Source organism: Dreissena polymorpha, chromosome 2, assembly GCF_020536995.1.
Source record: "Dreissena polymorpha isolate Duluth1 chromosome 2, UMN_Dpol_1.0, whole genome shotgun sequence".
Taxonomy (NCBI): Eukaryota; Metazoa; Mollusca; class Bivalvia; order Myida; family Dreissenidae; genus Dreissena; species Dreissena polymorpha.
Window position 1 is genome coordinate 112396193 of NC_068356.1, and position 72089 is coordinate 112468281.

The window sequence follows — 72089 nt, forward strand, 5'->3', positions numbered from 1 at the left end:
ATCTTCCTGACGCTGGTAATAAATGTATAATGTTTGTGTTATTTTTACACTTGCGAATGTTTACTTTGTATTAGCTCATTAATTTTCATCGAAGCATATCTAATTTGTTTGCTGGAACAATTGTTCACATTTGTACACATTTCTACACAAATATGTGTTAACATATTGCACTTATCACAAATGTCCAACGAAACACACATCGGAACCTATTAAGGTAATACACAGTGTAGGGCAAGGAGGGGTACTGTCGACATTTTTCTACCTAGCCTATATAAGTACAAGCAAGTGCTTGTAGGAGAAATGGTACTATGCATAGATGCGGGCAATGCCGCGTTTGCCGATGATGTCACATAGGTCGCGCTTAACCCTCTTCTACTCCAAAACCTCGTAGATATCGTGTATCGGTAATATAAACATGGAGAATTGATATGAACGTCGAAAAATCTAATGTTTTAGTTTTTTCGAAACGCCGCCATAGCCCGCAAACAGGTTTTCTATATGGGGGCGAGTATATAGAACAAACCAGGGCTGTCTCGCACTTAGGTATTTTACAAGAATCTGATTAAAAGCTACATAACCGCATCAAAGATAGATAACAGAAAGCTAAACAATCAGTTTTTGCTATGGCAAGTGGGGGTCTCCACTTAAGGGGTGTCAATCCCCTAGTGTCAGTAGAACTATACAAAACAAACATTATACCAACCGCTATATATGGCGCCGAATTATGGAATAACATGACACAAAGCGACATACTTAGTACAAATCGCTTTCAACATTTCATCGCCAAGCAGATTCAAAGACTGCTCATAAGACCATGCTCAAATATGGTCGAATCAATAATTGATCTCCACAAATTATCAGCAGTTATTAAAATAAATATGTTAATGTTCCTACATACGATAGTGTCACTACCGATGCCAAAATTACCCATAAACTCTTTACAAACAAATTCGTATCGTATAAGTCTGATAATAAATTGGTGCAAATGGGTTTTATTCCAGCTATTTGTAGTCTCTTTAGAAAGCACACTCTCTATTTATGAATGTATAGAAAATGGATTGACTTTGCCTCTAAAATCAATTTGGAAACGCGTTGTGAAGCATTTTGTTCTAAGGCATGAATACACTTGTTTAGAGCAACGACTCTCCAGCGCGCGACAATGAATTTCTATTTTTCGTATTGTACACCCATTATTTAAACTGGTCGTCTTACATGTATATTCTGTTAAAATGACGGGCAGCTTTAGAGAAATGCTACTTACTTTAGCAAAACTGTGGTGTAGGCCCTTTCAATTGGCCATGAACACATGTGATCTATCCAAACACATATATTACGACCATCTGGCACATGTTTTAAGTGAATGTGAAGGAAGTGTCGTCCTCGTTGAGACACAGTTACTTCGACCAGATAGACACAGCATTCGGAAATGACGTTAAACATAAACTCGAATCTATGAACAGTATAGACATGAGCTTGATAATGTTCGGGGCTCCAATAGAAGGCGTACTCGGAGTAAGAAAGAACAATGTATTTCTGAAACTGTCATACATTTGTATTGTAAAATGTATAAGATATTGCTTGTAAAATATGTCCATGTTAAACATCTTGTTACAAGAACCTAATTGTGTAAATAGTATTCATGGACTTGACAAAATGAAGCACTGTGTTATCTATCATACACTTCAATTGTATTACATGCAGAAGTATATTTATAATTCACTTATATCCTAATTTGTAGATAACTGTTATTATAACATGTTCCAAATCTCCATTCTGGGTTAAAATAAAGAATTTGATTGATTGATTGGTTGATTCTTGAGAGATTTTAATTAAAACATATATATGATATTTCGTAAATAGTTAAACATTTGACTTTTAATTCGTTGACTGACAATAGTAATAATGATGATACACAACGCATGTTTCGATCATATATAAGAAACCTATTGTGATGCATTTCAAATGCATATATATACAATAATAAACATTATGTGATGTTCCTACGAACCTGAAAGATCCCAATTGTTTGTGCCGGAACCTTACATTTTCGTTAGTAGTCGATATCGAGTTTCCGATCATGTTCGCTAAATTTGATTCTAATTTAAAATATAAAGAAAAATATTGTGCACATAGATTTTGGAGGCGTATCCTTAAGTGGAAAACCACTAATGTCTTCTAACAAAAATGGGTTAACTGAAATACGCTTCTTCGACCTACAAACCATCATTTGTGTGGATTGTAGGGGAAGCAAACATTTAAATAAGGCCAACATCATGTGCGTTAAACATTAATATAATCGTTATTGTTTTAAAACGTGACAGTACGATCAGTGAACGTTTTTTTAAAATGCAGAATTCATGTTGAACAAAAAATAAATACAGTTAGAATGTGGTATTAGTTTTTTAGAAATGAAAGACGTTATGGTTTTACGTCTGTGAAAGGCGACGTCATGATTGAGAAATTAACAGGCATGGTGCTCATTATGTTATCAAGTCGTACTATTGAATTTCGTAAAATCGAAACTAAATTCAGATACGTTATGTTAAATCTTAATTGAACATCCTTGTTTCGCAATTAAAATATATAATAAATACAGGTATCTTGCAAATTTCTGATTTTCTTTCGCAAACTATTGTTGAATTGTTTAAATTTTGTCGCCACTAAAAAACTAGCCATTTTGTGGCAATTCTTAAATCACAGTCTAAACTGCATACACTTAGCTCTTTAGTTACAATTTGAATGCAAATATTAGAATGCATCTTGTATTTTTTATTTAAACATTCAAATAACACATAACACAGTACATATAAAAAAAGGTATGTGGTATGTTGGGAGATACAAATCACTTCACATCATTTATTTGCACATAAAAAATAGTTACAAAATAAGTAATACTAAACGCTGTCATCAACCTACAGTTCAAGAATATTAACGTATATGAAATTACAAAGTGGTGTTATATTACCTTTTACAAAATTAACAATGCTGGTTTTGTACTAGCCATAAAACATTTTTCATGGATTAACAAGTTACAACCAATTTATTAATTACACAATAAAAAGGAAATCATATTATTTGCATTATGCATTTACTAAACAAGCTATTTCCTACTGTTTAGAATTACACTATCTTACTAAAAAAATGATAACAGCAGGTACTTAGTGCTTTTTCATACTTACGGTAAGTTTTGTATTACTAGTTTGACATTTATTGGCAGACACTTGTCGATATACAGACGAAATATATGTGCATGGGAAATTTGATATTTTTTTCAGCACAATCGCCTTCAAATTGTTAATTACAACCCTTTGACATCGTTTGCACATCTGATCTTATTATACCATTGCTGATTTTTGTTTATAGATAGACACATATAGACTTTTCAAAGGTCTATAAAAGTTCACACATTTTCCATCAAAGTAAACCAACACAATAAATATCACCACAGATAATAATTGTGTGTATAGCTTGAACATTTTGATAGTTCAGGAATTCCTCCTTTGTTGATATCTGTAAACCAAAACTGTCAGTTTTGCTGGATAAAATGGCTTGTGTGATACCCATCTCTTGCCTTGGCAGAACAGTTTCTTAAAACGGGAATAAGTAACCAACGATATAGTATCGTTAAAAACAACTGATATCAACATAATTGTGTGTATAAATATATCATATAGTAATATTTTGCAAAAATGTTCATACTACTTAGTTTGTCTTTTTGGGCTTATTTCTCATCATTTTTTATCGAACTATTTTATTGATATATTGCCATTAAACAATAGTGTTGTACCATTAACAATTCACAGTATATAATTAATTATTTGATGTTATGGTACGTCAATCAAAAATTGATTGGTATTATGTTATGAAATGTTGATATATACTCAGTTAAGATTGAATACACGTCAAGTAGACCTCTGGTTCATTGATACATCTGAATGCATTGACACACGTGTTTTGTTTATATATCTTGAAACTAACACTAATTAAGATATCTTGGATTTCTAATAGAAATCACATGTTGGGAAATAGTGTCATCATCATGAATACTGTTGCCGTTAATAAATTATATTTTCACATATAATATATATATATATATATATATATATATATATATATATATATATATTATTTATTTATTTATTTATTTATTTATTTATATATACATATACTAGAAATGTAGTTATTCCATATCTGATGCATTTGCGCATAACCTTTAAATTGTCCATTACAACGTTCAGAGCTTCCTCGCCAAGAAAGATATTTTATATGCCGACCTTAATAATTTTGACATTATTGTTTTTACTGAAACTCGGCTCAGCTCAACAGTTGACACTGCCGACTTACTTTTCCCTTCCTATCATACGCCGTTTAGACGCGATAGACGTAACGATCCCCATGGAGGCATTCTAGTATACATAAAATATGATCCCTTTGCCATTGAGCGACCTGACCTACAAATAGACGATCTAGAATGTCTATGGGTTGAATTACGTACCAAGGAAATGCGTCTTTTATTTGGATTTGTCTATAGACCATCTAACTCTTGTCCTTATATACTAGAATACATAAACGGTTCGATATCACTAGCCGTTGACACAGGTATTGAAAACATTGTTATCACAGAGGATTTCAACCTCGACATGAATAAACCACAGTGTTGGATCAAAATAGACTCCCTTCTTATACTGTACAATCTCACACAGGTTATTAAGGAACTCATTTCACTGAAACCTCGAATTCTCTTCTTGACCTTTTTATGTTAGCATCATCATTGACAGAGCTTAAAAGTGGCGTCGAAGAACCTTTTCTTGACCAACAAGTTCGGTTTCATTGTCCAGTCTACTGCGTCATAAACTTTAACAGAAAAGTTGGGACAAATTTTAAACGTAAAATATGGAAATAAAAAATGCGGACTACACTTAACTAAGACAACTTGTGCATAACTTTGTTTGAAACAACCGCTGCGATAATAACATTGACATATATACCTCAAATTTCATACGTCAACGTATCTGTTTCTGCGAAGCTACTATCCCATTTAAAACAGTTACAATAAGAACAGATGATCCTCCATGGCTACATAATAATATTCGAAAAGAAATCCGACGCCGCAAAAGAGCATACAAAAAGGCCAAGACTACCAATTCAGACTATCATTGGCACATTTATCGCCAACAACTTTATATTGGCAATTATCTTGTAAAATCAGCAAAAAAAATCACTTTGATAATCTTGCTAAACAAATACGTGAAAATCAACACTCCTCATCTGACTTCTGAACAATAATTAAAATATTCACGAATTAAAACACCTCACATAACGAGTTGCCTCCCTTAATTCACAATGGTACAATACATGAGTCACCTCTTGACAAAGCAAATATCCTAAATTTCTTTTTCCAATCTCAATCTACTTTAACTATACCCAGTACGCATATGCACAACTTACATTCCCAGGAGCCAGATTTCCCCGTCTTTCAAGATCTCATCATTTCCCGTCAAGATGTTTTAGATTCCATAAAAGTAATAAAAATGGGAAAGGCATCAGGACCAGACAAAATAAATAGCCAAGTCCTAAAGCAAATTGCATCTGAGATTGCAGGTCCACTACAAAATCGTTTCAATTGTTCCATCAGTACTGGTAGAGTCCCTCGGAATTGGAAAGAAGCAATTGTTTGTGCACTTCACAAAAAGTCTGATCCTCAGGACGTTGGAAATTATAGACCGATCTCCCTTTTAAGCGTTTTAAGTAAATGTCTGGAGAGAATCCTCCACAAATACATTTTAACCATTTAAGGGCTACCGATTTTATACCCCATTTCAATCAGGTTTCATACCAAAAGATTCCACTGTCAAGCAATTAGTCTCGGTATATCACACCTTTATTAAAGCTGTTGACGAAGGTAAAGAGGTTAGAGCCGTATTTTGAGACATTTCTAAGGCATTTGATAGAGTATGGCACGAATGACTTATTCACAAGCTCCGACTATGTGGTATCTCTGGAAATCTTCTATCTTGGTTAAAAGACTACCTACAAAAGAGGATCCAGTGTGTTGTAATCCCCGGCTGCCAATCTGACCAATTACCCATATATGTTTGTGTTCCTCAAAGGTCTATATTAGGGCCCCTCCTCTTTCTTATATACATCAACGATATTGTACGAGATATTCACTGTCCAATTCGCCTATTTGCAGACGATACTGCGCTATATGTAATCGTCGACAACCCGAAGAAGCTAACCATCTTAAATCTGATCTTGCAAAAATCCATTCTTGGGCTGATAAGTGGTTTATTTCCTTCAATCCACCCAAAACCGAATCCCTAGTAATGTCTAGAAAAGTCAACCGCCCAATCCATCCCCCTCTTTTTCTCAACGACTGCCAAATCGCTGAGGTTTCGTCTCATACACATCTCGGCTTAAATTTTCTGATTCATGTTCCTGGCACGACCATATTGAATCAATCAACAAGAACGCATGGCTGCGAATTAAGCTAATGCGAACGTTCAAGTTTACGCTCGATAGAAGGTCTTTTTTATTGATATACACAACATTTATCAGACCTATTCTCGAATATTCTGATGTTGTCCGGGACAACATTACTACACAAGATGAAATGACCCTTGTCAGTTGCAAAGATTCAACAGGACGCAGCAAGAATAATCAGCGGGGGAACACGTTTAGCATATTTGCACAATCTATATAATGAGACGGCTTTCGAGCCATTAAAAAATAGGAGAACAAAACATAAACTTACCAATTTCTATAAAATTCTATATCACGCCCCTATTTGTGTACTCTGATCCCTCTAGCGTTGGAGAAAGTTCGGCTTATTCACTTCAATTCTAACAATATTCGCAGCATTCAATGTAAATCCCAACTTTTTTCACGATCTTTCCTACCATCAACTACAAACTTATGGAACAATTTAGCTGAATCTGTAAGAACAGCTCCTTCTCTCTCAGCTTTCAAGGCAAATCTAAAAAAAGATTAAACAAATAATTCCCCAGCATTACTACGATGGAGAGGGGCAGTCTATTATTCTACATGCACGTTTACGAATGCATTGTAGCAGCTTAAATGGACATTTGTACGTAAAAAATAGTGTACACTGTCCATATTGTTTATGTGGTGAGATTGAAGATACATATCATTTCTTCTTCAATTGTCCCATTTATACTGTGAGAAGAGTTATCCTTTTCGACAATCTGTCCAGTTTTCAACCCAAAACTTTGCAACTACTTCTTTTTGGTGTTAAAGACCGATCATACGAAGTAAATTCATTAATTTTCAAACATGTTCAGTCTTTCATCCGAGATAGTCATAGATTCTAATCCTACTCCATCTCAGGAACAAACCATTTCTGCTAACGATGCCCCGTCCCGCAACTACATATTTTCTTATCGCAACTTCTCTTACTCGAACTCTACTCTTACAATTCCTTCTCTTTCCTTCTCAACTTATTACATTTTTTGCTATCTATACTACCCTGTGCTATGATTTGTATAACAACATATATATTTTCTCCATTTCTAAATGATATTCAAATACCAATCACTGAACTATATGTTTCTAAATTTTGTCTTTTTTATAAGTTTTTGTTACACGTTTGGTTGTTTACAACATAACAGCAGCGCTTCTAGCAGACAGAAGAGAGACATAGCATAAGCCTCGAGCTTTTTTCTGAATTCTGTCAAATTGTATCATACAGCCTTTATATTAATATTAAGAAGTGAAACTCCAGCTGCTGGAGCAGTATTGAATTTTCATTAAAAACAATTAGTTGGTCCTTTATTTAAGGCAAGTGACCGATTGCCCAAACAGTACAAAACAGCACAATACAGCACAATACAAACCAACATAAACACAAAATATGAATAAAGCTGGGGTCACCGCCTTGGAACGGTCAATGCAAAGTATTGGGGGTTTAAACCTGGTTATAGAGCAATACTATTAAGTAGTACTGTTATTTAGTATTAAGCAATACTGCAATTTCTTCCTGCCTTGTGTATTGTTCGAAAATAATATGTATGTTTGTATTGTATTGCTTATATGTACTTTCTATTGAACTAAATAAATAGTGTTTAAACCAAATGTAGTTAAATATTATTTAAGCCTGTATTTCTAAATGCGTATATTTATATCTACTTGTTGTCTATTATATTTAAAATAACGAAAGAAGAATAAAATGTGGCAGGCGTAAGATCCATTGGTATTTGTATATTTGTTCTAATTCCGTGAAATCGCATTTAATATTAATGGTTAAATTTTTTGCGTGGCTAGAAGATACAAGACATATTTGACTCGCGGCGGAACTGTCAAAATACGTATTATCTATCTGACACAGCAAGTAATTGTATGACTGCTGTATTACATACTTCACTATGACATGTTGTGTTTCATATCAGCTGTTTTATTCGACAATGTAAAAGTACTTTCTGAATGTTAGGTATTATATGCTTTCACGCACACTTACGATTATAATTTTAAATTCCAGATATTACAGCTCATTAAACTAACGGGTCAAAACAATTATGAAAACCGGGGAACTTTACGAGCAGATACCTATATGTTAGCACGGTTCTAAATACGTGGACCATTATAAATCAATTTTGTGGTTGAATGTCACATACAACTGCAATAATCAATACTCACACTCTTATTAAATCCTATTAACAGCATGATACAGAACTAGCATTGAACTGCAACTTCTACTTTATAGTTCGGAATACATTTATCGAATAATGAAAACTCAACTAAAGTCTCTTAATTTTAATTTTCTGTTCAAAAAGATAATAGCACACGTCACTTGCATCTATAACGAAATTATATTATATTTCCCATGACATGCGCGTACATATTTTAACGTTTGCCAAGGAAAGCTCACTCCACATTCACGCTGATTTGAGTTTCAACATTATTAATAGATTGTCAACTTTGTCAAGAAAATCATGATTATATTATTCCCCTATGACAACAGTAATCTGATGAACAATTAGTTACTGCTTTTCAACCCGAAAAGCGACGACCTAAAATTTTCCCGTACAGATACTCTCATTCATCATATACGTTATCATCGGAAATGAACAAACGCGATTTAAACGGATGAATAAGACAAATGCTTTTAATATTTTTGTGTCATTTATTTGTAAGGATAAGCTTACAAGAAAAGCTTAAATACACATGTTATTGAATAACGGATATAATTAAATTAAGGAAGAAATCTTAAAAAATACATTCGAGTATATAAGTAAATGTTATATGAAGATGCAGTCTTAATTCGATATTTGCTTGACTTTACAAGGGTCTATTATGAAACTAAGGAAGGTTTGCTGAAACACACTGCGGTCCCTCCATTACGCAGCTTCGGGTGCGAAATGACATCTAAAACTTTAAAATACATTTAGTTACTCCAAAATATACGCAACCTAGAGGGGGTAATTACGTGACAGACAAGATGGCGACGTCCATGCCGAGGCAGGTATTTTTCGTCGTGTTATACCCTTTAGTACTTGTATTATTATTTTTTATTTCGCTCACTTTCCAGCCATATTAGGAAGAAAGTTACTGGCTTTTATTTCATAGTAATATTCGCTCTATATCTCGACTTTACTCGGTGCGAACTTTCTTAGCGGGATGACCTAATTAGGGCTCCACTATGAAAATTTGCGGGGAGTTAAGTCGAGATATAAAGCGAATTTAAATACGAAATAAACGCTAATCACCTTTATACTGATATCGCTGGAAAGTGAGCGTCATTAAAAAAAAAAAAAAAAAAGTAACAAAGGGTATAAAACGGCGAACAATAACTGTCTCGGTATGGACGTCTCATCTTTACTATCACGTGATTACCCCCTCTGGCAACCGGTGAATACAAAAACACTTTCGTGCAACGTTGATATTGCTTTGAGTCAATCATTACTGTGTGTACTTTTTCAAACGTTATTTGAAAACATATTAGCCCTGCCTTTGGAGTCCGTTATTTCTTTGAAGGCTACACAAGAAATCCGATGATAAAAGTCCTGAAATAACAATCAATTTATAAAGTTTTTTGTGTTGTTTGCCCTTTTAATTTTAATATTTTAACGCCCTTTAAGGATATGATTGTTTGTTGAAAAATTGTTCAGTAAAGAGAAAAAAATCTTCAGATGTATATGAAAGAATTATTTTCTCAACCAATTATTACGCGACGATTTAGAGAAAGCCATGGCTTAACATGAGGCATGTCGACAAGATTGCCTCAGTACGGATAGCCTTGCATTTTTTTATGCCAAATAATTTCTTCTTTTAACTTTGTTGTTTGCAGTGAATTTTATTTGAAACATAACTCAGTGATGTTAATTATTTGGCGAAAAGATTGTGAAAGGTGGTTGTGCTTAGTATGTATGGAACCAGAACATATTAACAAGTATTATTTGGCACAGGAGTAGTGTCCAATCTGTTTTGATCCGATCATGCTGACGATTGCGATAATTTTCCCTGCAAATTAAATCGACTGATTTTTTTCAACAACTGTCTGCGCCGACATTACATTGAGAAAATCGGTCGTACGCGTTGCCATTTACGTCCGGTAACGCTGTTCAAATATTACTATATTCAGGACAATACTACAACAAGCAACCGAAATGTTACAGTTTGAGGAGATTAAATGTATGTTAAGTGTGTAGTTAATATATACATTTTAACCTGACACATTAATGCTAACTCTGAAAATATATATATTGACTGTGGATTGTTACCGTAAATCTAATATTGTTTAATTTAATGAAATCAAAACAGCCAAAGTTAACGTTTTTATAAGCGTTTTAAATTTACCAACACATTTTGTGGCTACGTGTGTTGCGGACAAATCGGCGCATTAACGTGGATAATTTCAGGTGTTTCAAATGACTTTGAACGATGCATTGGTTTTATGTGTATTGTATCCATCTACAATTTGCTTATACATGGTATTCTGAAACAAATATCGCATTAACTTGTATTCGATTGGGTTATTCATCACCGTTTAAATACTTTTGAAAAACATAAACACAATTTACACTAAGATATATATTTTGATGGTTAAACGGTAAACGGAGTTTTAAGGGCTATGCTATATTAATTGATTTTGGCAGTTGAGGATTTCAGTAATATAATGTCTCTTATTCATGAACGAAATGCATTATTTTAACTTTAAAACACACACTCAAGTAATGCTGGATACAGGAGAAACATATAGTCACTTCTGCAAAAACGACTAATTATTTTGTTTGTTTATTGTTTATGAACACGTATTTTTTTGAAAACAGGATGTTATGTTACGTTCCGCATATTTCCACATATTTATTTTCGTAAACAGCTGCAGCCTTAAGATGAACATGCGTTTATCGGTATTATAAATAACCAGCCATTTACTATATAACACAGCAACTATCGCGATGACCATACCGATTTGTACTCATGATTATTCCTGTAAATGTGATCTGAACACTGCGGCTTAAAATGTGTGCGTGTACTCAGACTGCAGGATCGAATGACTGAGTGGTTTATGGATGTAAACACATCCGTAGGTGGTGTGTTTGTTTTTTTCAAATAAGGTTTTGAAAAAAAAAATCTTAAGAATTTCAACTTGCGCATACAAGACTGATTTATGTTGCTTATTGCAATGCGATTTGCATACGACTTATTTATTTAACAAGCCTGTGTTCTTTGTCAGACATTCGATGTTAAAGCATACATGCACACGGTTCTGCGGCATGCAACGTGACATTTTGGCACCGAGTCACGCATAGAAGGATTTTGATTTAAGTAGTAAGATATCGGCACAAACTGTGAGAACCATTACATATAGTTGCAAATGTATTTCTTTAAATTAAGATATTTGAAAAAATGCAGTTCTTAACGGTGTGCGTATATTCTGTCCAGCCCGAGTGTAATCCTCTAAAACCCTCCGTTTATTCTGCACCCTCTTAATGAACTCATGTTAGAACAGGTTGCGAGCGATGATGTCTAAACGCTTTACTTGGATACTATTGTATATTAATCATTTTAAAATCATTTACAGTTTTTGGCGTATCTTCTAATCAAGAATATTGAATGCGTATTTCGTGTAAGGTGTGGTCAATGATGTAACAAAGAAAAAACTCCAGCAATTAAAACATGTTCTTATTAAAAATATTGTTGAAGTAATGTCCATGTAAATTTACCGTATTTCATTTACGTATGAAATGTCTTTTTTGAAACCACTGTCTGTTATGCGATGGTATAGATTACTATTATTTTGTTTAAAGTGGTAAATAATTGACTAATAATTTGCAAATTTTAACTGATAAATATAACGAAAAATATGTTTCACATATTTGGAAGATTCCTGTCGTTAACTATCACCATTACCATAGTGGGTAATACGTGACAAACAAGATGGCGACGTCCATGACGAGACAGGTTTTGTTTAGCCGTTTTATACCCTTTATTGCGTTTATTTATTGTTAAAACGTCGCTCACTTTCCAGCCATATCGGAAAAGAGTTATTAGCGTTTATATATTTTTAATATTTGCACTATATCTCGACTTTACTCGCTGCGAAATATATATGCGGGATGACCTAATAACAGCTCCAATTAGAAAAGCGAGTAAAGTCGAGTTATAAAGCGAATTGTAATACGAAATAACTCTAAACACTTTCTTGCTGATATGGGACGAACGTGAGTGGCATTTAAGCAGCCATGTAATACAAGTCAAAATAGGTAAAGAGCGAAAAATTCGTGTCTCTGCAGGGACGTCGCCATCTTGTTTGGCAAATGAGTATCCCCATCACTGCGGAGAACAACTTGTGTGTAGAAAAAAAATAAGTATATGTTTGTTGAAACAAACAATTTATTGTTAGCCTTAATTCACTCGGACTCAACATTAATGTCAGGTTTACATATGATTCCATCTTTGACTTTCCTTTATGATTGTGTTTGACGGTAAATATCGTCATGTCTTAAAAGGTATTTTATGAACGGCCCGCAGTAATGGGTTACATTCCATCACACGACTATAAAATTGAATCCCTAGATTATTACAACATAAAGAATTTGTGTAGCTAACTTAAGATATTATTTTTGTTATTTTCAGAATAAATTGATTGTATCAGTTTAACTATGCATACATTTCTTATGGTTATGATTTTAAACAATTGTCAATACGTATTACAAAACACTTGATACGTTGTATGATTTGAACCATGTTAAATGTTACCATGGCATATTATATTTTTATGCAAACATAGAATCTAAAAGTCACTTTACACCTGATGACATCGATTAACTTTTAAGTACAACTCATTTGTTTATGTTTGTATTATTACATTACGCTAGATTTTATTGCCGATTGTAAAAATGTACATTCATGCATAAATTCGTCTCATGCTGTTTACTGTTGTCTACTTAATACAAGATTATGTATGTTCATATGATGCAAAAACATTGGAAACTCAACGACGGACTTAGCAAAAGGTTACTATACTAATATGATAAACCGATATGACGATTATGCTAATTTATATTAAGTTACGTATAATCTAAGGATTTAACAGTTTTTACTACAGATTTTACTACAACTATATATGTATATGCAATTACTTCAAACATATATGCCCTGTATAACCGTATATATATATAATGGCTATGTGATAAATACTGTTTCTAATGTACACAAATAAAGGCTAAATCGTATATGAACGTAGATAAATGATCATGTATTTATATCATTTCTCTATCGTTCATCTTCTATTATAGTATCATCCCATTTCTTTGTAAGAGCAGTTTTAAACCTAGGCTCATTGATAACATGACATTCAGTCTGAGCTGCAATGCGATTTCTCAAACTATCCCATTATATTTCGTTTAATGAAAGAATTCACGCAATAATGATCCTCCTGTCCAATGTGTGACACACACTGTGTGTGTGTGTGTGTGTGTGTGTGTGTGTGTGTGTGTGTATGTGTGTGTGCGTGTGTGTGTGTGTGTGTGTGTGTGTGTGTGTGTGTGTGTGTGTGTGTGTGTGTGTGTGTGTGTGTGTGTGTGTGTGTGTGTGTGTGTGTGTGTGTGTGTGTGTGTGTGTGTGTGTGTGTGTGTGTGTGTGTGTGTGTGTGTGTGTGTGTGTGTGTGTGTGTGTGTGTGTGTGTGTGTGTGTGTGTGTGTGTGTGTGTGTGTGTGTTTTTGTGTGTGTGTGTGTGTGTGTGTGTGTGTGTGTGTGTGTGTGTGTGTGTGTGTGTGTGTGTGTGTGTGTGTGTGTGTGTGTGTGTGTGTGTGTGTGTGTATGTGTGTGTGTGTGTGTGTGTGTGTGTGTGTGTGTGTGTGTGTGTTTTACTTTCTAACTTTTGATTGTTTATAATGAATAATCTTATTATCACATGAAGATATTAAATGTGGCTGTAGGTCCTTATTTGTTCGATGTACGTGTTAGTAGAATGATCATTTTTACTTTCTTACGTCTTTAATGTAGTTTGTTCGTTCAATATTTGGCGTTTATTATCATTAAAACAAGTTGCAAAGATAACAGTTAGACATAGAAGTGAAGTCTACGACAATGTTTCAAGAAAACAAAAGATGTAAATATATTAATGTTATCAACCGTTTTTCAAAGAAAACACTCAAGGACGGGATGATTTAGGTAAAAAAGTCTCCCAGACCTAAATTATACAAGTAACAACCGTACACATTTCACATTTGCTGAACAGTTTTGTCTTTACTAGTGGCAACACTGAAGTTTTAGACATGCTTTTTTCAAGTATTATTTTTTCAAATGTATACACATAATTACATAAATAAATGCCTCATATATATGTCTAGCTCGTATCGAAATAGAAAGCTAAAACCAGCATGTGCCGCGAGGCATTTTCCTTTATTAAGTAGGGCGGAGTTAGTTTCTGTCAGTCATGAATATTTAAATATACAATCGTGGTCTGTGGTGTGCATTGAATTCTCTTGTCGTAATACAATGTTTTTGTTGTTGTTTTTAACATCACTTTGCTCAAGAGAGAGATAGCAAACACATATGACATTGTGTGCAATAACTGAGATTCTACTGAAAAACAATATTTGGACATATGAGTATACTAAATCACGATCTCAACCAAGTAATAGCTCATTAGTATTCAAACACAATTATTCCATAAAGCCAGAGGATTTCGCAACGTATGCAGCCTGACTGCATTAAAGCCTCTATAATTCTAGGTTGCATAATTATAAAACAATAAGTCTAATGAATGTGGCAATTATGTTACTCAAAAAATGATGCTTACAGTAAGCCACACGAATTGTCACTGTTTGAACTTGTAATCCAGGTTTTACGGAAACAAAATATTAATTGATAAGTTTCCTCCTAATGGTTTACGTGGTGTAAGCATGGACTAATTATACAAACCTTTGTGGTGGTGTTGCAGATTCATTATAGCTTACTCTCGTGTAGGACGGCCAACGATTAGTTCAACTAATACCTTGTTTTAATATTTTGAAGAAATGTTCATTAATCAAATGGGATTAATTTTCTAATTACTGACACGCCCAATGAAAATAAGCTGTGTTCTTGTATCGTTTTGTAATTAAAACGGTTTTGTTTCCAAATATGCATACTAGACAATTTAGCAGAAAGCAAAATATGCCATTATGATAAGCTCATATATTTGTTAGAGCTTGTTAAATCGATGTGAAACTAAAAATAAAACATTTGACGTAAATTCCATACTCTTTAAATACTAGTTCAGACAGACGTGTAAGACTGTTTGAAACATATATACACTGTTTTACACACGCTTAGCCCTTTGAAGGGTGTATCGACAATTTTTTATACAAAGGTGCAATGCTTTTTATGTTAAGATTTTACAGATATGTGTTTTATTGTGTAACTTTTAAATACTATATGTCGTTAATTGACATTAAAATGATTACAGAAAATAACAACAGCAACCCTAATTAGTCATTATGCACAGTACCTGACATCGGACTGATCTGTATTTCGATACCACTTGTATTTGTTTCCCAATCTGCAAACGTACGAAATTTATTGTTTACTACATATAAGACATAACTAACTGTACAATTGCAATAAATAACAATTGAACAAAACAATCTGTACTTCAAACTATTGTCAGTTGTGTTGTCAGTGCGATATCACCTTTTGCAAGCACGTTTTAGTATTACAACAGAAACATGATGTATATGTGTACATCTCACATTTTTACACACGTTTATAACCAAGTTGTTGATCACACATACAATTAACACTAGTTTCATTTCGCATTATTTTTCAAATATTTAGCTCTGATCGTATAAACAACTAATCAATTTAATGAACTACAAACGACCCTGATAAAGGTACAAACATTGTTATCATTAAACGGCGAATCAGAAACATAGTTACCGCTTTTGTAAAACTTCAAGATTGAATGAATGTAAAACTATTTAGGATGTGTATTTAGAATATTCAGTTCCTCCGTGTGAGGCTTTACAACGAATATTCACCAACACGAAACTGTTAATGTTATCGAGCTATTCATCATACTAGTTTTATATCAACATGTTCACTTTCGCACCCTTTTTTCACAACACATTATCTGTCCGTCTAGGTGATCCTCGGCGAACGGTGCTTTGGATTTGATTGCTGCGTCGAGTGCCGTATGATTCCGTGTCCACGTATTCTGCCAACGTGTGCATCGTTGAACCGGTTCGATCGGAGCTATACTTCTCGGACATAGCCCTCGTCGCGGTTGGGAAAAGCGTCCGGCGCAAGCGAAGCTGGGACCTTGACCTCTTGCAACGGCGACACGGGCACCAGCAGAATACGTGAATGAAACCCTCCCGGAATCTGAAAGCAGATATAAACTGGGTGATATTATCTAGCATATATCGCCACGGATATAAAATGTCAAATTTCGCTGTGTTTATATATGCCAAGGACAATAACGATGAATTGCCGAATGAGGATAAGCTGGGTATTGAACATTTTATTACTTTCAGGTCAACATAAAGTCTTGCGAAGATTCGATAAACACAGTTTCAGTTAGAGAACGCAAATTTCGAATTTGACATTTTTATAAAGGGCAATAACAATAAAGTCCCATTAACGAATTGGTTTGTTATTAACAGTTTAAGTCGTGTTATCTGAAATAATGATGTTCATGAAATATGTGTGAAGATTCGATGGTGACTGTATGAATGAGTGAGCGGAAAGAGAAAATGTGGCTTTTGTATTTACATTACAAGATCAATTATTCTGAAATGTCAGTAGCCAATATCCTGGCTGTCAATATTTGCCACCATATAATGTACACATTTTGTTTCAGACAGTTTGGTCAAAGTTGAATAAACGCTGTGTTTTGTAGCAAAACGCCGCCCACCAATCCAAACGCAAACGTAGGTCCCATAATACGTTTCATCAAAAGACGTAAACAATATCTGTTCATTTACAATGTTAATATTTATTTCCTATAAATTGTATTTATTTTCAAGCACATGACAAAACAGTTGATCATACATACTATTTTAGAGTTAATACATGTAGTCATACTCATCTGTAGAAAGGATCACGTATATTGAAAGCCAAACATTAATTGGATATACTGTGATTTCAGTGTAGTTTTCGTGTTGCCATTGGTACTATTAAATAAATCACAGACCTTGAAGCAATAATGGGTGATGAATCAACAAAATAGAAAGGCTAAGGCTGTAGCAACACATGTATTTGAGGCCAATAAGTCCATTGTCAAGAGGACGGAAGTTGCAAAGCGCTGTTCAGAAATATGCAAATGTTAGATTGTTAATTTATTGGTAAAACCTATGTTCAAGGTTTTCAGTTAATATTTACATTTTATTTGTTGCCGATCTGTATATGTGTGTTAATTTGTGTATAAATTCGCGATTTTTATAAATACCTGAATATCATAAGCTCCTGGTATAAATTGAGAAATTGATTTTGAACTTAAATGTCGAAATATACAAATAACATATATGTTAAAACAATACATTTATAAATGTTAAGTTTCCACTTTTAAAGCTTTCATCATAATTTGACATACAATATTACATTTATTTTGTTCAGACATGTTCTGACGATGTCCTTGAAGCATACAGTACAAACGTACAGGCATGCACGCCATATGCAATGTATCGAAGACGCAACGTGCTGTGATATACTCTTTCTAGGAATTGGAACAGCAATTGGAGAAAAAGAAAAGTCTCTACTTGGCTAAATGAAAGCCATAACAGCTATTAATGTGTGTATATATATATATATATATATATATATATATATATATATATATATATATATATATATATATATATATATATATTATAGTCTAAAAATTGGTTAATTCGGACATAGGAACACTTAAACAGTTGACAAATAAGGTTCTTTCAGGTTAGTGACAAATGTTGTCGCCTTATGTTTATTTAATCAAACAATTCTAAATACGCTGCAATATGTAACTAGATTAATAATGCATAAAACGCTTGCGCCAGACTATTTGTACATATTGCACATGTATCACACGGTAGCTCTTACCTAGAATTCATCCATCCATAGATTATCGGGTTATACATGGAGTTACTCATGGCCATCAGATAGATAATTATGTAGATCTGTTGGATGTATTTGTATTCGGTTATAGATCTGTAGTGGCTGGTCAGCAGATAGTATGCGTGCATTGGTAACCAGCATATACCAAATATGAGAACCACCACGAGCATCATTTTAACCACCTGCATATATACAATACAACGCTATGAAGCATTAAATATTCCAACACCATGTTTATACAGTTATATTTTATCATAGTTGATAAACAAAAACACAGCTACGTTCACTTGAAAACGTGAAATGTGTTACTATTCAAAGGTTCGTTGCACTGTTGGTATCTTTCCTTTCTATTCAACTTGACACCATTTTTACAAACAATACAGGACATTATTTGAAATCTCATACTTTTCCGTCAACTGGGCATCGTCTTTCGAAGATATATACATCATAATACGTCTTATCAAACATTTCCGTTGACTTAACCATGCGTTCAAATATACATAAATATTGCCCACTTCTCTCCTCCAAATCCCCACTATTCGTATTGACACCGTACTTGCAATATTTAAAGGCCTATCGTATGTTATAAACCAATATTTTTGAATTAAACCTATCGTATTGAAAAAAAGAGGGCATTATGTAACGTAACGTACAGTGCTGTTTCAGTTGGCATTCTTTTGCAAAAAGATAGATGACATTTATTCCTGTACTATACTTTACTGTATAACATCATGCTGTCTTTCCAAAGTATATAGCATCTTACTATCTTCCGTAGAAACATATTTCTGTTATTCTCGGAACTGCCTTTCCAAAGATACAAGACATTTTTTTCGTTATCGTACTTTATGTTAAACATGGCTCAGTCTTTTTTTTTAAGTAAGACCTTACTTTTATTCCGCTTTCCGTTCATTCTAATGAATATGATCATGCCTTGCACGAATATACATACTTTTATCTTCCGTATCAAACATGTCTGTTAATGACAAAGTCAGTCTTAAAGATACACAGCCTTACCCTTCGTTTCTTATATTTGTTACGCCTTTATCATGTCTTTTCAAGTGAATTAGAACCTTATCAAATGCATCAAATATTACGTGCAAATGTGTAAATCGTCAATCGACATATGTTCGACCGTCATATATCCTCCCAATATAATGACTGTGTGGTCCATTACTTATATGTCTTTATAATTGGCGTACACATTTCCCTACAACATTACTTTTTGTCCCTTACCTTTTTTTTAAATGGCCAAAATTTGTATGTATTATTTGGACTTTAACTTGTCTTTTTTTTTCAGATGTGGTGCCTACTGATTCTTAACCTGAAGAATTTACAAAATATTTTTATAAAAACGAATTCCCTTTTCATTCGCACAATCATTCTTTCTTCGACATGAGAGTGTGTTGCCGAAAGCTAAAGGGCCTTACATATTCGTTTCGGCCTTGCTTCTGTGTTTTGCAAACAGAAATTGCCATATAACTGGTATCTATTATTTGGATACACCTTAGTCGGATCTTTAGATTATAATGTACTATATTGTAATTCAGTTGTCTTATTATTGGTATAATACCTTTCGTTTCGACTTGACCCTATCTCTCTGGATTGACGTCTCCTCCCCTATAGCCCTGCTTCCCCATAGCTCCATGCCAACGCGCGAGTAGGCGGAGACAAGGGTGAGCAACGGTAACAGGTAGTTCAGTAAAAGAAGTAGGTAGTTATACCTGAAACGTGAAAATGTAGGGTCATTAAAACTACATCAGAAGAAAACACATTAACGGTATAAAGGGAAGTTTTGCTTAAAGCTCTGTCTAATCCTTATTTGCTCTTATAGTTTATATAACGAGCGTGTCATTATAATAAGTGTAATAAAAGCACTTAAAAATCAAAATCAGCATTTTCGACATAGTAGTTGTCCATTTATTTCTAATGTTGTTAAGGCTGTCTAAAAACAGACGCAAAAACTTAATGTCATTATTTTTATGTATTCTATAAAATGGGAAACAAAAAACATACTTACATTACGAACGTCGCGGAACATATTTAAATATTATTATGCAACGTGCCGAATTACATTTAAATAAATTCGTTTGCTTTTGTCACGTGTAAAGAGTAATACGGTAATATTGAAGGCAGTCAAACCCAATTGTAAACTATTATACCCATATGATGTTTAAGACTGTGGTATATGAAGCATTTGCCGCGATATTGGCAATACCAGTTTTTATCATTTTTTTATGAAGCAATAAATCAACCTGAATTAAGATTCATATATGAATACAAAAACGTCGTTCTACATTTTAAGCAACGCTTTTAGAAGAATGGTACATCAATACACCGATCTTGATTCACATGAACGATTGACCTCATCTCACAGAATTAACAATATGGCTTGTGTATACTAATAAAGACGTAAACCTGCAATATACTTACGTTAGATCCGTTTCTATTGGCCACGTGATGAAGCAGATCGTACCGGCAAGATTAGAAGCCGTTTCAAAGTAAATTAGATTTGGAAATGCCAATGCTATGGAGAAGAGCCAGATGAAGATTATGGCCACTATCACGTGACGTTTTGGCATGCGTGGTCGAAGCTGATATAGAATGGCGATGTATCTGAAATAACAATAACAAATCTTTATTCCATTTTCAACTTGTTTACAACTTATCAAAAGTACTTGATGTGGCTAGGAATAAGTTGAGTTTAAAAGTTATTGATCGTGATCATTATAATATACTGTCAGATTGTCCATGGCTCTTGTTTCGATATATGTTCATAAACACATGTAAACATGTTTAAAATGCTACCTTATAAAGACGGAAAGATTAATAATAAAAATAATGTCATAACATGGTTAATGTCAATTCAAAAGCTGCTGTAAGCGATTCGATGTATAACAGCAATTATGTTGTGTAATTCCGTTTATCTTAAACGATATTTAAGATATCAACTTTTTTTTAATGCACATAACTTACGTCACTTGCATTTTAACAATTTTTGTTTTACAAACTAAAAATTTTGTGTGCGCTTCAATAGCAATATGTGTATATGTTTATTTTAGGTTCAGTTGGTTCGCAGGCAAGATTTGAATGGCATAGTATATTCAGTGATAAGTCCATATATCATGAGCTAGAATATACTATAAGTTATTAAATACCTCGTTCTATTTAATATTATTAGGTGTTATATACCATGAGCTATTATAAGCAAACATACTAATATAAATACAAGGTATATTGCAAATAAAGTCATTAGCAAATGAGTCTATCAAGTGTGCTAATATGTATCTATTGATTATAATCTATTAAACATCAAAATTAGTAATTCAAGTGTGATTTTACATGTGTCATAGTCGACATAATTTACAATATGATTGATGCAAAACTATAAGAATGATAGACGAAGCCATTGTTTTATTAAGATAACATTATTATCATAGAAAAGATAAAATTCCTAGCTTAATAGTCTATAAATAAAGAATACTAGGAACATTATTGAGCGAAAGTCGCGACGTCTGTATTGTTTTGTTTCTTATAAGCGACATGTGTACTTTTGAACATCGCACGTACATACACATTGCTTATGCAAGTCACTTGATCACATATTGGCGGTACACATAATACAACATCATAATACTGTGGAATTACGTAGCTTGCATTGCGTCATTAGTTTGGTTATTTTATCATATTGCATCTAGCGTCATATTAGCTTGCTTGCGTCTTATCTTTATCACAACAAATGTTTCTAGCAACCATACCAAGTTTCATTTAAGATTCAAATACATGTATACCGGGTATAGGCGGCATCTGTAACCTGCATTTAATTGCTCAGCTACATTATCAACATCAAACATATGTTCTTTTTTTCAATAAATGTACAAGTTATTCATGATTGTAAAAACAATTGACAACAAATGTATGTAAGAAAGACTCTGGGAAACGTTCGTATGCAGCAATTTATAACATTAGAAGGTCGGTGTTTACAAATTCGTCTGCTAATTATAATATCAAGGGTGAATTTTTGTTTTGCAATATTCATAAAAGAAACAATAAAACAATGTTTCGTTAGTTCAGTTTTTTTTTTAATTAAAAGCGATCTTATAGAACGTCGAACAATATACCAAGAGATTACCGATGACGAAATATTTCTTTCAATAAAAAAATTAATTACGAAACTTAATTATTTTGTTAATGTGTATATTATGAATTTCTTCGATTTGGTTGCATATGCATCGAATTTGTGTTTCGTGGATCGCTACCTCGATAATACATATTATATATTTATAAAATACATTTACTTATTTTCGTGTACACAATTGTGCTTATCTTTTCATTTATATTTTAGCTATTAATTAAGAACACATATATTCAAATTATGTATGTGCATGAGACTAAATGATCTTACAATGTACATCGTGAACTATTATAACGAAATGACACTGTTCAATATTTAAACTTGAATGAAAGTCAAGAACAACTTTTCTTTTACATGCACATAAGGCTTTGGTTTTATCAATTGATACAATTGAAAACTTGAAGACATCCACATACGCTTATTTTACGGTGCATTTAAAGCGACGCAACACTTCCAAACAAATGTACCTCGTTATTCAATCTTGTTGTCTTCCATTGTGTGCACACCGGTCTTACTGACTGACCTGTGTACTAACGCGAAAGGAATTGTTAGTAGCACCTATTTTACGAGTGAAAAATGAATGCGAAAGTAGGTCAGGTAATCGTGCTTCTGATAATCGCTATCAGTCTTAATAATGATTCAAAATCACATTTAAACATAGTGAAATAACATTTTCTTAAACAACATTCCGTTTTAAACACACAATAAAAAACGATTTTTTTTCATTATTAACATTTTCACTCCTACGCAGAACTACTTTGGCGGGCGCATAATTCCTCAAATCAGGGGAATGTGATGCGTCTTAGTATAGAGGTGACAATAACGTTGTGACGCCACCATCTATGTATAGAAAGACTTGTACCGAACAGAAGTTACGTGTTTTATTTGCCCTGTGCATTAAATATTTCAATTACATTTAATTTAAAAACACATACACGCATTTTATGATATGATTATGATCATTATATGCATATAACGATTAGACAAACATATGTTAAATCTAAATTTAAAATACTAGAATTAGATTTACTGGGGTTGATATAGGGCCTCAGGATGTACTGACTCAACTTCAGTGTCGATTCGTAAAACATTGGCATTTAACCAAGGGACATGGACATACGAATGAGACGCTGAGGTATTGTAATGCAAATGGGACGAATGTTACACGCACAATCAAACGTTTTTTTTTATTCATGTGTGTTGACGTTGTATAAGCTTGTTTAAAAGAAATTGTACCTTTACACAATTTGCATTAACGAATAAAATTAAATACAATTTATAAAAATTCATCAGATACGAAACTTACAATAAAATAAACACACTTCACTGTTCTGTCAGGAAATACATTATATAAAGGTTACGATTAGCCGACCCCTTTTAGTGAGTTGCCTTAAGAATTGAGCAAAACTCGTCACAAGAGTTAATAATATATGTTGTAGTATTTTGTAGGCGTGCAAACATTTACATTGATTAAATAAACCGTCATTGCTTTTCGCAAAAGAGATGAACGAACTCAAAATGTTGGGCGTCGTGGGCGAGCTTCGAACGGAAGTATTTTTGTCCATTAGTAAACGAACATCATAGCATTTAAATTAACATCGTTTGCTAATACGTCGGTTTACCATGGTACGCAATCCATCTTCATATGATATATAATATAAAATGACGTAAAATGATATAGTATCTATAGTTTATTTCTGTATTAAATTATAAATTACATACTTTACATATTGGTAACTAGCCAAAAAAGACCTTTCGTGTGTTCGCAATATTTGAAAGGTTTATAATACATATGTTTATCAAAAGGGGTGCACAAAGTAAATCTCAAAGTCAAAGTTAACTGATGCGAAATACTTACATAGATTATGTTTCGCATTTTAAATTTTAAATACAGGATTTCAAAAGATGTTTATAGACACAGCGATATATGAATTTAATGTTAAGCAATTAATAAATCGGTTACTTCAATACTGGATAATATACACATTAAATGGATTTCATAACGAGAATGTTGATCAGATTGCACAAACCATTATGCACAGAAGATACTATTGTATTAGGGCAGTTGTACTTCTTATAAAAACTGATGAACCATGTGGCAAATTAATCAAACATAATGAAGCTATTGATTTGCGTCACAATTGATTCAATTTTAGATGTTATTAGATTTGCAATGAATTTGTCGACCGCCTGCAAATACGATATATTCATGACACTCGATATGTGTGTCATGTGTACTTCTGTTTGTTGTACTCTATGACGGACACAAGACACAGAGAGTGTGTTCAATATTTGTATTAGCCAATTGAATGCAAATGTCAAGTATTTAAATTTGATAACCTTTGGTTTTTGACTAGGTATTTACATTTTAACAAATCAAAGCACGTCACATATTTAAATATAGCAGAGCAATGTAAATGCTTTATGATTGACCAAGTTCTTAATTCAAATAAAACGTCCATTTTATGTATTGAACGTAGTAATGTAGTCACATTTAGAATAGTCGTAAGCAGTTGTATATACTCAATGACGGACAAGTTATACATGGTTCATGTTAGTTATATAGATTAGCGAAACAAATTAAAAAAAATAATTAAATATATTTTGCTATTCTTTTGATATAACTTTCATTCATGCAATATAACTATGCAATTCACACCAAATAGTGTTTTCCGGACGACATATGCATGTATTTTCTGATAGTTTAAATAATTGTTTGATTTCAACTGCAAATATTTACAATAAGCATATTTGGTGTTTCGCCTATACGACGATGTAAACTAAACAAATGTCAATAGCGCGCATGTGCATCAAAGAGGCTCCGAAAGGTTTGCACACAACAGCTTCTTTTCACGTTGAAATTAGTTTTTTGCTGGTTTATAACATAAAACAAATAAAGTAATGCTTTTTATATTGTATATTTGCAATAATCAGACAGTTTAATCATTTACGAACGCTGCTTTTAAATTTGAATTGGGATTTTGGTGTGGATGTGTACTTCATTTATTTTCCCCAGAAAGCAATTGCATGCGTTTTGGACTTTCAATATAAACATAATATTTGTCTGTATTATATTCCATTTTTAAACACCATTCAAACCGTCCTTATAATGAAAACGCTTTTTAAATGCGAACATTAGTGACAAAAACACATAGTTTATAACGTCCGGAAAATACTACTGTCCGGTAAACACTCGCCAACCAGTATTTAAATACAACTGAGCAAACTAAAAGATCAATGATCGGCCAAGTTGCTAATTCACATGTCTGCTTCTAACTGGTTACTTTGGCAGTTTTAGTCTGTTGGCGATATGTATTATTTTTCCAAATGCTCTGAAAAAAAACAAAGATTGAGGGGAGCAATTTGAAATTCAGCCAATCGAATTTGAACTGTAGGACTTTAATAATATCGTGTTTCATTGAGTTTCTTTGTAATTATGCAGTATTGTTTAACATATTGAGGTATGTAAAATGTTGATTTGTTTACTGTTCTACATATTTTTTTTTCCTCTTTAGTTATATCTGTGGCATATAAGCATGTTTGTATATTCGTGTTTACATATTGCCAATGTACTTAAGGCGTGTTATAGTAATTGTATATATCATTTATTGTAAAATGAGTTAATTTGTTCACACGAGACAACACTTAACTAACACATATCACATATTTACACTCAGATTCATGTTGATTATATACGTTTGAGATCGTTCAGGAATACATTTAGCATTGTTCAAACATACAAACGATATAGTTAACACATTATACTACACAGATGCACCACTGATATATATACAAGTCGAACATAACAGTAGTGTTTCAATATGCTTAATATGTAGCTCCATGTGAAAATACTCACAAAATACAGCGAACAAAACATTAGCAAACGCAACACAAAATTGCTTTCTATATGACGCTATTTCCAATTTTACGTTTACGTGTCAGGAGCTATTTAAATTATTGTGATACTTTTAGATATAATTATTCCGGCATTCTATACCGTTGATGTCAGTAGCATAAATCCTTCAGAAAACACCACAGGTCGGTTACATCTCCAATTAACAACCCTTTAGTAACAATGGAGACGCATGTCGCCATAAAACAGTTGTGAACTGTTAACAGAAATCTTTATACTGATAGCACATGCAGTTTTATGACGTAAAGACGAAGTTAATGGGGAGATACCTATGAAACATGCATATTTGATGAATGATACCTATGAAACATGCATACTTGATGAATGGCGTTAAGAGGATACAGAAACACACATTTAGAGTGTTTATTATTTTATGTTGCAAGACGAGAAATATCTGTGATTAACAACTCTTATTAACTGTCTCACTGCAACGGCTCACATCACAAGCGATACTATACAGAAACAAATAAATATCATTTGCATACGTGGTTATTGCTTCTGCATACTATATTTAAATGTACCTAGTAAATTCAAGTAAAATACATAGTGGTCGTTTTAATGGGTCGTGTTTGGTAACAAATAAGGGCTGAGATACAGTTACAATACACTTGTGTTAAAATGACAGAAAAAAAATTAACGAAGTTAATCGGTAATGAATATATATATCTACATATTATTATAACAAATATGCAACGTGCGAATCCTAAAAGCATCAATTGTATAAACCAATTAACCATTACCTTTGTGGTAATTTCAAAGACACTTTAACTACGTTATGTCACCGTGTAGATATTTAGTTATTCTTCTAGTCGACAAATGTTTTTTTCAAATAGCAAAGCCGTAAACAATATAAAAAGAATGTACCGATTTGTGTCCGAGATTCCATTCTCATTTGTCCAACAAATTAATGGCAACGCATTCTTCATCCAAATAACATAAAGAGTTGCTTTAATAAATAAAAGCACTGTAGTGCAATTAAAATAACGTGAAGCTTTTGGAAGTTGTTGAACAAAAAAGTGCACAACGATTACACAAACAATATTAAAACTGGGGTCGTTCACTTCAAAGCAGTGAGGTTTAAACCGGCTTTAATTAGCTCCAATTATGGTATAGAGTTATTTATTTAACATTTAAGTAAGAATGATAATATATATCGATTCAAATTTTAAAGCAGTAATAAACATACGTTTCAATTGATAATCATTTAACTACCAATTGATAACAGAGACACCAGAGCACCAACATTTTATTATTTTTCTATGCAGTTTAACATCAGCTCTTGTGCAAATATGGTATATAGTATTTTTATTTGTGTATGTCTTTAATAATGGTTAATTAAACTAGAATAAATAAACATCCCGCGAATGTGTATTATGTGCGTAATGTCAGTAATTTGAAAGTGTTATGGGACGAATAAACAACAAAAGCTATATATGGTACTAATTACCTAGTAAGGTTTCCCGGCTGTGGTACGTAACGAAAACCACACCCTAATGTTTGTAATATTTCCAAGTACGTTTTATAAAAGTAAATATACCTAGAGTCCTAACATAAAGTACGAACGAGATAAGTTATTATACATGAGCATAAGCATTGTTTACCAGATGCAACACTTTATCAAGAACGTATGCAGACAATACGCCCTTCGAAAACATTATGCAGCCAAATGTATAAGCAGAACACGTTAACCATTTGATTCAGCAAAACTATGCCTGCATGCAGGATGAGGAAAATCAATCTTCATACTGTCAGTTTGAAAATGAAATCGTGAACAACAAACATAACATAGTAATACAACCAGAAATAAGGTTAACGATATCGTTTAAATATTTGTGGAGAATATTTTAACAAAATGTATTATCATTTAACAGCACGTCATCTGTCAACCGTATCTTATTAAACGACAAAAAACAAATGTACGCAACATTATTCAACAAGAATAAACATTGGTTAAACATTTTATTTCTTACAATATTAAATTAATAAGTAATTTCCGTACTTGGTGTTTTGCCATCAATTAATTAACTTATCATAATTCTTAAAATAAAACTAAAATAAAGATCAAATGTGTAAATGTTTTAAACTGATTATGCTACAATTAATATACATTTTACATTAAACAACTATAGCGCTTCAATCTTATTAATTGTATAAGTAAGCACTTTACAGTGTATAACGTGTTTGCATCAACGAATGTTTTTTTATGTCATGTATATGTTATACCATCTAAAATCTTAAAAAGGAGAAGGTATATCCTGGTACGAATAAAATGCCCAATATTGTAGTAGCTGCATCCTACAATGTGCTCTTGTGAACGCCTTAATTAAGTGTAATGATCGTTTAATAAGTGGAGATATGTGTAAATATTCTTATGAGCAATTACAAAATGGCTGAACTGTCGAAAAAAAAAAGATTGAATTGCATACATATTACCCATGCGTCTTTTCAACGAGATAATGTATTGCTTTGTTTATGGTTCATCAAGAAAAACTCCGAACTTATTTAGCACTAGATTAGCATATTAGATTTTGCGAATAATCGACATGTACTTTAAGAAGTTGAAAGCTCATTTATTATTAGAATGTAGAACAAACAGTTAAATACCACAAATCAGTAATTGTAGATATATTTTGTTATAACATGCTGCACAATTACCCGAAAACATAAAATGTTATATTTGCATTGGAATCATGGGAATATAGCCCTTTCTCCTTAAATACGATAAATATATGTGAAATGTGTGTAAGTATTGATTAATTAGCATGTGCATGCCCTGTCGTATATATACTGATAAGTTAAAACTTTAGATGAACTACAATACGGTGTTTTATAGAAATGTTGTTTTATATGGAATGATACGCCTACCAAATTCATATTTCTAAAATCACAGAATTGCAATACTTATTTATTGTTTTGGTAACTTGCTATGTCCTTTTGTGTTTACCTTTAATGTTTACATGATACGAATAAACTTTCTGTTTGAATCGTCCACAATTCAGTAATATAATACATTTTAAAATATCCATAACACAGAGAGGTTCATAACCTCTGAAAGTTGATTTGACGCCAGTCAGACCCGCAAGTTTCGAAAACGTAATTACTTCGCATAATATCGACATTTGTTTTATCGATAGGGTTGCATTTGATCTGCGGTAAAGCATGCTGAAATTAAAATTAAAACTGTTATCTCTGACGTTCATTCGACATTCGGAACCATACATTACTTTCAACCTGATCCAATGTTGTACAAAGATAAATGCGTTTTGAAATAATAACACTATCATTACATGAATAGCGCCACTTCTTGCGTTGTTGTTAATCAGCGCAATGTGTCCGTATGGATAAGTATTATCGGACATATATGCTTAATGTTTAATGAATAGCGACTTAACGGTAAGGGAATTACCTAGAGCTATCCGAATGTAATAAATTAATATAAATATAATTGATTTAGATATGACACCAATACATAAATACGATTACTCGCGAATCAACCGATTACTCGCTGAAATTTAATGATGTTCAGATAAATGATAGCCGATCTCTGGCCCATAACACATATCCAGCAGCTGTTATCATCAGTGCTGATTCGACACCTCATACCTTAAATAAAAGTAGGTTCAACGTTTAACAGCAGTGCGCTTAGAAGAAGTACCAGTAGTGTGAGAGGAACGTTGCCGCCTTTTTTATTCTAACAGCATACCACAATTAATGTAGGAAACAGAGTTAACGAACTTAATTTCAAAGATGCCTTTAAGTTAGTGAAGTTGAATACAAGCATTAGTAACGGTGGTATACTCACCTACGCATGAATATTACTTTTGCATATAATTTAACATTTGATTGTTAACCGGTAAAGCAGAAATAATTTTTTACTTCAATTAAACAAATATCACATATATCATAACACTATTACTGTTTTATATTTTATATTTCTTTTTTTTTCAATCGGTTTAAACCACCATTGTATTTCTTCTTTGACCGTGCACAGGCGATGGCCACTAACTTTATCACTTACTGTGCGTTTGTGTCTGTTATTTATTTATATCTTTTGTGTATGCTTGCTTTTTCTGTAAATTGCTGGGTTAATGCGAGGTTAGGGAGAATCTTAAACAGGTTTACATTTCAAAACTTTTTAATTAACAGTTGCGAGGAGCCGACAAAAACTTTATTTTTGATTTTTCTTTTAATTTAAATGTCATGTTGTATATTTTTCCTGGCGTATATGGGCGATTTTTATGATTTTTTCTTATATTTATAGCTAACTTATGTTCACAAAAAAGTCTTTACTTCTAAAATATCTGTGAAATTTTTTATTTAAATATTTATTGGTATTTGTATATAAATTTTACATCAAAGTAATATATAACTCACTTAATGTATTTCGGTCATCTAATGGAAACACAGATTTTGATTCAAAATTGAGATATACTGCCTTGTTTCTGTCTAGGGTTTAATAATAATTGACAAATAACGCAGCTGAAACTGTTGGTAAACATGTTGCTGTATTATATGATCGAATCGTACACAACATGCATTGAATAGGCAATTTATCTCGACAATGGCTTCCTCATTCAGAATGTCAAAAGTTATTATCTTTAACAAGAAACATTTGTGAGTGAACGAAATTCTGTGATAAATGTTTTTCGTAGATAATAGTGTTTTAATATTATGTGAACAATGTTTTCTATTTCAATCGACCAATGTAGGTAAATGCTGTTTATTGCCATCATTGGAAAACGAATGGATGCCGTTTAAGTTAATACCATGCAAACATACGCGACTAGACATTTTTGCAATGATTTACGAGCATACTGCTTTGTACTTACTACTTACTTTGCCTGGGCATTAACCTATTCGTAGCACTGCCGCTTGCTAATTATTTCTTACGATTAAATATATAATACCGATCGGCTATTGAGAATGTATTTACCTTAACCCGAGCGAATGTAACGTTATCGAGGAATAATGAACCAATTACATCCCTCTAATTGGCCGATAAAGTATGTGAAGTGTACCGTAAGTTTGGGGAAATATACCACATATACGTCGTGACTATTCAAAGATGTAATCTAATCACATAATAATGAAAGTAATGATTGTTTCGTATTAGATTCCAGCATTGTATTAGATTCCAGCATTGTATCGACCCACACGCACTATTTGTAGTTTAATGTTAAGACAATAAGATAAAATACGTTAAAAATGTACAACTCCAAATATTCAATATTCATCATTTTGAAAAATGTTTTATACATCTTAGATCTGTTAATCGATTATCAATTGTTATCAATCATTGTTGATTAATTTAACTGAACAAAGCTTCCAGGCGCATTTGCCTCTTACATTTAAAATTGTGAATTCTCACTGAGCAAACCTACACAGCTTAGTTAAAAAGCGACACATGTGGACACAATGCGAATCCAGTTTACCATACATTTTTTCGAGCCAAGCAATTATTTCTTGCAAAATATAATACCATCTACTATTATGTGTTAATATGAATATGTTTAAGTCGAGTATACTATTTAATTAATTAAGATAATCGTGAAATGATTCTCAATTTAAAACACGTAGTACATTATTAAATCAATATATACTTATTCGAAGGTATAAAAAAGTAATATTTGCAATGTGTTTTAAAAAGTCATATTTTTATCTCTAGTAGTATGATTTCGAAGATGGTTGGAATACATTACAATTAATCGTTAATACATAATAATATTTTAACTTCACTTTAAAGTTATATTTGAAAAGTGTTTATATTTGTGCTTAAATCAATATATATTTTTTTTATCGGACTGCGTGTGAACTGATTATTGTTTAAAGCAAATCTTCAGTATTTTAATGTGTTTTTAATTCCCAATATTCTGCAATTTTGAAAGGTAATTTCGTTCCAGAAACTTCATAAGTTTAATATGATTTTTGCATAAAGAAAAGACTGAGACATAGGCGCTGGTAAATAGAAGTGAACGCCATTCTAGACGTGGTCTGAACACTTATATTGTTATTAATTATACAGATGAATACACGGGTATTAATATCTACGATAAAAAGTGTACATGTCTACTTGTAGTGAATGCAATATGGGTCCAATAAATAACTTAAGATAATTAAGCCAAGATAATTCTTATCTTGAAATATTATGTTTGGTTAGTAGACGAGCTAGTATATAGATAAACCCAAATCAATATTAAATAAAGTGCATGATTTATATGCAACGTATAACTAATCATACGGTATCCCGACCAAATGACTTTTCGCAATACAATACAATATGTTCGATATTATAATAAATATTTCATTAATATTAGTCAATAAATGCAACGTTGCAGTGTATGGTTTGCCCCGTTTTTCGTTGCAGGACCACCCCCTGTACGCCGATAATCCAAACTGAGTTGGATAATTCAGACTGAAGAAAAAAATGTCGGCCGAAACTGAAACTGAAACTAAAGGTAGGTGATTATTTTATCATTTCTGCTAATTTAGTAACTATAAGGACGTAATTGTTCTACACATGTGATAATAAATGTCTGACACACACATGCGTTTTGAGGCTTGCAATGATTTAATAGTTTCCTAGTAAAAAACGATACATTTGTCTTCGAAAAATGCTTATTTTCATGAAATGCGACCTATGTATTGAATTATTTACACGTTAATTGACACAAGGGCGAACAAAACTGTAACAAAGATATGCCAAATTATATCATAAATGTCCTTTAAAGTTTTAATTTTAACAAATAGTGTGTTTCTGTGTTAAATCATGTATTTGCAGGACGGGTATAAAAGTTTATGGATAACTCAAAACTGACATGAACATTTCTGTGGATAATAACCAAACTCAAAATGGATAATTCACAAACTGCGATATATTGAACATGTTTTCCAAAGACAGGTTGGATATTATTCTTTGGACACAACTTTTTATAACCAAAAACTCACACGATGTGTATAATGGAATATAAAAAATACTTTCAACGAACATCAACATTTATTTATTTGTTATAATGAAAACAATTTCAACGGAACTTGCATATATATACAATTGAGATTAGACGCAAAATAAGCATGCGAAATTTGCATTCCACGTACACAGAGATGCCATGACACGTGTTCCATGTCAGTTTGGAAAGCATGAAAAGCATAGAAATTAAAAAATGTCCCTACTTATTATTTAATCACTTGATTTAAAGGGATTCGAGTTGAAGCTGCAGGTTAAAGTCACACTTGCCCCGCTGATTCATGTATTTGTCACCATTAGAGGTTTCGAATATAATTTGAGGCATTACTGATCAGATTTATTATACATTATGCTTATATATTACTTTGATAACGTTATTTTCAATAGTGAGTTGCTGATGGTGTTCATCTATGTTTTGTGGAGTAATATCAGCATATATTTTTGTCCGATAACCGAATTTGCCAGTTGTTTCATTTAAGGTAAGTTCTCTAATTTTTAAATTTTCTACGTAATGGTTAGTTGTGTTATGGATTAGTATTTCTTTCAGGCATTTAAAGGACTCTGTACAATAATAACATATGCTGTTTTCCATTATCTTCTGTTTTACCTGAAAAGAAAACAAAATCATTTGTATGATGATTGTTTAACAATGTGCTAAATGCTTGTGTTGTCAGCAATTAAATAAATCTCGAAATATTTTACAAGAGTGTTCATTTTACATAGATCTTTACATAAAGATATCTTGCAGTGTGGTCATTATCCATCGACTTCCTAATGTTAGTTTGGAATTATCCATACACTTGTTAGGTCATTATCCGATTTGTATATTCTTGTCCCAAACAAGTACGATTATATTGCGTTTTCGAGTATTTACGCCATTTAAATTTTGTACATGCATATATGAAAGGTTAATACATAAGTCCAAGCATTAAAACATTAAAACATTCGATTATAATTGTTTTTGGCCTAAAACTTTCGACAATTTCATTTACTTTTTCCACATTTTCAAACATATTCATCTTATTTCAATGTAATTGTTTTTTATAGTTATGGGTTTATTAGCGCCTTGTATCTGGAAAATAACATTTTATCAAAAAGAAACGTTTAATACACTACGTCTAGCGCGATTTCTGCCATCTTCAACACTCCCACCGTGGGCAATTTTTCGTGAGCGTGAAGAATCACCGCGATCTGAAGGTGTTTCCATCATGATAGATCGCGTAGACAGTGGCTGAACACCGCGGGCGTTGTCGGGAAATCGATCTCACGGTGGACCACCGCGAGCCACCGAGGAAATACAGGTAAATGTGAATTAACATGTATATTTCGATATTGCAGACCGTATAATTTTTGCAAAGTTCTAGAATGTTTTGTTACATTTATATATACATTTGTATGCATTGTAACTTGATTTTTAACAATCGTCATTATTTTCTATTGTTTACCCTCGTTCCAGAATCATTTGACATTTACATCGAGCGTGATGTACTTTATGTTTTGTTTCTACAGTTTCTGCGTGAAGATTTACTTGTTGTTTATTTAAAGAATTGTTTGTTTCTGTCAAAATTTCCGACAGAAGTGAGAAGATGCGTTCAGATACCATCTGTTCTGTTATGTGTAAATGGATGTAAACAACAAATTATCCATTTTATTCGATAAAGTAAATTCATGTCGACATCAAATTCTCCATTTTATTCGATATAGTAAATGGATGTAGACATCACATTCTCCATCAGTATTTCGTAAGAAAACAATCGTTTTATTCGTATTGTAATACAGCACATGTACAATAAATAGACATACATATCCATGTAAAATAAAATCATATTTATAACATAATCAGTATTTAAATGCATGTTTATAATATAAATAATAATCTCGTCAGCGTTGTTACTATGTTCATTATTTTCCGAAAATCATATTCTTAGTCGTATCTGAAATAAAAGAGTAAAACAGTTTTAAAAAAGCTAAATGTGAAATTATGATTCGTTAAATTCATCGCGATTTCTTAACAACACTTCTTATCGATACTTTATAAATTTGATATACATAGTATTTGCTGAATGCACAATATTATTGTAACACAATAAGTAAATCAATATTTACCATAATATTATGATTTCTTTTTTTACGTTATTTTACATACAGTGTATGTTTCAAAATGAACTTGTTATTGAACAAAGAACAGGTATACAAATAGTCACTCACTATTATGACAACTGATCTTTTCGCATGACTATGATATTAAAATATCGCGGAATTTAATACTTACTCCGGATGTCTCGAATTTGTAAATGTACATTTATTCGATCCAATACATGTAACAAAAGAAACAGGAAATTACAAAAATAGTCTGAAATCAAATGACAAGTACATGTAACATGTTTGTATGTAATTGTTGGCGAGATATTTATGTACACAAACGAGCAAGGGTTTTCGAAAGGTTAACAAAAAACAAATCTTTAATTAAGAACAACAAGGGAAACTTCATGCAGAAACAATTGAAACAAAACCTGAAGCATGAAACGCAAACTATACTCACGCTCGATGTAAGACATGTCAATGATTCTGTAAAGAGGGCAAACACGAGAGATGAGTTGAACATTCGATGATTTTATTATGAAGTGCATGTAATACATGTTCATGCAAATTTTACAAAAAATATTATACGATCTGCAATGTGAATGAACATGTACATTTCGATATTGAAGACCGTACATTTGTATAATGTTGTTGTTGCACATGTATTTCACCGCGAACCACCTAGACCGTGGTGGTCCACCGCGATTGCGTTGGTCCGCCGTGAGATCAATTTCCCGATAACGCCGAGACTGACACCGCAATTCGCCACGACGAAATCATCGTGTTCAACGGTGTATCGCGGTTAGATAGTAATTGTCCACTATAGGCTGAATCACGGTGATGAGTGGTGCATGGCAGAAATCGCGCTAGACGTAGTGTATGTCACAACTTACCTTAAATAAACGTGTTCTTAGAAATAAATAACTGGAGTCTTTATTTATGTCGCCATTTTTTCTTCAGTTTGAATTATACTACTCAGTTCGGATTATCGACGTACAGTGGATGAGGACGTGATTAATAAAATGACTGATTGCATTTTATCGTGTTTTTTTGTTTCTTGCGGGGTATGATACATGTTATGTTTAGATCATTGTATTTCTTTTTGTTTCTTTGCAGTACCCATTGACGATGCTGGAACAGCAGCGTCCAAGGTTTGATAATCACCTAAAAAAATCTCACAGTGGCCATCTATGTAAAAGACCGAGCCAGTCCGATTGAGATAACTCGATTTTTCAGTTACTTCCCTTGGGCATACTCCACTGCGTAGAAGCATTGATAACATTCTCCTAGCAGAGTTGTCGTTCGTGTTTCAACATTCAACAATGGCCGCCTTAACGAGAGTCTCGATTAAAAACTTTCTTACTGCATACATTGGCTTGTTTCGCTATTTAGAAGCTGTCATTTAGGATAATTGAATTATTTATTCACTAAATCTCCGCTTATGACAACAATAGTTGGAATTCGAAGGATATATACTCGATGTGAATGAATGACTTTCTAGATCGTAACAGCTTGACACGGCAAAACTGGCATACTGATTACTGTTTTTTTTAGTTATCAATATAAGTCACATTGTGCTTTATAAATTGTATTCGAGCATTTTGCGACTTATTGAATGACTATGATACCCGATATCAACATTTCATTGGGAATTTGCAGATCACCAAGCTGTCCTGAGATTTAACATTGAATTCAAACTCTTTACTGGTTAGTACTCTTTTTTTAGTGTTAGTACTTTTTATCATTTTAAAGTTAAATGAACTGTGTCACAGTAAAAGAGACATTAACCATTTCAGTGCGTGACCGAATTTTAAAGGCCTTTGCAAACAGTTTGGATTCAGATGAGACGCCACAGAACGTGGCGTCTCATCTGGATCCAAACTGTTTGCTATTCTGATAGTATTCTTTGAAAGAAAAATGAAGAAAATGCTTATTTTGCAAATTCAGCAGACGACATTTTAGCAGACGAGAAATTTCCCAGCATGCAAAGGGTTAAGGCGATTGTGGCCAGTTTGGATCTAGATCAGCCAGCAGTCGCTTGAAAGCTGTTTGCTTAAAAGCGTTTTTCTGACAATAACAAATAATTAAACTGATTTGACTGCGCTTTTCCTGTGACCTGGCTCAAATAACAGAATTGTCATTAATCAAATTATTTATTTCGAACATTAATCAATTGTTTTTCTTGTCCCTCGGGATCAATGACTCCAGCACTTTCCTGTTGAGAATTGAATACTGCTAAAGGCGATGCTATGGGGCGTGAGAGATGTTGCACCTTCCAGTATCGCTCGATTGTTCATTGTCGGCTCGGGTACTACGTACATGTACCCCGGGTACTCTTAAGTATACATACATGTATCCCGGGTACGGTAAATATACTAAAATGTACCCGGGAAATTTAACCCTAAATCAGTCGTTGTCGACTATTTTTTGTAATAATTATATATACACATGTATGTCAATTTTCTGTAGAATGGCCTCTATATTATCGGAACACATGCTTAAAAAGCATGTTGATGCAGTGTTTTTTGAAGAGAAGTGTGTTTTAGATAATCGGTTGCGCGTTTTACGACATTGGATTTTTGGCGCAAATACAACTCGGGTACAGTCTAATATGAACCGAGTACAATTACGTTTATTTACCGTACCTGGGGTAAATGTGAGTATACTTAGAGTACCCAGGGTACATGTAAATATACTTAAGAGTACCCGGGGTACATGTAAGTAGTACCAGAGCCGATAATGACCAATCAAGCTCCATTATCCGTCATGAACCGACTCAAAAAACCGAGTCGGCAATATTTGACTTAATTTTTGGTTTGGTTGCTCTCGAGGGATCGAAAATTTCAGAATCTTCCTAAAAGCCCTACGGGTTTGATCCCCAGAAGCGACATTGAAAACTAGCATACTTTGTTATCTAAAAGGTTGCTAAACCTGATATACAATGATAATGTGAATTTTCTCTCACATGATGTTCATCAGTCATATTATATAAAAACTTACAGCAGTAGTAAACAACTGGACAATAATTAATGAACGCATCTTTCATTTGTCTTTGACACTTTGATTTTGACATGGCCTAGATTTAAATATGTGACTGGACTTTACCAGCACGCTTGTAACAGAGCTAAAGTTTAAATGTACCATTGAAGATCGACTTAATCCAGATTTGCTATTATAGACGTGTGGAAAGTTTTAAGGGTGTGACAAGTAAGCAAAAATTGGTCATTACCCACAGGCCACAACAGATCTATGACTGTATTAAAACAAGAAAAATCAGTGCCTGATTTAGATTTCCTTAGATAGTTCAATAAAAACTAATTTCATAAGCCTGGTAACAGTTTAACGGTAATGCTACCAATGTGTCACACCAGGGCCTTGACTTTAAAATCTAGGACATGCATGGTAATTTCTTCATGAAATCAGGACACAAAATTGTATTTTAAGTCCTTAATTGACCTGGCTATAGTTCTCAGATTATTATAAGCTCAATCAGTATATTTATATCATTATTTATGCTTTGTGTATTGTTATCATGTACACAATCAAGCAGTTACATGATAGCAATAAATAATATCAAAGCTACCCATACTATAAGGGTCATTGACAAAGCATATGGTCAAAATGTGAACACATTGAGTGTAATCGCCCTCTCGTGCCAGCAAAAACAACACGTTGACAGGTTGTCATTTTTCAAGTTCTACTTTCACTTTCATTTTGTGATATCAAACTATTAACAATTATGTGGCTGAGAAAAATATCGCCATTGCTTTTTATGCTCCCGGTAGGGTGGCCTATATCAGTTGAACTGTCAGTCAGTCAGCCAGTCAGTGTGTCAGTCTGTCCGTCCGTCGGAAAACTTTAACGGCCATAACTTTTTTTATATAGAACATAGCAACTTGATATTTGGCATACATGTGCATCTCATGGAGCTGCACATTTTCAGTTGTGAAAAGTGAAGGTGGAGGTCATCCTTCAAGGTCAAATGTCAAATATAAAGCGTCTGTCTGTCTGTCCGAAAACTTTAACATTGGCCATAACTTTTTTCAATATTGGCGTGCATGCGTTTCTCATAGAGCTGCACATATTGATTGGTGAAAGGTCAAGGTCATCCTTCAAAGTCAAAGGTCAAATTTTGCAATATTGAAGATAGCAACTCCATATTCGGCATGCATGTGTATGTAATGGAGCTGCACATTTTGAGTGGTGAAAGGTCAAGGTCATCCTTCAAGGTCAAAGGTAAAATATATGGGTTCAAAGCTGCGCAGCAGGGGGCATTGTGTTTCACAAACACAGCTCTTGTTTAATATATTTTCTGCACATTTCTTCAAAAAACTTACATCAATACGCAATTTTCTTCGTTAATTCAATCATTCCTGACAGACTTGTGTACATATTTCGCTTACATTTTGACGCGCGTAGGTAGGACCGCATTACCGCTTCCGAAATGTGTATTCATACTATTGCCTTCGAGGAACTTATCTTATGTTTGACTGAAAGGGCCGAACATGTGCGATTGTGGGTCAAGTTCCCCACAGGTACTACTTTCCCGTTCCCCCAAATTTTTGTCCGTACCTAAAATTTTTCGTACCCAATTTTTTTTCGTATCCAATTTTTTTTTTTTGTACCCAATTTTTTTTCATCCCCAATTTTTTGTTCGTACCCAAAAAATTTTCGGTCCCAATTTTTTGGTTCCCAAATATTTTTTCGTACCCAAATTTGTTTTCATACCCAAATTTTTTTCGCAAATTTTTTGTACCAAATTTTGTTTTCGTACCAACATACACACTTGTGGTAATTGTGGTGATGTAGATAAACTTAACTTGATGCTTTTATATCCATCCTCTCAAAAGCATCGTCACACCAGTACTGTCAGTACTTTGATTTGTTAAAAGGTCATCAACGTGAACGTAATTGGTAATTTACTTTTAATCATTCTTCAAGCATTACATAAAGATTTGTTTTTTAACTAGCGCTATTTTGTTTCCTGTTATTTCGTATATTTTGTAACGAATGACGTGATTTAAAGCCCATAAACACTCAAAATCAACGAATATTTCGTACAATAATTTGACAAATAAAGTAAACACATAAAAAAAATCAACTACAGCAATAGGCATCATTCGAACGCTGATTGTGGTCTGGTAATATAGATTCTAACAAGAACCTAAATGCTATATTTTGTTGTTTTTTATAGGACAATATATTCAACACATGTTCATGTACCATATTAGTGTTTTGTGTGTCGTATGAATAGCTATCCTGTCGGGAAATTACAAGGAAATATATTGTGCCACACGTAAATAAAAATGAGCATTTTGTATTTCGTTAAATCAATGTTATCATACCACATTTAGCGTTTAATTTTTGCCTATTGCTATGAGAAACATTGATTATTTATGGATACATTTTATTTTACGAAATATTTTGCGTAATATTCGTTGATTTTATGTATTTATGTCACTGTATATGATATATGTAAACACTTAAATATTTGCGTAAGAATAATAGAAAAAACGACCAAGATTTCATAAGAGTAAATATTTAATGTGACATAATTTGACATTCCCTAGAACATAATACATTTTTCCTTTCACGATATGCTTAAGAAAAAAATCAGACGACTTGTAGCGTATGTTTGTTAACTTGATACAAACTTATTTATTACAAGCACGGTCTTTGCGTGAAGAACACTCATCAGAATAGCCTTTTTAAATTAACATAACTAAATAATATTTAGTACAGTACACAAGTCTATTGGTTATAGCAAGCTATCAATTGTCAAAAGTCTAACAAAACACAAAAATAATCGGTTATGATAAAATACTAATATAAATAATAGTATAATTGGGTCCTGTTCCATTGTGGAAATTGTAAAAACCTTTTACAAGAAATAACCGAAGACGTGTTACATTTTTCTCCGATATTAAAGCTTAAAAACAGTCGAGCCAATATTGTCATATAACGGTTAACATAGAGCGTAGATGAATAATGATATTTTTCCAGTAATCAATTGCAAATTGAAATGTTAGTGCATGGGTAATCAAATCAGGACATTAATTGTGTTTCCCCGCCTGCAATTAGGTGAAATGAACTCTTGGAAAACTAAAATGAAAACGTCGTTTTCTTTGGTCAGTAAACCAATTGTTGATAAAGAATTGTTATAATAAACAACCACCATTTCTTCTAGTTATAAAACTGTTTCATATGTGTCGATGTATTCAAGCATATGTTAAACAGAACGGTATATGAAGGGTAAAATCAAACATATTATACTCAATTTAACTGTAACAAGAATAAGCAATATTAACTATTAATCTATTTAAAGCCATCTGATAACTGGGCAGTTGTGAATGGAATGTCTTATTAATAACAAATAAATTGATTTTGCACGAGATATCTCGTCAGTTTAATTTAAACAGAAGCTGTGGTAAACGTCGGCACACACGCGAATCTAATTGCAATTAACGTTGAAGCAATCATTTCGCTGGATATAATATATATATATATTATATTATTGCTAATATCAAGTAAGCCATTTTATCAGTAATTAATTTTCATATTGCATTAAGGTGCGAACAGACAAACAGATCAACAATTCAAGCCCTATAAACCTATATTACAAATTCAAACTGTCGCACTTACCTGTCAACGGCAATGGCCATGAAGGTAAGAACACTTGCAGAGATAGTACACGGGGATATAAAACACGATAGTTTGCAAAAGAATGTTCCGAACCACCAGTCTTGATACAACAAGTATAGAAACGTAAACGGAAGATTTAATTGAGAGATGAGGAAATCCGCCAGAGCCAGGTTGACAAGGAAATAGTTGGTGACCGTTCGCATGCGTTTGTGGGCCAAAACTATCCAGATGACGACAAGGTTTCCGCCGGCAGAAATCAGCAGAATCGCAGCGAATGCAAAGTAAAATATCGTCTGTTGCCACCATGGTAATACGAACTGGTATGGGTCTTCTGGTTCGCGTGTCATCTCTGTAACGTTCATCGTCGTTGACAAGGTATAAGTGGCGTTCGAGGCAGACATGTTTCAGTCCCGGGAATGAACAAAGGCCACTAGCTCTTACGTTCGACGTACACACAGTTGGAAATATGGCGCCAGCGTTGTTCTGTAAAGTCGGGATTATAGTTATTTCAGAAGTAGAATAAACAAAGTGCTAAATGCTTAAATAATTGATTTTTGTTTCAGATAAAAGCACAAGCTCTACTTCATATTTTTATACGAATTAGGTTTAAATGGATACATAAAGTAAAGAAATCATTATAACAAAAAAACATAGAAATAAATATATCTTAAATCACTTTCCACTATGATACATTTTGATACAAGTCAAGTTTTAAACTGAAAACCGTTCACCTTATTCTAAATGAAGAAATACAGCTGCATTGCATTTGTAATGTGATATTTGCAATATGAAGTAAACTGAAAAATGGCACTCAAATCTGGATACTGAAGATCTGCGTAGGTCACACAAAAACAATGTAAAACTTTAGAATGTTCCCTAAGTTATGTCCTACTTAAATTGAGGCTTAAATGCTTATTCTAATACATAAAATATCTTTTTATTGATATGTACGTTTGCCTATAATATACAATTTTCAGATATATTTGATTCATTATTCAATGTTATACGGTCTATTTATAATCAAATAAGTGTTAACAGCTATATATATTATTGTATTTGTATTACATTGAATAATTGTGTCTTCATAATAAATTACCTTTAATATTGTTAAATTAACGTATTCCGATCATTCCCAACGCACTCTGAATGACAAAACACCGCGAAATAAAGTAAACTTCTTAAATTAATTCCATCACACGTAATGGTATTTTATACGTAAATCCAAAGATTGTGCGTTTATCTTAATTTATGCAAACGCAAATCTGAACTTTGCACTTTATTTCCAGTGAAACGAAACTCTCAAATAAATATATGCACATTATGTATTTTATTCCAGTTTGAACATTCAAGATATTTTAAAATTCGTAACTGTAAATGTCTTACACATTTTTTTAAGTAAATAACAATCCTTCAAATAATTAATAGATTTTACCGTTATAAAGCAACTTTTTAAAAACTGCTTTCAAACAACATGCACTAAATAGTATACAGCTACAAAGGAAACAATCTTTTCGCTGTGCAATGAATAACTTAACGTAAGATAACTATTATTCTTGTACAATCAAATCCAGTTGTTTTACAGTAAGCGCATACGACGAGAGTGTAGCCGCGCCAGCTAGACCGTTCAGTAGCAGTAGCGAACATCATTTGCGTCTCGATTAACGTGGTTTCTTGTTCGTGTAAAATGTACTCCCACATTGGCAGTGCGGCTATATTTGCTGTTAAATACGGAACGACAGACACCGGTTCCATGTTCTTAAATATGAATCCCAAACGTTCATTGAATTTTAATGATGTAGCTGTTTTACTTTAATGAGGTTAGTTTTGGAATGTTTTCCTTATTTAGACGGACTGTGGGTTGATTTGCGCCTTCGCTGTACTTTTGCGTGTCATGATAAATGTGTTTTAATTCCTATTTGAACAACCTATGTCTATATATGTTTTATACATATTATGTTCGTTAAGGGTTTTAGATGTTGGGATAGTTGTACATGCAAATGTATCAATATTGAACTATCTGTTAAATTTAAGAAATAAAAAATAGAGTAATAAACTACCTTATTTAGTAATCGTTTTGCAAACATGTAATGTTATCAGTTGTATACTGTTTTATGATAATAATGAGTCAGTGCAGCCACATATAGGAAATCAGGCACCCACTAATACGGAAGAATTTTGTTTATACTTGTGTGATACATCATATACATATAACATTTTAGGAAAATTAAATTGCATCCAAATCAGATTTTAAGAAATTTAATGATGAATTGATTACATAATTTATATACGTAATATATTATTTGTATGTTATATATACAATATTATAATTGCAAAACTCTTAAAAAGCATCCACACTTTACTTCATTGAACAATAAAGAAAATTATTATTTTGAAACGTTGTATCTTTTTTGAATAAATATTTGTTCAAAATGAATAAAATGAATATAATACATTTTCGGAGACCAAATCATTAATTTTTCCAACACTCTGCTAGTTTGTTTTAGATCGCCTATCGTCTCTACATGCTACGGTCACTTTCTTCCTGTTATTTTAAACAAGACGGACATAAAGACTGAATATCGAGGATACCATAGCCAGATATACTGATATAACGTAAGCGATGACTGTCGGTCTTCAAATTCATTTCATGATCGTTGACTGAATAATGACGTACCAATATGGAACGTTTAACTTAAGTTTGTGAATCGTATATCATATACGTTGACATAGCTGCACCAGGATATATATTTTTAAAGATGCAAGACGGCGCAGTAAATATTTTATTTGGCATTCATTCATCTTATACAAATCTTTCAGCACTAACAATTTGATTTTTGCCACCAACATGGCACAATAAATAATATCATCAATTATATTGGTTTACAATAAATCGTTAGAATAAATAATTTGTACTTCAATGTGAAAACGAGTAATTATTTAGTGTTTATATTACTACTGTCAATGTAAAGCTTATACTTTTTTTACTGTTTTTATTCAATTAGATAAACGACCATTGGTTCTGTTGCTTAATGTCTTTTCAATCCATGTATTGACTTGTAATACTTGATTAACGAAATAAGTAATTTGTATAAATTAATAGACCTAGACAATGGTCACACCTAGTTATGTATAGTTTATTTCATATATTACAGGATATTAAGTATGCACGATGATCTTGAAATATAATCGACATGTTAACTTGTTTACGTGGAATCGATCAAGACTGTTTATGCTCGAACAAGAAACGCTCGTACAAAGAAATATTTTGTTTTCGTTGCAAATCGAGAAAGAACACTTAAGTTCAAAGTTTAAAACATTCAACCAAAAGCAACTTTAATATTCCTTTTAGTAAATTGCTGGGTCTTACCTTATTTAACCATCATACGATTTTTGACTTTCCATGGTGATTAAACAGGATTGTTTTCTTTTTCGAATCGAATTAATTATTTAGCGTGTCTGTTAATAAAATCTGAGTTATATTCGCGTAAATCTGTCGGACAACAGTGTCTTATGAGTGTGTGTTATTTTGTAAAATGTCTGACATTTAAAGAAAACAATAAAATTCCAGAAACTGATATAGATTTGTAATATTGTTCAGCCACATTCGTGTATTATTTGAAAACCACTAAAGGGCGTTGTCGATAAAAAGTGCGATATACGTCCATTTGTAAACAGCCAGTTCTTCTCAAAAGACATATCTGTCTAAAAATATTGCATACTTGTGTTCACAGGTAAACGTTCTTAGGCGGTGCTTTTGATTCAGTATAACGTGTCAAAGATATGAACCTAATCTTCGTGATTAAACATGTTTCATTATTGTAAAATATGTTTTAATAAAATGGTTAATAACTTGTTTTTTCACTTATCGTCATCTTACGGATATTTAGCGATATATATTTAATGTCGGGCTATTTTCGACGTATTTACACAAACTTTTGAACATCATACATCTCATTGTAATAAGAACTTATCATGTGCGTGAAAATTATTACTACTTTGCACTTACATCGTATACGATGCAAAGTGTGGTTTTACGCATGGTTAGAATATGTTTATTTACGCAAAAAGCAAACGTGTGCTCTATAGCCATGATGACACAAATACAATTAATTGCCAATGCACAGACTGCGTTTGAGGTCTTATCTTATATGATATAACATGTTGCCTAATAGCACGAATAATAATTTTAAGATATTACCCGTATTAAAGTTTTTTTATGACAATTATCTTTACAAAATAACAAATCGTATGTGCACGAAAATCCTTAACCTTATAAAATCTATCAGCATTTCAGCTTTGACAGTATTTATAGATCAATAGATAAGGTACGAGCACAATGTAGACGTATATCTTAACAGTTTTACGTTTTAATATTTTGTAACAGTGTCTGGTTGCTCCTAAAACGTGTTTATGTTATTTCAAAGCGCAAGGTGAGTTTACGTTTCTGATTCCAAAGGCGAAATGCCTTTACATTGTACAATTTAATTTCGCACAGGTTTCTTAATACTAGACACAGCGAATGAACTAAGGCTATCATTACCAGCACGGTTATACAATATAAGCAGTGTGGGATCAGTCTAATACGTTTCCTCAAATATTATTTTCCTCAGTAACATACAAATATTGATTGTATACTATATATGCATTTAATATGCTTTATATGAACTTAATTGTCGGATATTTTAGAAACTTATACTGTGTTTTTACTGAATATATATGTATCGATATAAATTTCTTATGTGCATTATCAGAGGGATTAATCAAGTGATAGTCAAGATGACGAAGTCTATCCCGAAACCGGTATTTTTCGCAGTTGTATACACTTCATTACTTGTATCAATTTGTTTAATCCCGGTCACGTTGCTAATTTATCTTGTAATTAGTTCAAGTATGCGGCGAATTCGTATACGTGTTCATTATTTGATTTTTTTAATTAACACATTGAACATACGAAAACAAAATACACATCTCTGGTTATATATCAAAAGACGCAAAACAAACTGTCATGATTACTTTTATGATTGCATTACAAACCCAACCTTTAGTCTCAGTTAAAATTAAATTTGTAGCAATAATCAGGCTGATAAATATGGCAAGTTTTTGGGAGAGTTGTTCTGTTTTTATAGTAATTGACTGTTAATTTCCGATAACGATTGGCGCATAATTCGCCTTTAAACTGCAGCGGTGAGAAATAAATATGTTGAATGTAACATAACACCTTTACTTAATTGCATTTGAAGAAATACGAGTCCATATCAAAATATACATCAAACGATTTGATTAAGTTGCCATGTGTTAAGCTTGTGGCCAGCATTAGTGTGTGTTGATGGTATGTTTAGAGTTTGTATAATATATTTGATTCATCAATGACATGAATTGGTATTCTCCATATAAACGAAGTTTTGAGAAATAATATTACTTAAATTAACAATTTTCAATGAATCCATATAGCACATAAATACGGCATGCAATGTAGTTAACGTTCACAAATCTTAAAACGGTGATGAATAACGAACTCGAATACAATTTGGCATGATTATATTGTACTGGAATATTAGCGAGCTAAATGTTGTATACAATTGCTAATACTCGTCTCTACCTTTCATCTCAAATAATGTGTAATGTAAAAAATAAGCTGAAAACGCGAAGAAGAAAACAAAACCCTGTCTTAAGTATTCATCCTTTATGCTCACAGGATAAAAACACGGACTATGCGTAATGAGGAGATCTTTTCGAGATGTGTCATGTTAATCGATGACTTTCTGTACATTGTCGCTTAACATATGAGAAAAAAACAACAGTTAATGTTATTTTAAACGGATAACACTTACTTTAAATATTTTCTTTATCCATCTTCAAGTTTATAATTCCGTATTTCATTATTCACTTCAGTAAACATTGCCTCTTGATGGAGCATATGATGACGGGAAACGATTATTCGAGACGACTTTGTTTTTGCGTAAGTAATTAAACTCGCAGCCTACTTAAATATTTAGGGAAAGAAAGCGTTCAGTGACTTCGTATATATTTGTCACGTTCAGATCCCATTAAACGTGTTTTTTTCGCTTTAAAGAATCAAGTCGGACGCGTCCATTTCGTAGTATAAAGTTTTAATACAAAGTTTACAAATACAAAAATCAGATGATTAAGGAACTGTAATTAAAGTTGCCCTTAAATATTCACGTCAATTTAGCTTTAATTTTATGATGTAGTATATTTCTGACACATCGTGCATTATTTCCCACATTTAAAGTACAATATTAAGTCAATTGATTCGCTATGAGCACGTATGGGCAGTATTTACGTTTGTGATTGGTTCTGAGTTCTTAGCAAGAACAGTAGCTATGGCTCCACAATAACATATATTGCAGGGTAATCGGATTCATAGGTCGTGATAAAATTGATATATGGAGTGCCCATGCACACAGATTGAATATTAAGCAAACCAATAACATCGATATTGTTACAAATATATGTCATCAACAGTTTCAAAATGTCAATCGATGTAAACGTCTCATAGGTAAGTTGATGTATATTAATGACATGAATTCAGCATTTTGATTTTAGCAAAGAGAAATTGACATTTAGGTTTGTATAAGATACAATTGTTTACAAGTTAAATATTCACACACAGGAAATAAAAATTAAAATCAAACGGATTTTACACAGCCTTTGCTGGTTTGTGTGTTTTAGTGTTTTACTAGTATAGTAATAAAGCCATGTTTTTACGATCGTATATTTTAACCAAACACCTGATAATAATGTTTTCATTAGCGTAATATTACAGGTTTATCTACGTTCCATATCCTATCCGCGTAATAAAGAAAGAAAAAATAATTGTCGTGTTGCTTAAACTATGTCAATTTAATCATTCTAGAACATGAATCCATTTTTAGCTAAGAAAATTCACAGCGAATATTAATACGAAATAAATCAACTTCTGGCTGATATGTCTGGACAGTGTTTGGCATTTACACAACCAATGCAAGTAATAAAGCTCTGAAAACAACGGCGGTAATCCTGGCGATTTTAACTGGAACTAAATGAATTAAATGCGGTTCATTGCAATTATGAGAGAAAGAAAGAAATCGTTAAATTTCGGTTGGCTTGCTAAATGTCTGTAGTAAATTGTAGTCAATGTCACTGTTATTAAAAATAAAACAGGAGCAACTGCTAAATAACTATAGTTTGTACGCGTGTATAGAAATAAAATTGTGTGTGCATGCTATCTAAATGGAGACCTTGCTATGGATTGCATATGACACCGGCAATCATGATCAAGGCCTATGGAAAAAATCATAGAAAAATTCAACTTCACTTAAATATTGTGTGAATGTCGCTGCTTTTAGAATGGGATCGCCACTGTGCTAGGTGGATAAAGGTGAATGCCACTGTTTTAAAAAAAAAGTTTCTTGCCACTATTTTACGTTTGGATGCAGGTATATGCTTACTTAGTTTAAGTATGTACCATTGTTATTACAATTATGATGTTAGTCTCGAAAGTCACGTAAGAACGTAAAAAGTCATGTAAAAGCTGGATGTTTACTACCGATCATATCTGATGTTGTTACTGTTACTATAATAAAAAATTAATTGTTAAAATAATAGTTATTGTTTTTTGTTTTATATAATGCTTTAAAGAACGAGGCACAAGCTACTTTCATTACACATCCAAATGCAATTGAGGTATAATAAATCTGGAAAAGTCACTATTTGTTACTCGCTTTTTGACGTGTGTAATTAAACATATATACCTTTAAGGAAAACTTGGAAAATGAAAAAGATCTGTGTAATAACAGTAAATGTTATTAATCATAAAACCATTAGTTTGCTTGCTTGTTGTCTTAGAATGTTCTGAACATGACGTTGAACTGCTGCTTTAACCAAGGATATGAAAACCAAAGTTTTTGTCCAGAAACTGAGTGCAGTTTGTGTATTACGTTTGAAATTACAATGACATGAAATACTTACTTAATAAAGCCATACAACTTAGTGTGATGTCCTCTTTCGTTTCATATTCTGTTACGCTTACCAGGCTTTGAATGACCCGGCGTGTTCTAGCACAAGAACGAGTTTTAAATTACAGCTGCAATGTCCTCGTATGTTTTCTCTTATTTAATTTATACACCTATTTGTACAATCGAATTGAATCATCGAGTAAATAATTCTTCTTTAATGTTATGATATCATTTGCATTTGCTCACTAGAATCGGGATTTAAACGTGTATTGTAAGATATTCTGAACATATACTATCAACTTGCCAATAGAGAATCAGATGCAAAAAAAAACGTTTAATATTTCCATTAGAATTTTGTCCTTTTGGCTTTTGTGTATATATGACAAGATGTAAACATAAATGCTATTATATCATGTTTCATTATTATTAATATGCCGCAGTACACTTCTGATTTTTTTTTTGCAAAAATGACCAATGAAAGTGCGACAATGGAAAAATATCATTTGCTCACACAAACTTTAAAATAAACAGTATATAACGCTTTCATGTAACCATATTTCAGATTCAAAAAGGTTTCATTGAAAATAAATAAACATTACCTAAAATAAAATGATGTACACAAAATCACTCACTATCGCCAATAACGGATCACTGTTTACAGCATTATCTCCCCTGGAGCTTCAGTTCACACATTTGTAAAATTGTACATTTTTCCAAGGGACACACTATGCACCAATTATTTTCTATTTGATTATGCTTTTTCGTGAAATACACGATAGTGACCCCCTAGTGGTGTGACTAGGTAAGTGCTTTAGTCACATACATCCGTTCGAGTGCATTTTCAATTGTTACAGATATGTTGCATTTATTTATCCTATGGCGAAACTTTCTAATGCGATTAATTTGGCGTTCTATTGCAGTCACTCATGATATTACTGACAACCGATGCCATAGGAGAATCGCATAATAATGGATTACCTGACAATGTGTATATTTCTATTAAAACAATTGAAACTTTAATCAATAATGCAAGCGGATTAACTTGACTGACATTTTAATATACGTGTTTGGTAATGGAATTAAGATATAATTTGGTTTAGTTCGAATCTTTTTTTATTGTAGCTCGATTCAATTAAAAAAAACAACTCAATTGAAACGAATTCGAGTCCGTTTACTGAGCCTACAACCTGTGCATGGTACATATAAGAGAGATCCAAAGAAAGGTCCAACAATGGGGATCGAAACCGTCACCCCCCGGTCGTGAGGCGGACACCAAACGACGACAATTTGATTATATATACAATACACGTGCCTTATTTTATTTTGTTCAACCTTAACTGTAAGAGAATTTAGATGAATGTTCGTAAGTCGAGAGATATATTTTGACTATAAATTATTAGCTGCAATATAATCCTCCACCTGTTCTTCAACCTATCTAGCTAAGACTTAACTAGAGTACAAGTAAAGGAAACACGGAGATGTGTGTGACCTTCATCCAAAAGGTATAACATTGTTTTATTATGGACCCCTGATATAGAACCCTTCTAAGACATAATTATATCCGCACAGATTAAGATGTAGATATAATTTTATTGGTAAGACGTTTTCTTGTCGTTACTTTATTACTCGAAATGTAGAACAGTCTCGTAGCCAAGGCGGCTTAGGGGCTTCCTACATATATTTTCAATTTGCTATATACGTTCTAGAAAATAAGATGCGAAATAATCCCGATATGATTATGCTAAAAGTGCATTTTCGTGATTTCGTGATTATTTCCGCCTTTGAGTACTTCTTCAGAAAAGATAATGACTGTTCTAACTGAATGTAAAAAGATAGCCGATTGCCATCTATGTTAAGAATACGGTTTTGATTAATGCTGCGTTGAACTCATGCTTTTAATGCTGCGTTGAACTCATGCTTATCGGAATAGTATTGACAATTTATATATGTTTTATGCACTTTGGCTTCATTAACTATAGGTTAAAATCGATCCTTTTGTTAAAGAGGTTTAAGACTTGGATAACTAGATAATTTTTAGTTACACTGGGCAAACTCCAATAATCTTGAGCATAAATAATTAAAATTGGTCTTAAATTATTAACATAGCTTTATATTGTATTTAACGAGAGACGGCTGCAACGAAGCCCACATATGATTTAAATAATTTAGATATATATCTCTATGCATTAAAAACAAATGCATTGCACGTTATAACGTAAGGTCAAGTAATTATAAAGTTGTCAAAAGTAACTTACATAGTCCCAAACGTTTAGACAACAATCAAAACTTGAATAATAAACCCTTGACATTTAACTCGATCTTGCGTAGAAATTATCAGGTTATCATTCACGGGTATTCTTCACTCATTTCCTCACCGCTTCTTATACAATGAGTTATATTGTAAATGAGGATTCAATATACACGCTAATTTCTTTCATTGATTACAATCTTGATCGTGCATGCTGTAAAATCGCTTTAGGCTTTATTGGTTTAAAATGCATCTGATAACTGCAGTATCCGATCTTAGTACTTAAAGTTATATTTGGAAATGCACGTTTTGGTGTCATAATGTGTAAGTCCGGAAAGTCATAGATTGGGAAGATTTCATCAAGACACAAGGCGAGTTTTTTATCTCCAAACATTGAGGATTTTGCACCTGATTCAATTTAATATTACCGATTTATATTGCATTTTAATGCTTAACAAATAATATTCTAATTGTGTTACGATTTATGCTTTAGTAACAGGGTTATGTTATAATAATAAGTGTGATGCAATTCATTATCATCAAACCATGTTTAGTGCTGTATTATCGATTCATAAAATTGATTCATACGTTTTTTTCTTTCGTTAATGAAGCACTTGTGCTTTCATTAAAAGACAAAAATGTGGGTGGCAAATGAACACAGAAGCAGTTTGTACTTGACATCATGTGCATGTTATGCAGTGGTGTATTGATGTCAGTTTGCTGAAGAAATCAAAGAACCAACTACATATTTTTTATAAGATGTAAATACTAATTATGATCTTTATTATCGACGACACGTATCAGCACACTGCTTCTATTTTAAATTGAAGGATTACAAACGTTAGTTATTGTGTTGTGTTACTATGTGTTTAAACTAATGAAAACACTTTGTAACACCAATTTGAAAATAATTACATGACGTCACACTCATTCATGATAAGGCGTGTTTTGCCAAATTCCACTTGACATTTACCCCATATTAAGGTGTGCTATGAATCAAATAGAAGGTCTTTTTGGAATCGTATCTGCCTCATCTTTCACGAAGCTCTGATTCAAAATTATTTCCGTTGTTAATGCTCCAGAAAAGATATGAAGTTGGTTTCCGATAAAAGTTACTTAAAAGTGAAGGCTTACAATGGAAATTGTAATGAAATAATATCAGTACATGTACATATTACTAAACAAAGTCGCGTATTACATCACGGGTGCACTTCCAGATCAAACATTATGTTCAACGCACAATATATGAATAATTCCTTGTCTGAATTATTAAATGTCGGTATTGCTCTGTTACACACATCATCCTTAACAAGAGTACTCGACCCACATTTTGATAACATGATGTTCATTGGTTAGACTTTTCATGCCGAAACTCATATGGCAAGGCATTAGAAGTATTAAAGAGGACATCATGGGGCTTGTAAATTGTAGTAATTGAATCGGACTAATTGAATGTCTGAGAAACAATTTAAATCCGTGTTAATACCCGAATTCGTTCCATTAGCTGTTTTACTAGTTCTGGTTTTCTAGCATTAATTGTTCAAGATGTATAGTGTTTATGGGTAAAGAGTATAGAGCTGAGGTATAAACATCCTTTGGGATCCTCTTAAGGCAAAAACATTGGCTGTACGAACTCATCATGTAGAGTGGAGTAACAATAAAAAAGAATGTTTTAATTCTTTTATGTTATGTGTGTTCAATCGTTCAAGGCACACATAGTCGCTTGTGTCTATTAGATCAATTTAATCGACCAATAATGTCATAACAAATCGTTGTTGACATTGTATGAAGAAACATCATTTATTTTTGTAATATATTTCTTGTGTCTTTAAAGAATTTTTACCAATACTTATTACAATATGTATTTTGAGGTAGGTTTAGAACAGAGCTGCGAATACTTGGAGGAAATTGACATAAAACGTTGCTGTGATTAAACGGAATATCCAGCTTCGTAAATATTTAGCATCGGCATATAAAACGTTGCAACGATTCTAAAAATATAGTATTTGTGAAATGCCTTTGTTTAAAGATTTTCATAATAAAATAAAATATGACGAAAGCAATATGATAATTGATTGTTTGTGTCGGCGATTCTAAATGTTTGCATCATATCTAAATTAAAAGATATTCGAAACTTATCTTGCATGTTTGCTAACTTGTCAGTCTTAGTTGCTTTATGTGTTTGAATAAAAACCAAAATGAATCTTAAAACTTGAAAGCAATAAGGTGATTGATATTTCCCATGCGTACGTGTTCTCTGTTTCTTCAATATCTTACAATTACTGGATATGTATTCATTCAATTAACTTCGTAATAATGAAATAAATAGCAATATAAAATATGTTTTGAAGCGTTCTTAACAAACCAGTGCAACTAAATACATCCTCTGGTATATTAGTATGTTTCTTTCCTACACTCGATTGTGTTGTTTTATGGACGCAATACATATATATATATATATATATATCTATATCTATATCTATATCTATATCTATATCTATATCTATATCTATATATATATACTAGTATATATATATATATATATATATATATATATAGTTTATTTAATTTTATATGTGTTGTTTTATGGACGCAATACATATATATATATATATATATATATATATATATATATATATATATATATATATATAGTTTATTTAATTTTTCATATTTCAGTCTTAGCTGTCATTGGTTTATGACCCCTGTGATGATACGTTAATACCATATTTGTTGGCTCACGTCATTTGTTACAAATAATATATTTTTTCCATCCTTAAAAAATAAACATAAGCAAGTGCGGTCGGTAACACAGCTGTCATACACATATTAGCAGCGTCAGATAAGAAACATTTTGACAGTTCTGACCGAAAACTAATGTCTGTATTCCTTTTCTCTCCCGGCTACCCAAACCAATAGTGCTGCGTGTTATTATGAAAAATATATTGTAAATATATAATTGTTTTCTCTGGATCTGTAGCAAACTAGGCCTTTAAAAAAACTCTCCTGATTCTATGAGTATATATGTGCATGCATACACAGTTAACAAATAATTTTTACAAATATCATATACATAAAAAATTTTTTTTTCATAATTTGAATCCATGAGGTAATTTAATTGATTAATAGTGGGGACGGTATAGGTTGTAATCAATATACTGTTCTAGAAGATATTAATAAATAGGATATAAAAGCATGGATGTATACACGTTTTCAATGCAGGACTGATACATCCGCGTTATTCAATCATCAGTTGATGGGATGAAGTTCTCATATAGACATTCCGTTTCGAAATCGGCCATTACGAGACGAAGAAAATAAGGTTACTAAATCGGCTCGTTACGTGATTCATTTTTTAACGAATTAATTGATTGCAGGGAGAAACGTTATTTGTATTAAACACTAAGGGGCCTTTACACCTTTGGGTAAATTGACAAAATTGAAAAAAAGTTGTTTCAGATTTTCAAATGTTCGTTTTAGTTCTTTTTTTAATTTTATTCTTGATTTTTGATTGGAGCTTTGTAGATCAAATGTTTACATTTATCGATATAAAGCATTTAATGACAAACTTTAAAACATGCCAAAATCTGTGAAAAGGATCCTTTAAGCAAGTGCATTGTTTTAAGATAGGAATTCTCTTGGCTTAATTATCAAAATTTATCTATTGGAACCGCTACATATATCCATACACTACAAGGACAAAAGTACACTTTGTATCATAGCTTTAAATTCTCGTTTATTAACCAGTATAATTAATAACAATCAATGCGTTAAGAACACAATTAAACAAGTGGTCGACCGTACGTGGTGTCAGGAACAGAATTCACCTTCCAAACTTGCAAAAGATGTCAGTTTATAAACGCAAGTTTATTATGAAGATTCGCTTTTTAGAACAAATAATTCATACGAAATCGAATGTATTCTTCAAACGAGCACGAAAGACATGCTAGAATAGGAATATTTAATACTTGTTTCACATATCAAACTAAACTTGAAATTGAAATTTCCATATTCATCTTTGTAAATTGCAAGGCTTCAAAGCAAGATTTAAAGACTTACTAGAAGGGAAAAAAAAATGATTTTTTTATACTTGGCGTATATATAAACATATTGCTACTGGAACTTAGTTTGTTTGAATCTTAAATGAAAGTGTATGATAAACTAAGTCGCATTGTGTCCATAGGTGTCGCTTCTTAACTAACCTTCTTTAGTGTGCGCTATGAAAATTCACTAGCTTCAGGATAGGAGCAAGCGTTTTTCATTACAATTAATCGACAATCATTTATTAAATTAGTTAACGATTCACATATATATGATTTACGAGACATTTTTAAAAATGATGCGAATATATTGATCATTTGAAGTCATTTGTATCCACATTTAGCTTACAGTGAGGTTAGGGATTTTGTTCCGGGATTAATCTCTTTAGAAGCCCTAAAAATAACCCTCATTCAGCCGATTTTTAGGGATTAATCCGTTTTCACCCCGTTTCATCTGAATTCAACTGTATAAAACCTTTTTCAGTGATGTTTAGGGATAAATTGCGGTGAATTAAGCCCTATAAGTGAGGAATTCATCGCAAGCGATGAATTAAGCCCTATAAGGGATGAATTCATCGCAACTCAGCGCAAGGGATGAATTCATCTCTTCAAGCGATTAATTAATCTCTACGCATGCGCAGTCGATGTCAGCGGGGAATACGGATAAAAAGGCGGAGTTAATCACTGCCGTAAACGAGTAGGCGGGGTGTAGACAACTATTTTTAGATGAGGTTTTAATTTTGTCGGTTTTATGCATAATACAATTTATTAATTGTACACCAGTGCACATTAAGGTTTCATTGGTCATCACGCACTTGTCTATTTGGATCAATTATTTCTTTGGCGAGCACCCGGGCAGCACGGTACAAGTTGGATTATACGTAATATTTGCCGTGCTGCAACAAAGAATCGTGTCATTGCGGCAACCTATATTTCAGTCAAGTGATAAAGATGACGCATCTTATCGTTATAATCTTGTCTACGCATATGCCGGCATGTGGTGTCACAGGCATACCAGTAAACGCTTTTAATCAAAAATGGGGATATCCACCTTGAAAAGAATGCGTGTGCGCCTCTATCGCAGATTTGAATTCAAAATGCCTTTCATATATTATGTATCCATAATAAGTGAAAGCATAATAAATATATGTGTTTTCTGTGTGTTGTTAAATCTAAAAATTATAAATTTAATTTGGAAAATTTTATTAAGAAATAGATCGGTTTAGGAATAGAGAGAACACCACCGGGACAGTCAAATATCAATAAATTATTTTTTGTTCAACCTATAGTTTGTGTATTGATTTCAAATCGATAATTGATTAAGAAACATACTCAGACTATGACAAAGGTATATATGAATTGTTCAATAAGAATGTTCACCACGGCCTGAAATATTTCAAAGTTTATCTCAATTTAAATGTAGAATTTCAGCAGATATTCAGTACAGAAACCTGCACCGGTCTCATAAGTTTTCTCATAAATACATTGGTATCAATGATCATTGCATACAATTATCAAGCAAACTACATTTAATTAAAAATTGAAATTGTGTTTAAATAAAATAAAATTTCATTTATTTTCATTTCATTTGTAATTAATTTCCATGTATTCACCGTATCGGGTTATTAATATACGCCCCGCCTCCACCTTCCTTGCCTCACCAATATGTTTTTAAACGTACTTGTCGAATATCGTAGCATGAAACTTTAAAAATACACATACTGCAATGCATGAGTCGTAATCTGACGTATTGTTTTTCTCACTGGGTCAATACTTTCCCATTGTTTGCATTAATTGCCTTGTAATTTTTCATTAAACATGTTAAAACATATATTGATTTGCGCGTCTTTATAACATAAATCAAGATTATTTTATTATCTCGACGCGTTTTATGTCTTTTAATTCATTTAATTCCGAATTATAACGCGTTAACCCCCCTTTTTGGAACAAACTTCCATTAAAGCACATTTTGGGACCTGACTTCCAAATGATAAACAGCTCTTTTCTATGTTAAAAGGTTTTATGCGAAATAACTGTCGTGAATAAGTTCCGCATTGGTGCGAATATTTCGGAAATTATATTCACTTGAGAAAATCAATAGTTATCTTTTTTATTATGTGTTATATTAATAATTTTTATTATAATATGTTTTATCGCGTTCTTAACGCCGACATTTAGTGTGTGTGTAATATAAGACATTCGACGGTATTAATCATTTTACTGAAAAATTATACAAAAAACCTGCCGACAAACTGCATATTAGTTCGGCGACATGAAATTAATTCGAAAGAACGCAATTAGAGGTTCAATTCTATATGACTAAGTCTCGCTGCGCACGATTACGCTCTTACGCCTCGTATGTATTTGACTGTTATGGATCTTGACAAATACCTAGTGTTTTATTTTGCTTAATCTAAATTAAGGTATGCGTCTATATGTACCGGTACTTTAAGCAGCATGACTCCCAAATGACCAACAGCTCTTTCATAAGAAAACACTTATATTGCACCGCATAAAATGCTTTTAAACTTTAATATTGAAGTACGCATATAAACTTTAATATAGATGGGTAGGTATTTCGTGTTCATCTCGTTTACATATGATAGAGCCGTTGGTCATTTGGGAGCTATGTCTCCGCAATAATATGCAATACGGTGTTTTTATATGCGGATTAATGCTCTGTTTTAGATCCAAAATTTGTGAACGCCTCAATATTTTCAAAAATTAACACCGGATTAATGTTCACCGACATTGTTTCATACAGATTTGATATAAATATTATAGATCTGAACAAAAATACATTAAGCCCTGTTTTCCCGGCACACGCGCTGACATACACCTTTAAAAAAACGCTATACCTATTCCAGTACTCGTGCACTTAATTGATTGTAAACAATGACGGTTGAAATCCGTGCGTGGGAATTTGTCTTGTAACCAAGAGCGACGTGTATATAGAGAATAAATATGCGTCGGTGTCAAACCCGCATCACCGGATGTAAAATCTATTTTTAAATTGGCATATTATCCGCTGCTGTGTGCACCCGGCAACAAGTTTAAAATGTATTCCGAACCGGTATATTGATTTCATAACATAATAAGTCTATGGGTGTATATTCATTTCAGTCTGAAGCAGCTAAATTTTCTTCATTATTTTGATCAATCTTTTATCGTGTAAGTACCTGTTATCGAACAGCACCTATTATCGGACGTTTTGTTTTGATTCTGTATGCACATGCGCAAAAGTGCGCATTACGTTACATTGATAAACAAATGGTGGCACATAAAGTGAATGACCTACTTGACAACATAGCTTGAAACAAATGCACAGAAAACAGGTTTTAGGAATGCATTTATTGTTATTTACATGGTTTTATGTGTTTTTTGCTATTACTTTTTGAATGCATTTATCAAAACGTGCATTTACACACCAAAAGCATATTTCCGTTTGCAATTTTGATTGCAGCAGACGCAGATTTTTTCGCAGAGTCCGGGTCACGTGATAGTCATGTGACTGTGTATATGCTAGAGTAGTATTTATGAAGTGTCGGGTAATAGGTCATGTTTACATTGGCCGCCATTTTGTTTTGTCTGCTAGAGGTGACAATAACCAGGGAATCATTGTTATAAATTCTTGAAGGATATTTGCTGGAAAACTTTACAGATAAGTTATTAAATGATTAAACTGTTAGTCATTTGTTACAACAGAAATGTTTTTGTCATTTTAAATGTTTCAATTTTAACATATTTTAAGGTAATTTCTTAGGTGTTCGATAACTGGTTCGTCCACCATACTTCATATTGTGTATGTGTATTGTATATTGTCACACTTCCTGGAGAGTACTTCCAGCATAATTATTGAAATCTTGGTATGTTTAAATGTCAGTATTATACTTTTTTGTTTGCTTACGTACTAAACGTTTAATTTTAAAATATATTCTTATTTTACGATTAATTATTATTTCGTTTTGGTGTGACTGGTTAGATGTTGACGTCGGTTAAGTATAGCTGTTAACAATTTTTCGTCAAATGCTGTTAGGGTTGCGTATCACGCTCGCGGTTTTACCTGAATCATTCATTATTTCCGATTATTGTATGGGGTGTACGTGAAGTCATGTACACTTCTCTTCATTGGTGGTGGTGGATGAATCTTGCAGATAATAGCAGCTTCTTTAAACAAATTAATGTTTCACAATTGTAAATTTATCATATTTAAGCAACTCAACGTGATTGATGGGCGTTGGGGGCGTCCTGTGTGCATTTTATGCATCGGCGGGGATCAGTTTATTCAAACTGTAAAGGCCCAGTCTCACTATGACGCCGGCGGAGCCCCGGTGCTTGATCCGGCATCTACCGGGATGAACAGGGGCTCTACCGGGATGAACCGGGGCTTCAAAGGGAAAGTATTAAAATGTTAAATACCTCCGGGATGAACCGGGAGTCTCCGGGAACGACCGGCAACGACCGGCGTGGCAACGGGAACAAACGGGATGGCATCGTAGCTCCACCGGGGCCCATGCAGACACCGGCAAAGCTACGGCAACGCCCCGGTGAATGCCGGCATAGTCCTGGTAAAGCTACGCTCTGCCGGGACGCCACCGGCATTCACCGGGGTTCCACCGGAGTATTACCGGCGACGACCGGGTTTAAACCGGGGCGCTGCCGTAGCTTTAACGGGGTCTAATGCCGGTATAGCCTTGGTTAGTGCCGGCGGAGTTACTGTATACCGAGGCTCTGCCGTGACGCTGCAGTGGCTCTGCCGGCTTTCACTGGGGCTCAACCGGGGCATAACCGGCGACAACCGGGGCTCTGCCGGGGCTTAACCGGGATAAACCGTAGCCAGTCCGGGTTGACCGGGACTCTGACGGGCTGTTTGTCGGCTTCAACCGGGGCGGCACCGGGAAATAGTGTGACCGCGTTAAAGTATTTCTATGAACCATCCCGGTCGACCGGCGATAGCAAACCGGGATTGACCGGGGCTTAACCGACAATAGTGAGACTTCGGCTTAACTCTTGATTTGAGATACATGTATATACTTTCCGCCGAATTGTTATAAATATATTTGTACTTTTCACATGCCATACATGTGCGTGTTAAGTATTCATAATAATAAGCCCTACATCAATAAAATATTATCGTTTCGGTTCTTTAGACATCTGATCAAGGATGTTACCCCGTCAAAAGTCGTCTCGAGATTCATCAACTGAGCGGTGCCATTGAAGTCGATCTCCGTTGAAAATGGAAAACATACGGGCGTCAGAAGAATTTTTTTTTGCATTTGTATGTCGAAGTCCTGTCAAATACAAGCAATCACTTCTATTTTGTATTTGGGCTATTATTTGAAAACGATAATGATAATGATGTTGATACGATGATGATGATATGGTTGATAAATATGAGGAGAATCTAATAGTATTTTGAGAATAGAGAATAATAAATTTACTCATAACAATGAGCACATTGTCGCAAGTAACAATGTTTAACATTTTGTTTACAGCAAATGTTTGCAGTAAAAAGGTGTGATGATGATAAAAGATTTATAAATAAACAAAAATTAGTATTATTTGATGTTCACGCCTGGCGACGAGATTTTAATCATCGTATCGTGATAATCTTATCAACACATGCGTAGACATGTGGTGTCACAGACATAACACCTTTGAAGAGTAGTGTATTCAAATTGTTTATTGTTTTGCAAATATTATTTGTACGTCATAAACGAAAATAAAATCAATATATTTGATTCCTGTTGTAAAGTTTATTCTAAAATTAACACTTTCGTTGGAAAATTAAATACAGAAATATATCTTTTTAGGAAATATAGAGAACATGTCAAGAACCGTTTAATATAAGTTTATTTTCGGCCATAGCTTTTTATATTATCACTAAATGTTTCAACATAAAATGTTAATTTTGAAATATTAAATTTTTAGGCAATGGCGGATATGTCCTTTTCAATAAGAAAAACATGCATCGGTTATGAATATCTCTGAGACCATTCACATTAAAATAAAAAAATCTAAGTCTTTTACATTTTCAAATACCGTTAAAATTATATGTTCATGACAAGTATTTACATGCCTTTAAATACTCTAACTCGGCCGATGATCTCTCAAAGTATCGTTTTTTTGATACCCGCGAAAATATTAAAGTTAAAGACTGTAGATTTTGAGATCACTCTGATATTTATTCGTAAATCATTATTTACAGAAAAAATAATTAAGTTTATGGCAATTGAAAGGTGTACTTTGTAAAAAAGCTAACTCAACCTAAAATACTATTATTACGTGTCATTACATAATATTGGTTCAGAGACTCATACGTTTATATATTATATATATTATGTTTAATTTACAAAATCACGTTAAATTGATCAACCCTGCCTTAAATATCGAAACTTGTTCACGATTAAAATGTTTTCAGTTCTATTGTGCGAAGTAATGAAATGTTGTGTATTGGAATCAAGCGGGCAGATACGCTGCAGTAGCGAATGATAACGCCTGATAACAGAGTGAGACTAGCGTCTGCTCCATTGATGTCACGTGATATTGATCTCGTTTTCGATGCGCGCATTCCGGATACTGTCTATTGGTCCGAATTGATGTTTCCAATCTTTGTTTATTTATAGATCGTCGCTTTATTACATTTAAAACTGCGCATGCGTAGGGCTGAAAAGGCTGAGTTATTATCGCGGGTAACAGCTCGCAATAATAACTCCGCCTTTTCAGCCCTACGCATGCGCAGTGATAGCAAAAGCTCACATTCTAAACTCCGCCTTTTAAGCCGCACGCATGCGCAGAGTGCTAGCATCCCTAACAATCCCAAATAATCCGTTTTAGGTTACATAATCCTTAACGGAAGTGGAATTTGGCGGGTTACATGCAGTCAGTTTGCTATTAAGTACATATGATGCAGGTCCTGGTGCATAAGATTTTAAAAATGTATTTGAAATGAAGAGTTTAGGTATCAGTTTAAAGGTACATGTGTAAGTCACAGGGCAAAAGGCCTGATTTGTGCATTTCTTTGTATGTTAGTGGTTGCCAGCCTCAATAGTAGGGCATGGTTGTTGCCTTCAAATGGCAGTGCCGGTAGCTGTCAAAACCGGTTCATATGTTCTAAGGTAATTATTTTGAGTTACGCCGTATAGAATTTTTTTAATTTATTTGTAAGCTATGAAACCACCTTTCCAGTCAGGTATATTTATATATTGGCTTATCGCTCGGTCATGGTGAAATTTGAGATCAAAGATTGCGAATTCTATATATAACAAAGAAGGAAATTAATTGGGCATGTGTAACCTTTAAGAACTTCCGACCAAGTTAGTCGTCTTCCAGAATGTTGACAATTGGCCATCAAAAACTCTCTGTATTGCAAAACATAACTGCCAGATGTCATTTTGACCCAATTAAGGGCTGTTTGCAATTGGGCTGTTGCACTTGGGGTCCTGAGGGGGGTAAATGCTGGAAAATCACACCGAAACCTGTTCCGGAGACATATTCTAAGACTACGTAAACGCTCGGTATTGTTTTTCAGTGACATTTTGACATTAATTTGCATCAATCTCAATAATGAACCTAATTCATGTCTTTATTTCATCTGTATTTATTGGTATTGTTTACTTTTAGCCTTTTACTATTTAAAATGTAATGTGTGTTGTTTTTCCATGCAAGCAATTCTGGACCGACACTGCTATCTGCCTTCGCTTTCAACCCCGCCAGGCAGATCTACTTAGAATAACACTACTTTGCCTTATTTTTCCTGACTGGATATCTTATAGAGTTCAAGTTAAATAAAGTATTCAGCTGAAAACACAAAAATGATAATAATATTATGCTTTCTTTCTTGGAACGATGTTGTTGTGATAGACCGTGCGTGAAAAACAGCAGAGAATCTGTATTACAGTGACCTCAATATTATTCGTAAACCTAAATGTGCATTTTTAGGTGGTGTCGAAATTTGTCTATAGCTCTGCCTGAACTGCTGTCCAATTGGTTTACAAGTCTGGCTGAAGTGACAGGCCATCAAAAACTGCACAGTATGACTGATTCGGAGACGGCCCTCAACATTCGCCCAGTCGTGTCGAGAGGATCGGTGTCTTTGCAGGTTAGTACGCTGTTATTTTCAATGAAATCTATTGTAAAATGATTTCTTTGATATCATGGCACACTTTTGTCACCAAATTAGGAAAATTGTTTTTTTTAAATAATTACTGCAGCTCTGAAACCACATTTTGTGGCGATAACTTTGCCAGTGTGCCCGACAATGTGATGCCGGCGTGGTGACTTATCCATTTACAGCAAATACAGCAACACAGACTATTGAAAGCTTACTCTAATTGTATCTCACTTACATTAGTTAGCACCGTAATGGGTAAATGTGCACAAAACAACTTTCTGTTTTCTCAGATTACACGGAATTGAGCACCCGGGCCAGACTGACACTTTCCGGAGCCTGTCAGAGACGGAACTCGAGCCGAGGAATCATAGGTCCAGGTGTGACAGAAAACTTAGAGCTCATGTCTGACGATGACTTTTTTTGGGTCAGGAAGTAAAGTGTGTTGTTTTCCCATGCAAGCAAGCCCTTTTGTTGGGTCAAATGACACCAGAAATGCTGCTTCTACATGGATTTTACCTAAAATGTGCCAAAAATGTTAGAAAAATTTGTTCGAATGTTGTTTAAAACCTGCTATGATGCACATATAATGCCATTGATGATTTGTATTAGAATCGAAAGTGATGCCTTGTATGGAGTCTAAGTGCTGCATGTATGATGTAACCAAGGTCGGCTTTTCTACCTTAATTCTTGACGCGAAACGCTTTTACGCGTGACGCTTTCAACGTCAACTTTAATGAATAAGTCTGTGTGTCATGGTACTGGAACTTTGTGATCTTTTTTAAAACAGATTATACGTATGGAAAAAGTGCATTATAGGTTACATAATCCTTAACGGAAGTGGAATTTGGCGGGTTACATGCAGTCAGTTTTCTACTATGTACATATGATGCAGGTCCTGGTGCATAAGATTTAAAAAATGTATTTGAAATGAAGAGTTTAGGTATCAGTTTAAAGGTACATGTGTAAGTCACAGGGCAAAAGGCCTGATTTGTGCATTTCTTTGTATGTTAGTGGTTGCCAGCCTCAATAGTAGGGCATGGTTTTTGCCTTCAAATGGCACTGCCGGTAGCTGTCAAAACCGGTTCATATGTTTTAAGGTAATTATTTTGAGTTACGCCGTATAGAATTTTTTCAAATGCAGTTATTTTGTAAGCTTATGAAACCACCTTTCCAGTCATGTATAGTTATATATTGGCTTATCGCTCGGTCATGGTGAAATTTGAGATCAAATATTTCGAATTCTATATTTAACTAAGAAGGAAATTAATTGGGCATGTGTAACCTTTAATTTAAACCCAAAAAATCCCTACAAGGGATTGTTAGGGATTAATCCCTAAAAAAACCGGATTGTAAGAGATTAATTCCCAAAAATATTCATCCCTAAGCAACCCCTTATTTGCGGAACAAAATCCCTAACCCCACTGTAATATAGCGTGCGTTATTCGATACTTTCATAATGGTCAGACAAAAGCAGAAAAGTCGCATCTGAACGTACTATACTGGAATCGAATACGAAGCAATCAGTTTTTTCATTATTGTGTGATTAGATTCTTACAAAAGTTCGGGTGTATATGTATTATATCCTCCCAAAATTACGGTAATCTTCGATTACTTTATTGGCCAATTAGAGGAATGTAATTGGTTCATTATTCCTCGATAACGTTACCTTCGCTCGGGTTAACTTCAACACATTCTCAATAGCCGATCGGTCTCATCTGTGATAGTAAGAAACAAGCTTAGTAATAGGAATTTTGGGGAAAGATGTTTAATCGCGTAGGTTTGCATGGCGTTAACTTGAACGTCATCCATTTTGTCTCCAAATAATAACAATAAACAACCCTTAAACTACTGTATATTTGGACAGAAAACATTTTTCATATTGCATTACAAACTATTATCTACATTTATCATTTATCATACGATGCCATGCACTCACAAATGTTTCGTGTTAAAGATAATAACTTTCTTGCCTTTTGACTCTCTGAATTTACGATGAAACCATTTTCGAGATATAATGCATCGTCAATGCATGTTTTATACGATTGGATCATATAAGTAAGCAATATGTTTACCATACTTTCATGTTATACATATACCGAATCAAGGAAGTATGTTTCCACTAAAACACATAGCCTGCGTGTGCTTTAGCTATCCGAAATATGCTGAGGTATGTAAACATAATGTGATGGTGAAAATTATCTATAAATACCTATCGAGATAGACGATACATGAACTCTCAGAAATATATGTAGCTATTTTTTTTATATAAATCAGTGAAAAGTGGCTTACAAGACGGGAAAATATACGCAACACGACAGTTAAAAATAATGATGTAAAACAAAAGTTAAAGATGGGGTGCCTAAGAACAGTCAATTCAAAAGCACTTTGTTATAGAAACCAGTTTTACATGTCTTTCATCACGTTGCCCAGCAATATTCAGTAGAAAAGGAAATTTCACACAAAATAATATATACAGAAAATACAAGACATAAATGCACCTAAAGTCATCGCATTTGAATAGTCAAAAAGTAGAAATGAATTGGTGGTTTATATCGCTTAAATGTAAGAAAATAATACAGTTATAGTGGTTTTAATGTGTGAGGTGTTTTATAGTATATAATGTTATATGTTAATTTTATACTATTCATTAATTCAACTCCACTTAATCATGCCCGAAATAAGTGCACTGTTGCATGTACACCATTTCGCCTACTGGTAATTACGGTATGTCGTGTCGAGTGAGCATTTAAGATAACAGCCTTCATAAATGCAGAATATTTGATGTGGGCCAGAGATCGACCATCACGAACTTCTAGATCAAAAAGTACCAGCAAATATGAATATGTATTCACCGATGGCACATCTAAATAAATAAGATTTCTATAAAACTTTTACAATAGGATAGCGCCTTCATTAATTCCTTTACTTTTAGGTAACTTTTCATTTACCTTTCTTTTCTATCCGATTATACTGTTTCTAATGAACACATTCGCGTGATGTAATGCGAGACAAAGCAAGGAAGTGACATCGTTTATGTCATAATACTGTTACTAAGTCCGAACGCATTTTTTGTTTAACTACGTTGGATCAGGTTAAAGACTGTTGTATGGTGTCTGGTGTCGTATAAACGCAAGAGATAACCGTTTATATTTGTTTGCATGATTCTTGCTTTGAGTGGACCATCTAAGAACGTGGACATGTAACCGCAGAACAAATTGAATTCTATATATTAAGCTAATGTCGATATTATGCAACACTATCTTATTTTCGAAAGTGTGTTTGTTTCTAAATGGTTAGTTAACTTGCGTCATATTACCGGCAAGAGTTTGTGAAACTGTATTGGTTACGATAAATGCCTATTGTAAAAATATTATTATGCTACCGAAGTTAAGACGATGTCATTTGTCGCCTAAATCAAATCATGATAATTAAAAAGTAAGCTGAACATTTTATACTAGTAACAAGTGATCACAATTTAAAGTATTACAGTACACAATTTTAAAATATGAATTTGTTAGGCATACCATTCTATTTTTGGTATGAAACACGTTGATTTATTTAATGAACTGTTTTTACTTATCAGTATATATTCGACATGGCACTCAAATAGCAATTTATTTATAAACACATAATCACAAAAATGTTTCTTTATTAAAAATAATATTATATAATGTAATGTAACCGGGTTATGTCGAAGAATGTTCTAACAATTTATATCTCTAAATAATTATTTTTAAGTAGCATACATACCAATAAACCAAACTTATACATTTTGTCTTAAGTTACTTACGGTTTGCTTAATATAACCGACATGTATTTTCCGATTGGTTAATGGACTTATATTAACGCTAAAGTATGCGTTAACTGTAACAATAGCGTTTACTTTACAACAAGCCATCCTTATTACAAACTAACACCATTATAAATCAAATTATTAAATTTCTGCACATAAACTTCGTTTGGCGTAACTTGATATATTCTCTCGTTTATACAAAAATCAGAGAATATAACGAAATTTTCAATACACCAGCACACTCACTCTCCCACATTTACTTACTAAACGCAATCAAGCTTCGTTAAAACCATGTATTCAGACATATAATAATTCTATAACCAACTATATTTCCTACGTTTGATACATACGAAGTCCACTGAAAAAATGGGTATATTTTATGACCGAAGAACTTGGCATTATAAAGCACTTACTGGCTCTGCTATATTTACATATATGGCGTGCTATTAATTGATTATGGATGAATTATTAGTTATTTAATACTTAAAAGGAAAAACATATTTATTTATTTAAGATTTTCATTTTTCATTTCACTTTAAAATTACCATGGTGTTATTGAAATTGTGTCTGCCTAGCGATATGGAGGTAACGTGTTAGATACCCACTTTAGGAGAATTCTTTAGATCTTCTCCATACACACCTAATACTCGTTCTAAGTCCAAAAAAACGGGCTCGAGAACAATTCAATAAACCATAGGCTTACGATGCCAATCACCTAACATTTATAGGTTTAAACTAATATGTTCATTTTCTTCGCTAAATAAATTTAACCAACACAATCCATGCGTGATAGTCCGTCATAGTACTGCACACAGAAGAATAAATGGCACATCGAGTGTCAGGGTTATAGCTCATTTGCCAGCGATAGAGAAAAGCACAGGAAAGCTAACGACATCTAATATTGAATCAATTGAGGTGCAAATCAAAGGTTACATTATGTCTGATTATCTATCACATTGGTAATCCCCTCATATGAAGCCATAACAGTCTAATGAGGATGTGAGATACTAATCAACATTTTATTCACAAGGGAGTATGGTCTGAGCATAACGATTTTTGTATTCAAACGTCAGTTTAATGCGTAGGTGATAAATAATGACATTCAATAAAACCGGCATATGCTTTTTTTCATTTAATATTCAATTGTAAGTGTCACGAGAACACAGTCCATCACTTAAAGTAGAAAGGGATGATTTCAATATTATCACATTTGCATCACAATTGCATAGGCGACACATTCTAATATCCGAAGCATGCCAGTTGATTAAATTGCATTGTGTTACAAGTTTACAATGTACTCTTTACAGTTCATCATAATATTTATTATCTAACCATCGGTATCATAATTCTGAAATAAAAGTACCCATATCGCATGTATATGCTTATGCTATAATTATATGTATATATTAATCATAAATAATAATGAAAATATAAAAAAGTGTGTATGTATCCTTTAACTAAAATGTTTGTAATAATCGATCAAACTATAAGGGGCCAATAAAAACACGTATCTCCTACTCGGTATAAGGCAACAAGTAACGAGTTCAGAATAGACCAGTTTCACAATACGAACACTGTTGCTATTATTAGATATCACGTGACGAGTCGAATCTCAGAACGAGGCGGAACGTGACAACTTTCTTTTCCTATGTTATGCGAATGGTTAAGAATATCGATCATTATAGAGCAGTTGACTGTAATGTTTTACATACGGGACGATTATAACATTATTACAGTATGAGTTAAGTCAATAAATTGATAAATACTTCTTAAATAAAAATGATAACAACCATAATAATAATTCAACGACATACTATCTAGTACAAATAGTGAATATTAAAAAAAATCATCTTTATGCAAATACGAATAACCCATTAACACATCAGAGTAAAGGTGGTCTGAAGACCTAACATCGATAATTGCTCAAAACAAAGATATATAAAATATAAAGAAGTGAAACTCCAGCTGCTGGAGCAGTATTGAATTTTCATTAAAAACAATTAGTTGGTCCTTTATTTAAGGCAAGTGACCGATTGCCCAAACAGTACAAAACAGCACAATACAGCACAATACAAACCAACATAAACACAAAATATGAATAAAGCTGGGGTCACCGCCTTGGAACGGTCAATGCAAAGCATTGGGGGTTTAAACCTGGTTATAGAGCGCTCAACCTCACACTTGGCCCAGCAATATTCATAATACATTCAAGTGTAAATAAAATTTAACGTCATAGCATTGTAACTCAAATTAAACAATAATAAAAGGGAATTAAAACGCATTCAATTTAATTACTATTTAATTACTCAATTGCATTGAAGATACAAGAGTAACAGAATTACAACTTTTTGACGAACGATCAAATAAAACTATTAACAATTGTCAACTACATTCCTTCTTTATAGAAAAGATTTGAGAATGTAGAATCATAGAGTTAATATCTCAGATAATCATCGCGCAAAAACAGGAAGAAGCAGCAATAATGGGTGTAAAAATTCCATATTACATAGCTTGGTTGTTTATGTGACTGCTAAACAAATTAAAAATAATTAAATCAAACAAGAAACGCCTATCAGAGAGAAAATATAAATAAAATGGAACGTTATAAACCCAATGACCTATGCATGTAGATTACAACTGGGAAAGTCGGTCGTATGTACGTCACAAAAATCCATAATGACATAATGACGTGAACAAATTCCAAGGGCAGTACTAAATAAAAATATTAATCGGGCTGTGCTACTAATAAAACAAGTTTACGTGATTTAATATTAAGAAGCAAATGAATACAAATGGTAATTCCATTAAAGCGACATTATTGGAATCAAACAGTATATAGGTGTTTTGACAACTGAAGACAGAAATGATTTGATGTACGATTTGAGTCCAAATGTAGTTTACATGCAGATTTGTTCATACGACACAATGACACAATTTTATTCAACAGTGACAAATGCCTATAATGTAGTATTCATGCAGATTTGTTCATACGACACAATGACACAATTTTATTCAACAGTGAAAAATGCCTATAATATCACTAATGATTCCAAATTTTAAGGGAAGAAAGATATAGTGAATCGAAAACCATCAAACACGTGTTTTTAAGTACATAAGCATCGTATCCTTTTGATAAAAACAAGTTAATTAAATTGAAAAGTTTAATATGAACATTTGGTTTAACATATTTCAATTTGCGGACACGCTTCAAAACATCTCCGTAAAATGATGGATGGGAGATTCCATTATTTAAATGCCATTTTAAAGAAACATTATATTTTGAAATTAAATCACCATACTTAGAGTAAAATCTAGCAAATTTATTTCTTAAGTTATGATACAAAAAGCCTTGTTTTAGCAATTTTTTAGTTAATATTAGATTACGATCATTAAAATCTTTAATACACGAACATGCTCTGGCATAACGTACCAACTGCGAAATGTAAATACCATAGGAAGGTCCTTTAGGGATGTTGCCATCTAGAAACGGAAAATTCACAATTTCAAAGTTAAAATCAAGCCGCAAAATAAAATAAGTAGTATTTAATTATTTGATTATAATTCTCAAAGGTATGGGTGTGTTGGTGTGCGCTTTTTCATAAACTGTCGAACGTGTAAGCGGTGTTGAATCAACCATAAGACAAAGCACTATAAACGCGAAGTA

General features: G+C 33.0%; 1 protein-coding gene across 1 annotated transcript; it reads right to left on the reverse strand.

Annotated features, from left to right (window-relative positions):
- Positions 1-16010: 16010 nt before the first annotated feature.
- Positions 16011-42741, reverse strand: LOC127868533 (tachykinin-like peptides receptor 99D). Its single transcript, XM_052410378.1, has 5 exons — positions 42274-42741; positions 20971-21153; positions 20111-20261; positions 18526-18722; positions 16011-16827 (listed from the first exon to the last, which is right to left on the reverse strand). The coding sequence occupies exons 1-5, from the start codon at positions 42672-42674 to the stop codon at positions 16563-16565; spliced, it is 1197 nt and encodes a 398-aa protein (XP_052266338.1). The 5' UTR covers positions 42675-42741; the 3' UTR covers positions 16011-16562.
- Between the last annotated feature and the right edge of the window lie 29348 nt (positions 42742-72089).

Bases quoted from the DNA above. Each gene is read 5' to 3' on its own strand.
- LOC127868533 (XM_052410378.1), bottom strand. From the start codon at position 42,674: ATGTCTGCCTCGAACGCCACTTATACCTTGTCAACGACGATGAACGTT. The intron at 20,262-20,970 runs GTAAGTATATTG...TTCACGTTTCAG, and splicing joins CCAATAGAAACGGATCTAAC to GTATAACTACCTACTTCTTT. The intron at 18,723-20,110 runs GTATTATACCAA...GTATATATGCAG, and splicing joins GGGTCAAGTCGAAACGAAAG to GTGGTTAAAATGATGCTCGT.